The sequence below is a fragment of the Alexandromys fortis genome, unplaced genomic scaffold (genome assembly GCF_014885135.2).
Source record: "Alexandromys fortis isolate MF-2015 unplaced genomic scaffold, M_Fortis_MF-2015_v1.1 scaffold_0, whole genome shotgun sequence".
Taxonomy (NCBI): domain Eukaryota; kingdom Metazoa; phylum Chordata; class Mammalia; order Rodentia; family Cricetidae; genus Alexandromys; species Alexandromys fortis.
In genome coordinates this window covers 41,325,914-41,398,002 of record NW_026067949.1, presented here as the reverse complement: position 1 = coordinate 41,398,002, position 72,089 = coordinate 41,325,914, and positions in this window count along the sequence as shown.

Here is a 72,089-nt window from a genome sequence, read left to right as displayed (position 1 = left end):
GCGAGTGGAAAGGGCCTTTTATTTCCTATTTGTGACACTGAATCATAGTAGAGACTGGAGTTTGATGTCCAGTTTTGGATGCTGTGTGAACTGGGAGACATTGTTCACCTCTTAACTCTCGCGTCTTATTGGTAAAGTGTTGGTAAACGACTACAGCAATTCCAGGAGGGCGTCTCCTCTCTGATAACCACATTCACTGGTAACCCTATAAGCCATATTAGGGAAGAATAGAGAGACAGAGAGAAGACAGATGTGGTCTACAGACAGCTAGCGAGAAAATGTAGATTGCTCAGTTTATCCACTAGATGGCGGCAAATACCGGCTAACTAAATGATTCCACCAGTCCACGTGGGAAGCATCCCGATGGCTGCTCTCAGCAAGCAAGTGAAAGGACTTTACCACACTGAGCAAAACTTTGTGTTATGCTCACGGCTCTGCCATTAACCACTTACATGATCACTGGCAAACAAACCATCAGTGTTTCTAATTATTTGACCATAATATTGAATCTCTTTAAAAAGTTCAGGATTGTTATCCTAACAAGAACAAGGCTCGTTTAAATAGCATTGACCCCTTTGCCGCCCTGAGTCATTCGAACTGTCTGAAATTGGCACAAAGAAAAACTTAGTTTTCTATCTGAGCTATTTTCTGTTAACACTTTATTAGTTTCCTCATGGATAAAATGGAAAAGTAATAGTGTCTGTTTCCTTTTTTGTTTGTTTGCTTGGTTTTTGGTTTTCTGAGACAGAGTTTCTCTGTGTAACAGTCCTAGTTATCCTGGAACTCTCTCTGTAGACCAGGCTGGCCTCAGACTCACAGAGATCCTCCTGCTTCTGCCTCCCGAGTGCTGGGATTAAAGGCGCGCGCCACCACCGCCTGGCTTGTGTCTGTTTCTTAAAGTGTACTACAAATAAGACACTCTGAGGAAGGTTATTAATAAATGTTCATCACTTTTATTAGTGGTAGTTTTAATGTATGTGTGTATGCACAAGCGCGCGCACGTGTGTGTGTGTGTGTGTGTGTGTGAGAGAGAGAGAGAGAGAGAGAGAGAGAGAGAGAGAGAGAGAGAGAGAGAGAGAGAGAGAGAGAGANGGAGAGAGAGAGAGAGAGAGAGAGAGAGAGAGAGAGAGAGAGAGAGAGAGAGAGAGAGAGAGAGAATGACTTTCTCATGGTTTTGGCTTCTTCTCTGTTTTGATATTTGTGGTCATAAACCAGTAGCTGCAGGGGTTTTTTTTGTTGTTGTTTTGATTATGTTCCATGGATCCGGAAACACCTTGTTGAATTCTTTCTGATACATACTATTGTAAAAAGTTCAAGTATCAAATCTGGAAGTCCAGGAGCCTAGATCCACCAGGTCTTGACCTCAGTCAATCCTCACTAAAATCCTTTCAAAGGGCCTTTCTCTAGGCTGTTGAGTATAAATTTTCATCCTGTGGATTACTATACTAGAGACTGGGGATCCCTCGAAGACCTTAAGGTACAAATAGTTCCAAAATGAACAAAAATCTATAAATACAAGTAAGCAAATCATACCTCATCTAGATTGCAGACACCAGTGCGACAGCTGGTCCTTGAGTTGGCTGTTTCTTTACCATGATCATCAATTACATTGTTTCTACAGATAGAAAAAGTCCTTATCTAGTTGGAAGAGAGTTTCCAAGGCCTCTTATACAATGGTTTAAGGAGTGTTTGTGTTTGTGTGTGTGTGTGTGTGTGTACAAGTTCTTGTGTCTATACATGCATGTCTGCCAGCCACAAAGTACCCATAGAGGCCAGGAGGAGTCTGATCCCCTGGAGCAGGAGTTACAGATGGTTGAGCCCCTCAACAGGGGTGCTGGGAAGTGAACTTGAGACCTCTGAAAGAGCAGCAAATATTTTAACTGCTGAACCATTTCTCCAGCCCCTCGTGTACTGGTTCAGACCAGAAATAAAATGCTTAAGTACTCAGAAGAGCAAGGTCTTTGAAGTAAATACAGTTCCTGTGATCCACCCTGGTTCTTCATCCTTGGAAGCTGTCATCACTTGTTAGAGCATTTGATATGATAACCTAGCAGGATTAAAGTGAAGAACTGAGCAAATACTGGCTATAGTTACTGCCAGGAACCCGTCCCTTACTCCACCCCCTCTTTTTCTAAAAAAACTATATTAAAACAAATCTTTCTGTTCTCTTCTTCTGTTACGATTCGGTGTCAAGCAGGTAACTTATTCAACAATGACATAGGTGTATGGAGATATCGTGTTCTGAATACAGGGTGAGCCCATGACAAGATGTCACTGCTCAGAGGGAGTGGTAATCGGAGAACTTGGCCAAGCCCAGGGCAAACGAGGTGGAGGACACAACCTGGACTCTCAGGACTGCTCAGATCGTGAGAAACCAGAAACTGGCAAGAGCTGTATCTAGAAACATCTCGCACCTCTTATTCTTAGATGTCAACAGAGATGAAGACAAGAACCTGAAGACTTAGCAGTCCTCCAAAATCTGAAGCTGGCTGGAAGGAAGTGACCCAGGGAAAGAATGTACCAGACTAATGAGGCACTTGTGAGCGTCCGGCTCCTACATTGCTGGTTTTATTTGCCTGAAGAAGCTTCAAATATGCAAATAGGAGTTTTGATAGCAATTCTTCAATGGTTTTGCCATCTTTAGAAAGTGTAATAAATACAAATTAGAAGAAAAAGAACAAGCTGGCCCCTGGTTACATATTCTTTAACTTGGAGGAAATTCTGTAACACAGATCTATAACCGGTGGCTCATTTCAGACCACCAGGGCCAGAGAACCCTCAGATCCAGCGATCGGCCTGGAGCTAGCCACATACACTCTCAGGGGGTATTCGTCTCTGTCACTGTTGGGGACCACACAGATACGTACACAGCACTGAGAAAGCCTGGGAGGGTCTGCTCCATGACCAAAGTGCTGGGTGATGAACCGTCTGCCTTTCGCTCCCCCCCCCCCCAACCTTCACGCTGAAAGCCAGTATAAGTATATACAGGAATCCAACAGGCTGAAATAGGAACTAAGCCAGGATACAGAGCCCAAACCAAATGACTATAAGTTCCCTGTGTATCTATTACAGTTGGTAGCTTGGGATACCCTGAACACCATGCCAGCTGTAGTAAGTAATCCAGGCCGGCTCCATAAACATGGCACGGTAGTAGGAAGAGAGGAGACAGACACCCTAGGCCTCCAGTAGGCCTCCACTCTCCGTGGAACCTGGAACAACTCGTTGACTGTTTATTCTTCTTCCTTCTAGGCCAGGATAATTGCCTCTAAAGTCTATTTCAGGGTAATTTTCTTACTCTAAGCCGATCATTGGGCGGAGAAAATCAGACTCCACAGGGTCAGCCAGCGTCCTCAGTGTTCATCAATTCCCACACAGAGTTTCCCACCCTAATCCACATACTTTTCAGTGTGTGAGCAACTAAACTGCTTACGGGAGATTTTCTGGTAACGTAGATGCAAGGAGGATTCCAGCAAATTATATGCAATCATCTTTTGTGCACATCGGAGCGGTGTCGACCTGCATCGTTTCAGCAGCCCCTGCCCCAACACAGGTTAACTAACAATCCAAAAAGAAAAATTTAAGCAACTTAGAGTTAAGCCGCAGAACTTAGTGAAATCGTCTCCAGGCTTGCTGGCAGGTAATGAAATCGTGATGCAATTGGCAAAGGTTGCCTAAGAGAGCCGTCAGTAGACAGCTAGTGAAGACAGGTTTATCAAAGCGCAATTCTGCAATGTGTATCTTGCTGTCCTGTGATACTAAGGTTTACAGAAATGATTTTTCTGAGTTGAAAGGAACCATGATTCACTCATGTGAGACTTTCAGGACAGCCTGGTAGCGACAGGAGGTGATGAGCGTGGGAGCTGGGGTGGCCCTGGGCGAAGCTGTTTAACTCTGATCCCTAAATAATCCCATCAGCACCACTATTCCCCTGGGATACTCAGTGTTTTCCGCCAAATTTATAATTGCAGAGGTCATTCAGTTCAAAGCGTAGAAGCCTCCAATCTAATAACATTTCTGCCCAGTTCCAGCAAGAGGGAGTAAGCACCTTCTACGGTTTCTCTCCCACTGGGTGGAGTATAAAAACCTGCAAGCCACAAGTGGATGCTTTAAGGCTGAAAACCACATAGCTTTTCAGAGGGAAGGGGGCTTTTAGGGGGACGAGGGCTTCAAAATGCCAAGGAGCCAACACTTTGTAACGCGTATTTCCCCACCGTGGCCCCATCCTAAACTCAGACCAAGCTAAATCTCTAAGGAAAATCAGTGGTTTGATAGTTTACTTCAGTTTTCAGTGGGATAGGATTTAGACTCTGGCCTCTGGGCACGGCTATGGAAGACTGTTTGATAAGGTTAATTGAGATTTAAAGACTTTGCATAGGCCATTCCCTGGGCTAGGATCCTGGACTGTGTAAAACAGAGAAAATGAGTTAAGCAGAAGCAATGGCTCTCTTCTCCCTGGCTCAGGATGTGATGGGACCAGCACTTCTAGCCTCCTCTCTGCCTGGACTTCCCTATCACGATTGTGATTGCCCTGTGCCCTGCAGGGTATTTTACTGCAGCAACAGAAGAGTGGGTAATAGGGAGCTCCCCAGATAAGCATCACTAAGGGACTCCACCAGGGAGCAAGGATTACTTGCTAGAGTTGCTAATTCTGAGGAAAGGGAAGCTTCCTCTCTGTAGGGAAAGGTCTGACCCCAGGACATGAAAAGATGAGGGAACCTCACTATTCCTCTACTGCTTCTCCAGGGATATAAAAGCTTTGGGTAAAATAATAATGATTCCAGCTATCTGAGGAAAAAAGGAAACTGAAAAAGAGAATTTCAGAAAACTGGAAAATGTTGAAACCGTGCAGAAACGAGCTTAGGGTCTCACCTCCTGGGCTCATCCCACACTGTGCTTGTATGAATCTGGCCTTAATCATATGGGAGACCTTGAAAACTAAGTCAGAGCACTTTTCAGGTCTGAGACTGGCCACTGACTCGTCCACACTGGGCTTAGGTCTAAATGCAAAGAGTCCGACAATAGTCATGCAGAAGAGAACATTTTAACAAATCGTGCAGGCACTGAGGCAGAAAAGATTGAGTTCCACTAAGAAGTCCATGTCATATACAATTGACGACAGAAATGAAATATGTGGACCAATTACTTTAAACCCATAAATTGTCTAAACCAGTGGTTCTTTATTATTTTGTTTTATGTGTTTGGGTGTTTTGTCTGTGTACTTCGTGTGGTGCCTGCAGAGGCCAGAAGAAGGCCATCAGTGCCCCTAAAATTAGAGTTAGACCACCATAAACCATCAAGCTGGTACTGGGAATTGAACCCTGGTCCTCTGGAAGAACAGCAAATGCTCTTATTTGCTGAGCCATCTTTCCAGCCCCAAATTGGTGATTGTTAACCTGTGAGTTGCAACCCCCTGGGGGCTCAAACAACCCTTTCACAAGGGCCACATAACAGATAGCCTGTATATCTGATATTTACATTATGATTTATAACAGTAACAAAATTCTAGTTATGAAATAGCAACAAAAGTAATTTTATGTTGGAGGTCACCATAAGTAAGGAACTGTATTAAAGAATCACATCATTAGAAAGGTCGAGAACACCTTGTCTAAACTAATCTAAAATGAAGTAGAAAACTGTGGGTCTTGGTATTAAGGAAATTAAATTTTTAATTATAAACATTTTAATAAAAATGCAATCCTGGTCCCAGGTGGCTTCATTGGTAAGTACTTCCAAGTATTAAAATCATAGAGAGTCTATATAATGTCTTCAAAAGCTAGAAGCTGGGGACACATTACTTTGTGAGGCCAGCTTTACCCTAATATCAAAACTGAGTAGGATCACAGAAGGGAGACTCCAGTGATACAGATAGGGCACCATCAGCACCCACACTGCCATGACACTTTTCAGTGATATTCCTTTTGAGTCACTCATGTTTCTGTAAGCAGCTCACACCCATGTTCCTGTAATTAACCCAAATAACTCAGTGGTTCACTAAGAGAAAACGATAACAGAAGTCACAAAGTTCTCCTCACTCTTATGCAACACCTTAAAGGAAATCCTCAATAGTACAATAACTTACAAGTATAATCAATGAAGCTTTTCCTTTTGGCAGAAAACATGATTGTCTATATAGATAACCTCAAATAGTATATTAAATAGAGAAATTTCCAGTAACGAAGTGACTTTGAATAATTGTAGTATACCCGGCCAGCACATACATGTTTGTCCTATTTCTATTTACAGCAATGAACAACTGAAAAGGCAGACTTCTTAAGCAATAACATGCTTAGTGACTGGAGAAATTAATATTGTATGTAAGGACCTGGAGAATAATTAGAGAAAAATGGATGATAGCAGAAAACACTTTGAACTAGAGAGAGGTCAGCTTCACTGGTTGGAAAGCTCAAGGGAGTGAAGGAACGAATTGCCTCATGTGGATCTACTGAATGAGCCGATTGTAATCAAAGCACCAGCAGCATTTTACGCTCCGTTAGCTAACCTGACTGTAGTTTTCGTGGAGAGGCACCAGAACATCTTGGCTAATTTTGAAAGATGAGAATAAATTGAAAGGAACCACACAGTGCTTTGAAGACACTATACCATCAGCAAGACAGTGTGGTATGGGCAAAATGGTAGATACATGAATCCGTAGAACACAATGAAAAGTCCAACAATAAACCCACAAATATAATCAGTTACTTCTGGAAGGTTGAACTAAAAGCCACTAGAGAAAAAAAAAATAGTCATGAATCAACAGGTATTGAAACAATCCTGTCCCCTGGGCAAAATGGCCTGTACCTATTTTGCATATTTCATGCATCGATTATCTCAAAAGTGATTATCACAATCATCAAACTTTTAGAAGTTTGTGTATATGTCATATATATATGTGAGCTAAAATTCATAGACTTGTACACTAAACTATTGTTTTTACTGTTTGCAAATCTCAAAGATTAAAATTTAAAAGAATGACCTAGCCTCTGATCCATACTAGTAACTATTATACAATATATAACATGTATTATATAACATATACATAATTTATATTAGACAACAACAGATAAAGGGGTGAGGATGCGTTTCAAGTATTTCAACAAGATAGTAAAATTTTAACTTTATTTAAACTTTTGTCTTCTAAAACTTTCTCTCAAGAATAAAAATGCAGATATTCTCTGTAATGCTGGCTAATTGCTCATACTCAGGGAGACCACAGCACCCACCATGCATACAAACTAGGTGGTCCTGTTCAGGATGTCACTATGAACTCGAGGTTCTAGGTAGAAGACATCTAATGCTGAGAAATGCTTCCTCACTCACTCATTCAGCAGGCTGAGATTTCAGGGGCAGCCAGGGTGTGTGGGTAGAGAATTAGTACAGTAACGCCACGACTTCAACCTTACTCCACCCAGACTTACCTAAACCTCCTATGTGGAAGGTGGTGTCACCAGAAAACAAAAGGTCAAAGTGTCAAAGGACTTGGAAATATTTACAGCAACATCCACCCAATAATGCAAGTGGCCATCTGTTGTGTGCCGTTGCTGCTGTAACAAATTGTCACACAGTTAAAGTCTTCAGATGAAGACAGTATCTGATCAGCCACAAGTAGTTCCAAGGTCTAATGCTAACATTCATCCACCAAAGTCAAGGTATCAGGTGGAATCTATGCCCTTTTCTTTCTGGCTTTGGGGGTCCACTTACATTGCTTGGCTTCTGCTCCATTTTGCTCATCTTCAAAGTCAGAAACAATGGCATCTCCCAGGGTCTTTTATTCTTCATTTTGCTTCCTCCTGACTCTCCATTTCCTCTTCCTTCCTCCATTTTTATGGACCCCTGCGGTAGCAGAAGGATCACACAGGTCATACAAGATAGTCTTCCTATCTTAAAGTGAGCCCTTTAATCAGTCTTTGTGTCCTGCTCTTATACAATCTACAGTGATTAGAATGTGGATGTTTTGGGAAGGCTGCTACTTTGAATATATGTTGAGTATTAGAAACGCACGGCAGCATTTTCAAGGGGGCATTAAAATGTTTAACTGGTGAATCTTAGGAATATGACATGGGACAGAAAAAAGGTGCTGATGTATTTAAACAAAGCTAAAGCTAAGGGAGGAAAGAAAATTACTTTTAAGAAGCTAGACGTTGAAATGTTGTTATTTTATTCTTCTATGTGCTCAATATCTTATTGATATTATCCAGAAGCCTATGCTATGTGTTATAGGTAAATAACTTCATAAGCATGAGATTGGATTAAAATTTGATATTCTGTCTGCTTTAGAAACCAAATGACTACATTGCATGCAATTAAATGTAAGCTTAAATTGAATTCAAGGATGCATCTTAACTGTAATGAGAGAGCAAAGAAAGGAATGCTTATTGATTTACCTAGAATAAAGTGAATATAATTTCATTAGCAGAAAAACGTAACTGGAAAGAAAACAGAATAAAGAGTGGGAGAAGAGAAAACCTTTTAACAGTCAAAAATTATTATTTTATGATGGTCTTTCTTGTGAACTTGACTACATCTGGAATTAACTAAAACCCCAAGCAACTGGGCACACCTGTGAGGGAATTTTAGTTAATTGGACCATTTGAGATAGAAAGATCAACCTTAAATCCAGCTCATTTGAGGTTGAGAGACCCATCCTAAATCTAGGCCACACCTTCTCATGGCACCCTGTGGAAGAGACAAGGAAGAAAGAAAAAATGTTTTGCCTGCTTGCCCTAATTCTTAGAGCCATGTTATATATTCTGCTGCTGAGGTGCGCTTCACGGCTATTACAGCATACTTCTTTGGGATCCTGATGTATATTGAAAAGCAGCTGAGACATCCAGATTCATGAACTGAACCACTACTAGATTCTTAGACCGTCTTCTGGGAAACAATCATTGTTTGACTAGTTGAACCACAGCCTGTAAGCCACTCTAATAAGTCCCGTATAGGTACTATCAGTTCTGTAATTATAGATAATTCTGACTAATTCACACTTTTATTTTGCTTTTTCAAAGAACAATCACCTGATACCTCTGTAACTACTACCAAATGTTAAAAATGTTTACCAAGTCAGCATACTTGGGTTGAAAATCAAACCACTTACATCTGGCGAATGAGAAATACAAAGCACGATGCCCTTAGTGATAAACTGTCTGCACTGCTTTTCATAAACTATATTGAAAAGTCACTTTCTCAATGTGTATATTCCAGGCACTTGAGGTAAGAAGACACACCAATGGTTCTCACCCTTTCTTTCTCGGAAGCATTTGTGAGAAATGATGATATTCATATACTCAAAACATGTAAATGTGGTTTAAGTTCAGTTCCTGGTGTGGTATTTCTGTTGCTATCACTTTCTTTTCTGTTCATGGAAATATAGTCAATAGTTTGATAATCTATTTACTTCAGTCATGATACAGGACCCTTAAGTTTCCTGAGTTCCATTTTATTTTAGTAAATAATTATTTCCATCTGGGTCTCCATTAGGTATAATATCACAAAGTCCAGATCTCTTCTGAGCACTTACAGATAAGGCTTACCTTCTCCTGGCTATGACTTTGCCCATTCACTTACCCTTCTTCCTATTCCCATCATATATAAAATCTCTTCATGCGGTACAGTTACCCCAGCTCGGACTCACTCTCAAAGTGAGACTCTTCTCCCCTTTCCAAACTGTAGATGACCTGTCTTTTCTCTTCAAAAGACTTTAATCAATGATTCCACTATTATTTGAGCTCTGCCAGCCAGACATGATTTTCTTTCTTGTCATTACCTGGCACAAAGTCTGCATTCACTAAGAATCTATCAGAGAAGCAGGCTTATGAAAGTTCATAGTGATTGCAATGTAGGGAAGAACAAAACCCCTACTCCGAAATCCACCAGCCGTTCTTTAGCCCTCCCCTGAGTTCTTAGGGCATGTTCATTCATCCTTCAGAGAAAACTCAATTTTACTTCATTCTGGCTGTCTGTGAGAAAACAAGCCAGTTAATCCCATCGTGACCTTTCCAAAATGCTGCTGGGACCACAGAAAACACAGCCTTTTAAATAGCTTTGCACAGCGCTTGCCCTTCTTTAGTCTACATCGAGGGCTCCAGCACCGGATTCTATTGTGTGTTTGTGCAAGGCAAGTGCTTACTCCCAGACTCCAAACTCCTGTCTACAAGGTGATAGAGGACTCATTTTTAGCAACACAAAGTACCAATGAAAATGTTGAGGTTCCAGGGTTTTTTTTCTTAAACATTTCACAGCATCCAAATCAATACCATTTCTTCTCCCCTACTGTGTGCCACAGCAGTCTTTGCAAGAGAAAATATGGTACCTGTTTCTGTGCTGACTTGTTTTTATGTCACAGGCTAGGGTCATCTGGGAAGAGTGACCCTCAGTTGAGAACATGTCAATGAGGTTGCCTGTAGGTAGGCAACCCTATAGGAAATTTTCTTGATTAATGTTTGACATAGTGTGGTCCTGGGTTGTAAAGGAAAGGGGGCGGAGAAGCCATGAGGAGCACTCCTCTGTGGCATCTGATCCAGTCTCTACATCAGGCTCCTGCCCTGAGTTCCTGCCCCGACTTCCTTCAGTGATGGATTACGATCAGCTGAAATCAACCCCTTTCTCCCAAAGTTGCTTTTGGTCATGGTGTCTTAGGTTTCTACTGTCACAATAAAATGACTTCCCTACCACAGGTAAATCCAAGAGAAATCTAGGAGAAAATGTGTCTCCTTAAAGATTCAAGGCATTACACCCTCCACCCCGAACACATGCCCGGGTGACTTCAGATCTCCTCTGACTTCCTCTACTTTGTTAAATGTCCTAGGCAAAGCGTCCTGTGACAATGATTACTGGTAGCATTTCATTGCTGGCATTTCCTCATACTAACAACCAGTCATAATTCAACCAAGAGCACAAAGTATGATTTGCACCCCGAAGTCTTAACATTTGTAGTGTTGTTTCCAAACTCACACCGGCCAGGAAAGAAGAATTTTCCCGAAGCGTAATTTGCACAGGTAGAGTATAAGGAATACAAATGTGTATAATGGAAGGAATAGCAGACAGGCTAGAGGGCATGCGCATGATCTGAAGTCCCAGTGGCTGAACACATGGGCAGAATTCGGGTACCAGTCCTGGGAAACAATAGCAAGCAGAGCAAGTCTTTACGTGTTCTAACATGTTTACATGTCTAATATGTTCCCTGGGTTTTATGTGATGCCTGCCAAAACAGAAACAAACCAACATGGCGTGTCTACATTTTACTATGGTAGTTGGTAACCAGGAGGGCACAGGTGGGGGAATCGAGGGCAGCAAACTTGAGGTACAGGGTGAGTAGCTGAAGAAGAACAGAACACATTTCTTGGGGGGGAGGGGGAAGAAGAACCAATATTAAACCATGAAGTTTGCTGCGTCTAATGACTCCTGAGTGTGTCCCCTGCCCCAGTGTGTGGCTGACATATCTACTGAAGAAAACTATCTTTTCCGCTCCCAGCAGCTAGCAATTGCAAATATCTTCTTGGTTGGGGATGAGACTTTGTGTCCATTTCCCTTTTCATTGCTTAGGTTTTTGTCTGGTTTCGACCTGCATGGGTCCTCTGTGTACTGCTGCAGTCTCTGTGAGTTTGTATGTTCACCGGTTCCGTTGCGTCTGAAAAACGCTGATTCTTTGGAGTTGTCACTACCTCTGGCTCTTACAATCTTTCTGTCTTATCAAATGAAAACAAAGCATCTAAACCCAAACCCAGCTTGGTGGCTCACACCTTTAATCCTGACACTCAGGGACAGAAGCAACTGATCCCTGAGTTCGAGACCAGCCTGGTCTACAAAGCAAATTCCAGGACAGCCAGGGCTACACAGAGAAACCTTGTTTAAAAACAAAGAAACAAAAAAAGATAAAGCATCCAGTATGTTAATACTTGGACTTGAGGATGAGCATTATTTTGAGTACAGATACCCCCAGTCCCCTACCTAACAGATGCTCCTTGATGTACAAAAGAGTTACCTCCCACTACGTCCGCTGTAAGTCAACTGTTATCCCTTGAAACTACCTTCAGCACAGCCCAGCTATGAATTACCTTGACTTAGCAACAGTGCATTGTAGTGTTGGTTGTTTATCTTCATGATATGAGCTGACCCAGAACTACAGCAGTGTCTCTAGAGAGCACTGATCACACGTCCCAGTCAGGGGAAAGAGCACAAGTGAGGGGAAATTTCTTGTATATCACAGTGAGGTCAAAAGATCATAAATGGAGCCATTGATAACTCAAGGAACATTTGTGCATTATTCTTGTGCATACTGAGATGCAACAAATTTATTTTCTAAACTAGAAGAATAAAAAAATAAAAACCTACCTTTCCTGAGCTAAATAAGATGAGTGCTGTTTTGACACTTATTTTATGGAAGGAATGGTGGGGACTTCAAGTCTAGTCAGCAGCACTAAGTGATATGCCTATCAGAAAACAAAACCAGCAGAAACTACAATAAAATTTATGTTACCAGATAGTAGGGAACCTTTGTTTCAGCAAAGGCATGATGTTTAGCCACTCACCTATGTCATCTGGATCCTGATTCCTTTCTCCAAGACTATGTGTATGACCTAAGCCATGAATTGCCCCCAGGGATTCTCTTAATCATAAAGCCCCCAAGTTTTAGTGAGGCATAAGGGAACTCAGCTAGAAATGGAATTTTATCCTCATAGCCAGGAGTACAGTAGACTAGCAAAGATGACTTTGCATTTTTGTGGTTATTATTCTTTTCTTAAATATGAAGCCAGGTGACCTGCACACTCCCTGTTTCCACTGCATTGGAAATGACAAACAACATAAACCTGAAGATATGAGTCTTGTTGAAGGTGGCAGAATCTACCCACGAACTTGGGGTCCTGAAGGACATCACTGAACACAGAAGTCCCACCAGCTCTGCCTCTCTCACCTCTGGATTCTTATCAGAAAGAAGGAAGAAAAAAAAAAGAGTTATCTCTTATTTTGATGGCATAAAATTGGTTTAGCTTTGTCAGAATTATACCTAATAATAAGAAGAGTTGAACAAATAATCTCTAGAGAATATTCCATTCTGCATGGTGCTCTACGTTATGGATGGAAAAGTCGTGATCTAGGAGTAAAACGAAAAAGATATCCTCATTATCCAGCCAGTGACGACCACAGACAAGCACATGGGTTGAATGAAGCTTAAGATCAATTTTAAATGATTGTCTTTCTCCTGTTTCTCAACATCTCAGACTGAAAGACCTCTTTATTGCATCTTTTAATTGCTCTGTTAATCACTTTCAACAGCCTTCCGTTTTACTAGCAGACAGTACGGCAATAGATTGCCTTCATTTCAAAGGCTATCTTCAAATTCCCACGGGCATTTAGGGAAGTTTCATTATCCTCAGGCATAATCCTCTGAGAAGATTAGATCACTAAAAGGACAAGCCCTGTCCCGACAACATCATCACACAGACAGGGAGGGCTTGCACTGATGTGGGGTTTGGAACCTCAAGCCCTCAGCTCACATGGGAGCTCACAAGGACTCGGAGAGAATCAACTGCACTTGACCTAGAGTTGCTTTTGCTTCTGTAAGCCTTTTCTAAAAAGTAAACCCAGAGAAACGTATCAGTTTGCAAATACAGATATTTACCTACTTGGTTTTACATAAAAATCACAGTTGCACCCACTGTCCTTCACTAGTGAACCCTCCTTCTTTTTATTTATTTTTTGATGATCCTTTTTTATTTTTATGTGCATTGATGTTTTGCTTACATGTGTAAGGGTGTTGGATCCTTTGAACTAGAGATACAGACAGTTGTGAGCTGCCCTATGGGTGGGGGGACTTGAACCTAAGTCCTTTGGAAGATCAACCTGTATCAGGCTTTTTCTTTTAGGCCACCAACAAGCTCAATCCAGCTCAGGCTCATGTCTGGCTAGCTCTTTTAACTTAAATTAACCTGTTTCTATTTATCTATCTTTCACCTTGGGACTTTTTACTTTTCCTTACCTCTGTGTATCTCACGTTCACTTCCTCGTGTCCGGCTGGCAGCTGCCTGGCTAGCTCCAGATGTCTTCCTCATTCTATCCTCTCTTCTGCTCCTACTCTCTTTCTTCCTCAGTAGCCTAGATTTCTGCACTCATTTATTCTCTCTGCCTGCAGCCTTGACTATCCTTCTTCTACCTAGCTGTTGGCCATTAACCTCTTTTCTAGACCAATCAGGTGCCTCGGGCAGGCAAGGTGAAACAAATACAATACATCTTCTTGTAATTAAACATGCATCCTTACATCATTAAACAAATGCAGCATAAACGAAAGTAACACACCTTTACATAAAGTAAAATTCTTCAGTATAAACAAATGTAACACATCTTTGCCTAATTAAAATAATATCCCACAACAGCAGCCAGCGCTCTTAACCTCTGAGTCATCTCTCCAGCCCACCGGTAAATCCTCTTATCAGCAAGGTCATTTCTTTAATCATTTTATTTTAATTACGTTTTAAGATAGTCTCTCTCTCTCTTCTTGTCTCTTTCTCTCTCCTGCTTTCCCTTTCTTCATCCCTCCATCTTTCTCCTTCTCTAGCCAACGCTGCCTTGTAACTCACTATAAAGCTCAACCTGCCTCAAACCTGAGACAATTCTCCTACCGCAGTCCTTCCTCCTAATTCTGAATGTTGGTGTTACAGGGTAAGACACCAAGCCCAGTAAATTTGAATCATGATAAGAAGAAATCCTGATGGCATACAAAGATCAAGATAGAGTTTTGGAATAAGCTGAATTCTTTATGTAGATTTATAGTTCTGTGTCTGTCGGTTACTGAAGGAGCAAAAAACACATGTATAACAGAACTTAAAAGCATAAGGCTTCTCAGAGCATGTAATATTCATGGAAGAGATTTGGACATCCCAAAAGCAAGAGAAATGGATCTCCATGGCCTTGGAATAGAGAGAGACAATATATAAAGAAAGGACTAAGGAAATGTTTAAAAGGAAAAGTGGAGGGATACAATACAGAATTCATCCACCTGTTCACCTGCCCCCTGCCTATACATTCAACTTCCACACTGAGTCACATAGCCATTACAAACACACACCTGATTGCTTCCCTGTCTGCTTGAAAAGTATCAGTGATTTGACATGGCCATAGTAAAATGTCCAAACTTCTAAGTTTGTCTAGAAATGTGTGACAAGCATAGGTCCTAATTACCTTTGTGCTACTATGTTATCTCAGCGTTCTGTCCAAGTTGGTCATACTTGGTATTCTGAATTGAACTCTATATGCTCCCTCTTGCAAAAACAACAACAACAACAAACAGGATGGGCATATGTTAAAGATCTCATTGCTTCAGAATGTGACCTTATTTGGAAAAAGTTATCGTAAGTATCATTAGGTAAGATGTAATATCTCTAAAGTATAGTGAGCCCCTAAACAAAAAGGACCATTGTCCTTATAAGGGAAAAATTGGGCAGAGACACGTCCAGGAGAATGGAGTGTAAAGACATTGGCAGAGATTACAGTAAAGGCTTCTAAAGTCTGAAGATCAGCAAGGACTGCCAGCAAATCACTGGGACCTAAGTAGAGGATGGAACAAATTCTTCCTTAGGCTCAGAAGGAAGCAACTTTTCAGACACTTTGATCTTGAAATTCAAGCTTCCAGAATCCTGAGAAAATAAATGTCCATTGTTTTATCCATCTAGTTTGGGAAATTGTTCCAACGGCCCTAGAAAGTCAATACATTGAACATCTCAACTTTCTGTATGGATCTCTGCCCACAGCGATTGTTTATGTAACAGAGCAACTCTCTTCCTCTTCTAGCCAAGATATCTTTAGGTTTAGCTGTACATTTTCTCAAGGAGAGCTCTTCCTTAACCTCCCAAACCTGGCTATTCTCTTATCTCCAACCTATATTTACTATAAATCCTCTAGGATTCTACACTTCTTCAGATCTGTATAGACTACTGAAGTATTGTACATCTTCTTTGGTTGGCTGTAGGCATAGGCTGGTACCATTCCACTCCCAGCGGTGTTCTCTGTACCTAGACCTGTGGATGTCACAAAATTCACATTCAAAAAGTATTTATTGGCTGGCTTGCTTGACTTTCATTTGGACTGTTCTGTCCCAAATATTATTTCAAAGATCCCACATCCTTGGTAATAACTCCAAGCAAATATTATCTTTACTCATGTATATATTCATGTGCCTGAAGGCAGCCTCATATTTCTATAATTTGTTGTTATCATACCTAACATTCTATTCCATTCCAGCACACATCTGTATAAGCAATAACATTTGTAAATGTGCTATTCTCCAAGAATGTTTTTGATTTGAGTTCTATATTACTGAAAAGAATCTCAATTATTTGGCAGGCTGACATCCTCCTAAGATTCTATCTGTCCAGGAAGGCACGAGGAAAAGCGTGTGATCGAGAGCATTACAGGAATGAAGCAAATACTTGCTTAACTGGTGTTTCCTAATGTGAAAAGCTCCGGTGACCCACAAAAGTGAGAGGTTTGGTGAGAATTATCTGTAGCCTATGAAATAGTGCAAGTTAATCTCAAAACACCACCATCTACCACCTATTTGTTAAAAAGGAAGAATAAATGGTTATAATAAGGTCTCAGGTCAATTATTTGCCTTCCAACTCTGAATAGTTACAGTAACTTTTAGAGTCTGCTATAAGCAAATGAAGTTGTCTCTGTGATGAGTGTCTTAGCAAGTATATTCGCTGAATGAGAATATTTTGATTTATCCTAGAAAAAATTGCCTGAATAAATGTGAATGTTATAGATATCCTACTAATAGCATCTTGCCTTTTAAAAAATTCTCCTGGCCATATAAGAAGTAGAATCGGATATGCTTTGAAGTGCATCCTATAGTGACATTTATGATAGTAAAGTGTACTACTTGAGAGCATAGAAGGACCAAGGCAACTAGGTATGTCCTAGGCAATCATTTAGTAAATACCTTTTGGGCAATTGCTTCATGCTAACTACTACGAAAAATACTCATAACAGAAAGCTGAATAAAGGTAATAACAACACTTTTTACTGATTGCCTGTTTATTATGTACCAAACATTGTACTAAAAGCCTTAAGCACAATCTCTAATTGCTGCCATTGCCTTATGGTATATCGTCACTATTAACTGTCTTCATTGGCGAAGAGAGCTGAAGACAAGTCCGAGTCAAAGAGCGCAGCTGGGAATCGAACCGTGGTGACTCCAATGCCTAAATTCATTCCCAGAGCATCGTACTACCTCATGACATTGCCCAGCCACCGTGGAAATTCTTCCCAAAATCTACAAAATGCAGGTTGAGCTTTTGATCTACGAAAGATAATATAAAAACAGGGTTGGGAAAGAGGGTTTAATTCCACAGTAATACCAAAATGTCCTGCGTAATCTTTCCTTAGAATGAGTTTATGGCCCGTTTCACATAAGCTCTCCAAGTTCAAAAGTCAGGTTCACAGTGATTTTGGCTTCTTAGACTCAAGTGAACTAAAGAAAGGAGAAATGAGAAAAAGAGCCTTCAAAACCTCAAGTCCAATAATGAGTCTTTGTGTGCACGTGTGCGTGCACGTGTGTGTGCATGTGTGTGTGCACGTATGTGTGCACACACACGTGTGCACAAGTGGGAGCATGACAGCAAAGATATAAATAGTATAGAAAAGAAGCCTGACATTCGAGTCAAGAAAAAAATCTAATCTATTTTTCAGTTCCTTAAGCAAAAATTGAGTTTGTATACATTTTTTTTGTATGGGGCAATCCAAAGCTTTTGTGAAATTTTCTAAAAAACTTTGAGTCAAAACAAAAAGAAACGCTTATTTTTCAAGAGTCCAGGAATAGTTGGCAATTTAACTCAACAGTAGAGCACTTTACCTTGGGTGTGAAGGACCTGTGTTTAATTCCCACTGTAGAAAAAAAAAAAAGTCCAAAAAGAAGAAGGCAAATAACTACAACTGTTAGTTGAATTTGGAATTTTGAAAATAATTTTGTAGCCACCGTGAACCAGGAGAATGATTTTTCTCCATCTCATTCTGAGCCTATGTACTCCCAGGGATGTGTTATTTAGTATTTTGTCTTTCATACATAATCTCAATCATTAACTTTTCACTTTAATTTATTTCCTACTTCTGAGCGTCTGTCTGTCTCTCTTTTCCTCATTCAGTTCTAGAAGATGAACAACTTAGCATGATTGATACATTTGAAAGAACAACATAAACATCTCAGGGAAACACTCCCTACATCTTGGGTGGAGTCTGTACTTGGAGGAAAGGACACACGCCTTGTGCTGGTGCCCAGGAAGATGAAGAGATGACCTCCGCGTTACAGATTTAGCAGCAGGACGCCAACTCAGATGTCAGATTGGATGTCACTAGCTAACAAACAAAGCAAAGAAAGATATGCTTCTTTGGCATGTGTTGGGAATAAATGTCTAGAATGGGATATAAGCGGATTACAGAAATTATTTTTGTCCATTTTTTTTCTTCCCTAAGCCTTACTAACATAGCTCTCGCTGGCAAGATCTTGCATGATCCATATGTCCTGGGAAATTTTAGAGTTTAGCTGCAAAAGAACATAAAGGTAGCAAGATGGTTTCTGATCCAACTTTAAAAACATAAGGAACTTTTGGTAGAAATGAATTGGACTTAGCTAAGTGAGTATGTAGGAGTGATTCTAAAATACAGAAAACAGTGTTCTGAGTAACTGTATTGGCTACTTTTCTGTTGCTGTGATATAATTCTATGACCAAGGCAAAATAAAGAGTTTATCAAAGCTTATGGTTCCAGATGGAGAGCCCATAATGGTGGGGGTGATGTGGCACTGGGGGGCAGGAACAGAAAGTTGAGAGATCTCATCTTCAACCTCAAGCATGAAGTGGAGAGAACCGACTGGCATTTGGACCAGGCTCTCAAGGCATACCCTGAGGTGTGTAATTCCTTCAGTAGGGCCATAGCAGCTCCCCAAGTAGCACCACTAACTGGGGACCAAGTGTTCCAGGATATGATTTCTAGGGGAGGTTCTCATTCAAACCTCCACAGTAACACCCAGAATTTTTTATACTTATCTTTCCATCTGCCATTTAACTCCTTTTCTTTTCTGTATTCCTCATAAAGATATGGGAGCCATAGAAAATGTGTCTGGAGGATGGTGCTTGTGTCCGCTTCTGTTCAGTCCATTTACATTTTATCTTAATATTCACTGTTCACTAATGTCTATTTTAGATATGATACTCTAAACACTATGTAGGTTAATCTAAATGCGCACTTTAACCAAAAATTAAAGCAAATGTTTGGCCAACAACTACTACAATGAAAACAACTGTCAAGAACTTCAGTTTAGAAATGAGTTTGGTGACTGAGGAAGGTTATGTTTTCTCTATCTGTAGTATACTTCAGTCAAGTGGAGGCACAATATGCTGCATCTGGGCCAAAGAGTTGGTAAGGAGACATTGCTGTCCAATATGGCAATCACTAACTTACTCTTCCAGTGCAAAATTCAATAATTAGGGCTGGGAATATAGCTCAGAGATAGAGAACATGTGCTGCCCAGCCTGTCTCTCCTTTAGAAATGTGAATGAGACTGCAGTTGACATGGACAGAATCCCTTACATAGAGACACGGGGCTTTATCTTACTGACTTTGTAAGAGAGAGGGAAGGAGAGAGGCACGGGGAGAGGGAGGGAGAAAAGAAGGGAAGGAGAGAGGGAGAGCAAATTTTTAACTAACATTTGCACTCTGAATCCCTCAAGTTAGACTGAAATCCTGATTAGCTGATTCTCGTAGCCTTCCAAAGACCCCGTTGTGCTTCCTTTAACAGACATCTTCTAAAAGGATCTTTAAAAGTGTATCACACTTCTTGGCACCTGCCTTAGAGTACCCTATGGGGATGCTATACAGATAGCAAAGTAGAGTTCATTCAAGTTAGCTAAAGCTTTAGAATTGTGGATCCAACTCCTTGTCCAAGGCAAAGCAGCTCTGCACTTTGGTGGAAGGGTTTTGCCTGTCGGAAGGAAGCACTTGGATTTGCCAGAAAGTTCTTTGTTAAACAAGGATGAGTGTGGTGGGAAGATTGGCATGAGCTTCAGTTGAGAATGAACTGCCAGTATCAAGCCAAAATGAAATATGCTGGCAGCTTCTAGAGTCACTCTGGCCATAAAGTGATTGATGACTAGCATTCAAGATATATTAATCAGTTCTGTTCACTGTCATGTCTAGGATGAGTAGACCAAGAAATAATGTCACTCACAGTTTGGTGCCTACAGAAAATATTATGTTTATGTGTGGCACCTTCCAACATAAGTCCGAGCCTTTTTAGTCTCCCATTTGATCACACTTCACAGGCAAGTGGAAGATTAAAATTTTGCAGCTGGATTTGAGCACTGGTAAGCAAGCCCCAGAGCTCTGATCTTCAATAAGGCAACCACTAACTGCAAGTGATTACTTCCATGTAAAAATAAAGTATTAGATCTGAGTGGCAGAATACATGTTCAGCCTATACAAAGCTTGGGGTATTCAATTCTTAGCAACAAAACTTAAGTAAATTAAATTATTTACATTTGAATGTATACAATTTATCTGTTCACTAAACCGTTAAGTGTTTAACTCCCACAGGTAACAAGTGGTCCCTGCATTGAACAACACAGATAAAGAACATCTTTGACATCAAAGAATGTTCTTTTCAACAGCAATGTTCTAGAAGAATTCCATGAACATCAGTTTAATTTTAATCCAACTTTTTAAAAGTAATCCTGACAAATTTCCTGTGGAGAGAGATTACTGGGGTGTCATGGCTCTGATGTGGCTCTTTTTTGCATCCACTGAATAGGCTTAAAGACTCTTAAAAAGCACATGGAAATATTCAAGATCCATAAAGAAAGGTCAATTTCATCTAAAATGAGGATCTTAAACCAAGACATTTCACTGAAATATTTAGATAATGTCTTTTAACCCATTGCCCACTGAGGTAATTTTAGGATATTGCAATGACTTTATGGACACAGGAGTCTGTATGTTTTTAGTCTGTCTGAGAACTGCCGGGGTTTGCAGCTGTGGGGGCAGGGATTGAGCTTCTACTGGAATGGAGATGTTACCCAGCTTACTCTTCACAAACATCATAATCCTGCTCCAAATGTGTAAAGGCTGTTGAACTGTAAATGGAGGAACAGCATCTTAAGAGAAAGAGCTCTTTCTATAAGAATTCACTTGGCTAGAAAGAATATCTACTTACTGACACTCCAGGCTGAGAACCTTAAGGATTCTCTGATGCCTGGGTAATGAGACATTGCTGTAGTTGACCAGATGACTGAACTGGTATTCACCTAGGAAATAACACAGAACTAGAGAAGGGAAGAATCACAGGACCATGTTTAGTACATCTAATAGCTTCTACAGGCATCACAGTGTCTTCATGCTGGATTTGTTATTTCATTAATTGCCTAATAGTTCATTTCTGTGTCTCCTGCTCTTCTTGGCCTTTGTTAACACATTGCATGGCTAGATTAGGCTTATTTCTTCCTTTGTTTTTTCCCTTCAAAATAGAGCAGTTTGGAGGCTGGAGAGATGACTCGGCAATTTAGAGCACTTGTTGCTCTTATAGAGGACCAGGGCTGGATAATAGCTCCCACATTGTGATTCACAACCATCCATAATGCATCCAAATTGCTCTTTCAACTTCTTTGGGCACACACATGTTGCAGATATATACATGTAGTCAAAACATTTATACCCATAAAATAAGATTTAAAAAGTGGAAACTAATAAAGCAACGGAGTCCATGATCTTCATTTTTCTCACAGTAATCTCAACATTCTCAGCTCCATTCTGGTCTATTCCCCTGCCCTTTTTGGTTCTATGACTTGCTCACACTGGTATCAATAGGACCTGCCCCTCATCCAGGACTATAGACAGATTGAAATACATTTTCAAAAAATGAACTTATATTCTCAATTCACCTTCCTCGAGATTAAGAATTCTGTTTTCCTCAGCCTTGCTAATGAGACTTTTCATTAAGTTAACCATTTCTTCATGTAACCAGCACGTATCGAGGCTATCCAGTGTTCTATACACCCATTTAATACTAGAAATGCGGTACTGAACAAAGCCAACAATTGCTTTCAGTGTTGTTGCTTTCATGGTACTGGAAAGAGGCAGACAAAAAAATCAATAGAAAACCATTAAATTACATCCAGTAGTAGCAAGTGCAATCTGAAAGTAAAACAGAGTTAATGAGGTATAGAGTTTCAGGACAGTGAGTGAGTTACATAGTTTGACTTGAAATTCCTGACAATGAAGTGAAAATTGAGGCACAGCATGAATAAGGAGGAGGTGATCATGGACCGATGTCTAGAGGAAGGCCGTTTAAGGACTGAAAACACAGCGAATGTCCAACCCAAAGGAATAAATGAGTTCAGTATATCTGAGGAAGGGAACACCAGCATGGTGAAACAGAGTAAGAGAGGGGAAAATTAGGACTACACAAACTTGGAAAACTAAGATCATGGGTGTTTATAGTCTATAGTAACTCTAAAGGCAGATGGAGGAGTTTTGAGTAGAATGTGGTTCTCATTTGAATTAGTAAAAGGCAGGGGATTTATACCGGCCAGGGTCCTAACAAAAAAAGGCCACCATGAGGGTTTCAGGAAAGTGTTTCAATGAGGGACTTGTTATGGGTTGACTGAGAAATGTCCCTCCACCACTCATACAGGAAAGATTATGGGCCTATTTGGGGAAAATGATAGAAGCTTTTGGAGACTGTGCCCAGCTGAGGGAGTGGTGTTGCGGGGACAGATCTTTTCCTGACCCCTTCCTGGTGCTCCCCTCTGATTCACTGCAGTAATGAAGGCTAACAGTTCTGACACAATATGTCCTTCCGCCATTCAGCGCTTCATCACAAGACAAGAAACAGTATAGTGTGCTGTGGGCAGAGAGCTCTGGAACCATGGGCCAGACTAAACCTTCCCTTCATGAAGCTGTCTTCTTCAGGTGTTAGTCAAAGTGAAGAAGAAGCAGACACATGAAGGAGGGTGGATATAAACATGGGTAGTCGAATAGAAGCCAACAAGAGTCAGAGTGGTGTAGGGACTGGAGATGGAGGAGCTGGATGATTCGGTCACAGATGCTTTACCTGTCACTCCCTTTCCTCCAAACCAGGCTCCCTCCAACCCAGTCTCTTCCTCTCTAGAGAGTTGACAGGCAAGCATTCTGTGGCCTCACAGCTGCCAGAGGTTTCTCCCTTCCCCTTGTCGCTACCTCTGCCTGGTGGGAAAGCCAAAAACTACCTTAAATTAAATCTAGTGCTTTCCTAGCCTGGAACTTAGTCAGTCAGGTCATATGGGTAACCTTCCCTCCCCCTAAACAGTAAGAACAGGAAATACCCTTTTGTTTGCCCAAAGCTGAAGATCTCTCTCTTTTAGGGCCCCGTCATGCTGCCCATGAGATGTTAAGTTTCTCCTGAGATTCTGGAAACTCAAGTCAGTCTCCCTTTAGGCCCCGTCATGGCGCCCACAGCAGTTATCTCCTAATGCTAAAGGCCTGTTCTCCGATTTCAGAGCATGATGCTGCAACTCTGTGAAGCTCACCTGAGCATCAGCTACTCGCAGCTTTCTCTCTCCACACCTGCTTGTGACATCAGTGCCTGAAAGACATATGGGATGTACAGTGGTCCTTCTGCGCTTTCAATGCTTGTGTCCTCCAGGTTGGACCTGAGCGTAGTCCCTTTCTCTTCAAAGCAACCATGATCACTCACACGAGACATTCACGTTAGCAGGCCACTTCATGTCTCCTCCTAGACCAAGGAGGAGGCTCATGAAGTTCATGGCTCCCGCTCAGGAGTTACGGAGTCCACACGCTTTTATGAGATGCACCCAGAACCACTCCCCTCCCTGACACTCAGGATGAGTTAACTGGTGGCTGGCTGGGCACTCTTCGGTAGTGCATCCTTCTACATCTCACCTAGTAGGAGTTTTAGGGAGTAGAGTTTCACACGAGACAATCATGTTGTGACTTCAACTCTTCAACTGTGCAGGTTTTTGTTGATCATCCATTCTGTGGATGGGACTCTTTGGTGGTGTAGCTACCCATAAGTTCCTAGGGGATTCCCCAGTGGAATATCTCCCTTTGAATCACTTGTGCTCCTGTAAGCAGCCTTAATGAACTCATTGGTTCACAAAATCGGTCTTGGATGATTGTTACCCTCCTGGTCAGGGGTGAACAGATTTTTCTTTACAGCTCCCCAGGAAAAGTGAAGTAGCAGCTGGGGGAATGGAAGCCTAGGATGCTGCCTCATGAGAGACATTATCTATGGAGAAGTATGAGTCCTTCACCCTGCAGAAATGATGAGAGCAAAATACATCTTCTTTCCTATCCTTTATCCTTCCAGCCCTCTGCCAGGACTCTCCTTTTCTGGCATATAGTCATGAAGACAAGAAAGCCAAGCAAGAGGGATAATTCATTTTGTGAAGACTGGCCTCAAGGGAGTAAAATTAGAGCCAAAAATGATAGAACATAAATATAAAGAAAAGGGCAGGAACATAGTGTCATGTATGAAAAAGGAATCAATTTTTAAGGAACACCTGAGAATATGAGGGCATAGCATTATAAATACTCTAGAAATTAAATTATAATGTAATACAAACAAGACTGACTAATATAAAATGTTTTCTTAAAATTTTACTCTATGGTGGGCATGCATTTATAAATGTTGTTCTTAAGTAGATTATTAAAAATTTCCTAATTCTAGTGCCTATAAGAAAGAACTTCAGTAGCTTTAGAAACAAGTAAAAGAAAGAACCAATTTGGAACTGGAGCGATGGCTCAGTGGTTAAGAGTACTGGCTCTTCTTCCAGAGGACCCAGACTCAATTCCCAGTACCAGCATGGCAGTTCACAACTGTCTGTAATTCTGGTCCCGGGTATCTGAAACCTTCACATCAATGCACATAAAATAAACTTAAAAAAAAAAAAAGGAAACAAAGGGCCAATGAAAGTATTTTGAAAAGAAAAAAGAAAGAACCGGTTGTGTCAGTCTCAGAAAATAAAAAATCTACTTTATCTTTGGACTCATTCTCCAGGGTATTCATGCTGGCCTCCCTGGCTCTTAAGTAAATACTCTCCAAGGTAGAAATATGAATGATAAATGACTGTGGGCAGACATTTAAACTATGTTTCCACGAGAAAGAAACATCAAGAAGAATGTTCTTGTAACAACAGCACCTGAAACCCAGGTTTCCCTTCATTCCTGTAACTTTCCACTCTTTTTTTTTCCACATTTCACCTCCTTCAGAAACACCAAGCCCCTGCCCCAGCCCAAAACCAACAAAAGAGCAATAGGTTGGTTTTAAACAGTAGGGGAAAGACTGAGAGGCCGTTTAGTTGGTAAAATGCTTATGCAACAAGCCTGAGGATCTGAATTTAAATCTGTGAAAGCACATAAATCAGGCCTGGGAGTGTGTCTGCAAACACACACACACACACACACACACACACACACGCACACACGCACTGTGCACATGAGCACACACAATTTTTAAAAAGAGACTAGAGTTTCATTTAGTATACTAACATTTCAGATTGGTGAGAAAGGGACAATCATTGAAATAATAATTAAGAAAGAAGAACAAAAGGACAGAATTTATTATCGAAACAGTGATCAGCAATCTTGTAAACGGAGTCTTTTACAAGCAGAGAAGTGCACGTCTTTCAGATAACTTGCTCTCCTTTTGTGATCCGCCTCTATGCATGAGCGAGGCCTGCGTTCTCACCATCTCAGTCCCTGACAAGAAAGAAGAGAACAAATGCTAGAGGACCTGTAGGCAAAGCAAGACAACTGGGGAAGACTGAGAGCAAACAGAACGCTCTATCTATAATCTATCTACAAGGCTATGGAAGAACATGGGACCATAGCCACCATGATTCCTGATAATCAGTGATGGGAAGCCAGGGAAACCTCACCCTTGCCCTGGTGATACAGAGAGTGATGGAGGAAGGTCATTGGTTAAATAAAGAAACTGCCTTGGAACAGCATAGAAGGCCTCAGTTTGCCTGCCTTTGGCAGGTGTGGCATTTAGGATGGTTATAGTTGCCAGAATTTTCAAGGCCATGCTCTTTGCTGAATAGAGTCTCCAGAATTCTCTGTAATGGTGCCCTAAAGGGATAGGCTAAGGAGTAATCTGTCCAGTGTCAAGATAAAGTCTAAGGAAGACAGACAATAACAATTTCTGAGAAATAAAGAAAGTAGTTACCAGGGAGCTGAAAGAACAGACAATTAATTCCTGGAGCTAAAACTGCACCAGGAACTGTCCGAATGCCCTTCCGCCTGAATGGGGAGATTTTGCTCAAGATTCAAAGCATGTAACAAACTGTGGCAAGGCCACGGCTAAGGAGAGGAAATAAATTAATCTCTAGAACTAAAGCTACTCTGTACTAAACCAAAAGAAACCTCAAAGGAAAACTTTAGGTAAGCAAACTAATCTACAAGTGGCTTACCATTACCACTTAAGCCAAACTCAAAATTTAAATGATGACCAAAACATACAACATTCAGTCATACAAGTGTCTAGCTATTAGTCGCAAAGTGTTTCAGATGTACAAACAAGGGAAGAAGACAAATGATAAGAAAAATCAGTCAACAGAAATATAGAAAGAACAATAAAGATTTAGCCAGAAAATCTGAAATGTAAAATGTTTTCTCTTTTCTCTGATTACAAAGAGATGAAAGAAAATTGAGAATGAAAGCAATAGAAGGTACAGAAAAAAAAAACAAATGGAACATTTGGAAATGAGAATTAATAATATCAAACGTTCCTAAAATTTATATTAATAGATTTATATTAACAGATTAAAAGAAAAACCACTAGAATCATTTTAATAGATACAGAGAAGTCATGGATGATTATTCCCATCCCCCCCAGACATCTTGGAAGAGCAGAGCAAGCATTTCACACTGACGCCAGTTCCTGTGAAGACACAAGGACTCCAGCTGTGGTGGTGATGAAAGACTAGCTGCCTCTCATTCGGGTGGCAAAGGCCACGCGTGCCCCTTCATAGTCAGCCAGTGCACAAAGAAAGGGAAAAAGAGAAATTTCTAAAGAAAGTTAAACCCTTTGTGGCTGACATAATCATGACCATTTTATATAACGTCTCAGAAATCTACCTGGAAAAGTTAGCAGAGTTTACATTTCAGTTTAGTAAGGCTGATAGGCAGAAATCAATTGCATGTGTGTATTCTACCATCAAGTTCCTAGAACTGTAATTCAAAATAATTCCATGTATCAAAAACATGCAACACTGAAGCATAAAATTTTAGAGTGTTTGCAGGAACGGTTTCATGAGCATGACAAGACACTGCCGAGAGAAATCGAAGACCAAAACTGAGGGCTGGACTGGGCCTCCACACTGTTCCTGTGACAAGTGGCAAGTGCCCCCAGACTGACCTAGAACATGGCAGCCATCCTTCCGGTCTGAAGCTCACTAGAGTGACCTTTCTGAATTCTAGATGTGGCTATAGTTACATAAATTACCTGCTCTAAATTATTTTTGTGGTTTCCTCAAGTTTATAGAATAAAATCTAAACCCCACAGAAGAGCTTACAAGGTGCTCTGTGATCCAAGCCACCAGCAGCTCTCCCCTCTGACCTTTGACTAAAATGTCCACCTTTGTTCCCTGGTGAACTTTTCATACACGTTCCAGCTTTGATTCTACTCCCTAAGCTGTCTGAACCACACAGGAAGGTATCATCACTGGCTCACTAAAGACCAGAGTAACCTGATGGGTAAGCAAGTAAGGGCCTTCTCACCCGCTATCACCAGAATTCACCTCACAATTTCACCTTCCCAGACAGACTGCCAGCTCTCTGGGGGGCTCTCACAGCACTCTGTCTTGCAGGTAGGGACATCTACATTCATGTTTGTCTCCCCAGTACTTGCACAATGCCCAGCATACAATGGACACTTTGAATGGACCATTCTCTGACTGTCTTCATGAAAGACAATAGTAGGACTTTCACAAATGAAACACCCCAAAGAGGTTTAGACATGAACAGGATATCCCAAGGCTGACGAAGATCAATGGGAAGAAAAGGACATGTCATAACAAAGAGGATTATTAATCATTTTGACTCTGGCCTCTTTTCTGCTTTGGCACTGCTTTAGACCCAAAGTAGCTCTGAGGAAACTATGTTTGACCACAGGCACCACCTGTGCCTGGTTTCCCACAGTAAGTCCAAACACGAGTGTTACTAGCCAGGCATCTGTAACTTCACCCTACCTCTAGTTCCTCCTGCTTGCTGCTTTTCATTTCTTCCCATAGTTTAGACATGGAAATGCTTATAGGAACCAAAATAAAGAACCTTGGTCCAGAAGTGCTGCTTGGACCAGAGAAGCTGGTTTGCTTCCATCCCATCAGTCTCAGGTTCTCCATGGCGGATTTCCCTACATACCCTTCAGGTGCCATTCTAGAACCTGGTGCTCTTGCATCTTCCTCAAGCGGGAAGTTTGTTGAGACATCTGTTCTTTTGCTGCTGTTCTCATACATCCCTAAAATCACAGGGTTGGAAGCTTTGCAAGGGAGCTCCCATAAAAAATAGGTTCTTTTGATAGCTGGAGATTAGCTCACTTAAGCGCCATTTTTTTGAACATTTAATCATTTTAAAGCACCAATTTGAAACAAAGCCAGGTGTGCAGAGAGCTATACCAGATAAATGACAAAAGGAAGGCAAGGCAATCCTGGGCAGAGTCAAGAAAGCCCTGCTTCAGCCACGGAAGGCAGAACTATGGCTAGGGACAAAGTTCCTTCTTCAAATAGCTGTTGCTCCCAGATGCCTCTCTCAGAATCTCCCTAAGGGTCCCAGGAAATAACCTACATCCCCACACATACTCTGTCACAAGTTACACTCCCCTATCCTGTTACTAGAGGGTATGGGTTTACAACCCCATATGGTATGTTCCTTCCATCTAAGTCAGCAGGTGTTTCCAAATCCACTTTGAGGTCAACTAAAAGAAACACTTTTCTGAAATCAAGCATGCCTCACTTTTCTCTTGGAGAGACGGAAAATGCCAAGCTGACTGAGAAATATTCTCAGCTTATAGTGAGATAAGTGCTCAGAGCTGTTGCCTTGGGAAGCCTAGAGTCACCTTCGATGTTTTACTGAAGCTATAGCCTAGGTTTTGTAATGGAAACTCACATAATTTGAGGGAAACCAGCACCCTGTACCAACATATTATCTTCCCTCAGCCTTAGTCTCTATGAATATTCCAATATCTTTTCTGTCTTAGCTTCAAACGATTGGCTTCCAGCCCCCTTGGATGTGAAGGTTTGCACTTTTCTAAATATAGGAGATTCTACCTCCTCTATATTTAAATCTTCCCCCTTGTCTTTAACCTCAGCTTGTCAAGATTCCTTAAGCCTTATTGTTCCCTCCTAAATTTTCACTGCCCACTAAGTTATCAACTTCCAAAGGTAGAAATACTTTTGGTGTGTTAACTGTATTCCACACATTGTCAAGACTACAAGGAAAACCACACAAGTACAAACCAATTTCTAAGACTTCAAGAGTACTGGTTTTTGTTCATTGCTTGTTTTTTCCTCTATTGCCATGTTAAATACTATGACCAAAAAGCAACTTGGGGAGGAATGGGTATATTAGACCAACACTGAGAGAAGTCGGGGCAGGAGTTCAAGGCAGGAATCTCAAGCAGAGACCATAGAGGAATGCTGCTTTTAGCTTGCACCCCACAGATTGCTTAGCCTGCTTTATTATATTCCAGGACCACCCACTGAAGGAAGTGGCCCTACAAACAGGCCAATCTAATGGAAGCAATTCCTCAACTGATGCATTCCCTTTCCAGGTGAGTAGTTCTTGTCAAGTTGACAGGAAACAGCATGTCAGGTTTCAGAAGCTATCCTCACATCTATTCTGCTTATTATTTAATGGGTACTTTTAAACATGGTACCTTCTTTCTCTATTATCCAGAGTGAGCCCCTGGAAAGAAATAGCCTGCCTTAATACTGCTATAACTGAAGCTTGTCAACACACCTTCATAGAGTGCCTCAAGCCATTTCAACCAATTTTAGTACAGCCCAAGCACATTAAGCATATTCACATTCTTGAGCAAACACTAACCCTATCGGTCCCCACAATCTCTTCACTCCTAACTGAAACTCTAAACCCATTAAATAATACCTTTCCTTGCCTCTTCTTCTTAGCTCCCACAAGCTACCATTCTATTGGCTAGATGGATGAGCCAAATTGCCTTGTCAATATTTATATTTATGCCTATAAACTAATGCTGCTCTCAGCCTTGGTTACAGCAGCCTCTTTTTTATAGAGAGTGATAGCTAAATCACAGACTCATAACACTCAACATGATGAAAATAAGGGACTGCTGAGTTGCTCAACCTGAAATGGGATATCTACACCATCCTCTCTAAAACTAACAATATAAAAAGAGGCAGAACAGAGCCAGAGGGTGGGGAGGAGCACTATACAGGAATGTCCTCTAGATATGACATGGCTGTTGTTATCATGAAGACACCGGAGCTGTGACTACCGCCACAAGATCTGCACAAGCCTGTCCTCGTCCTTGTCCTCCCCACCCACCCAAAAGAGGTAAAAGTAGGAAAGGACCTAGTTGAAAGAAAGGAGGTAAGCTTTGGTGGGAGGGAGATAAGAGGGGCTGAGGGGTGCACATGTAAATAATACATTGTATACACACAAGAAATTCTCAAAAATAAAAGAACTGATATTAAGAAAAAAGGTTTCTAGGTGACCTTAATGAAGTGGGTTCATAAAGTGATCCTTCATTTCAAAGATCAGTGAACTAAATAGGATCCTTTTATCTAAGTAATTGCATCACAGTCTAGTTTGTTGAGAGGCAAAATGCCCGTTGTCTTAGGGTTTCAGTTGCTGTAAAAAGACTCCATGGCAAAGGCAACTCTTATAAAGGAAAAGGTTTAATTGGGGCTTGCTTACAGTTCAGAGGTTTAGGCCATTATTATCAGGGCGGGAAGCATGATGCACGTAAGCAGACATGGTGCTGGGGAGGTAGCTGAGAGTTCTACATCTAGATCTACAGTCAGTAAAAAGAGAGTGAGCCACTGGCATGGCTTGAGAATCTGAAACCTCAAAGCCGGCTCCCAATGATACCCTCCTCCAACAAAGTCACACCTGCTCCACGAGGCCACACTATTCCTTAAACATTCAAATATATGAGCCTTTGGGGAGGCATTCTTATTTAAGCCACCATACACATCAAATACAACGAGTATCAACAAATGCAATTTATATGTAAAATAGTTTTAAAATATGAATCTTTTTGCTTTGTGATGACTAAAAGTGAAATTATCAACAACTTGATGACCTATTTGTTAACAGTTACAGATAAAACTATACATTAGTGGTCATTTATCCAACCTGTTCTTTGACTTTATCTTTATGTATAGGTTCTATTAATGTTTGTTTCCTTGAAAAAATTATATGTTATTAATAATATATGTGCATGATTTAAATTTATCTAATTTAGTTATGACTGGGTATAAAATGTATTGAGTTCTAATTGCACTGTGAATTTTAGATGTTCTGATTGTTTGAACACTTAGTCTAAGGAAACTTTATAAAGATAACTTTAGATTATTCATTTATATCTCATTTACACCAACATTTATCTGAAACAAAATTTATTGCCAATTCATGGATTTTCTACCTTTACCAAAATATGGTTTTGTCAATGACTTCTTTACTCATTGGGTGAAACACAGATAAATTTTAATGTTATCAGTAGGAAAATACCATGAAAAAAAAATAGGACAGCTTCAAAAACTAGTTTGTTCCAAAATCCAGATTCATTTCTTTGGATTATCTGCACTCTTTCCTCTTCCAAAGAACTTACCATTATATGTTCCAAGTAATAAAATATTGCCTCTAATCAATTTTCCCAGAGATAAAATATAATCCTCTAATTACACTCAGAACTTGAATAAAATGAAACAAAGATTCAAGATGACACCGTAGCAGAGTAGCAAATAGACTTCAAATTCTTGACCTTGAGTTCTCAAAAGGCACTTGGTATCTCTCTCAGAGATAATAATTTCAAAATTTAGAACCTTTGCAAATTAGATCTTATGGCAAATATCAAGAGCTAAAGCCTAGCACAGTCACTACTTAAAGTGACCCTATAATACAAAGAATTGAAGGAACCACAAGATGACTGAAGAGCAGAAAGTGTGGTACCTTTCCCCCACTCATCAAAAGGGTCATGGTCAACATTTCTTTAAATAAAAATTATTATTTAATAAAAATTATAGACCAGGGAGTCTTAAAAACAAAGACCTAATGATCCTGAGAAAATTGTCTAGTCCATGCTTAGATTCTAGGAAGAATGGTCAATATTGTAGAAAGATGGGTGGATACAGGAGTTTGTCTGAAAGGCCGTAGACTAAAGGGAGGGAGCAGCAAAGTCTCTGCATTTAGACTTTTGGTCTCCCACGCAGCATTCTTTCTTCTCAGTCCTGGCATGAGATTTTCCAGGAGAAAGTCACATGGAAGAATGGCATTTGTTTCATACCTTGGGGAAGAGAAATTCTGAATTCTGGCAAACTTGAAAGAGAAAGATGAGTAAGAGCCAGGAAGAGAAGGTTGAAAAGATCGTGTTCCTGAAGTCTTGCCGTTTCCAGAAGATCAAAGGACCCAGAATACTTCATATAGTATCAGCACTATGCTTTGGAATCCCATACCTTGAATCTCTACAGAACCAAAAGCTCTACTTAATTCCTAGACTTTCTTACATCTCACATGAACTTAATAATAACTTGTCCACATGACCTTTAGGATGCTCAATTAGCCAACGAAGCTTAGTATGAACAAGACTGGGGATGTTCACACTGACCTGGCGGCTACTTGTCATTGGCTGAAATTTGGCGACTGTAATGATTGAGGCTCAGTGTTGAAACCAAGCTGTGTCTTGCCCTAAGTTACTTCATACTGTGCAAAACAATGGTATCCCAAGCTGATGTGTCCTTAGGGAATCCATTTGACAAGTAGCTTTTGGCTCCAATTACAGGATGGAAGAAGACTGCACACCTGAGTGGACATACTAACAATGTCATCCGTTAGGCACAACCCACATAGTACGTACTGGTAAATGATTTATTTCTTGGACTAGAAAGAGTGCCACCCTACAGATTTATCAGGGTGAACTGGGGCTACAGGGATATAGGGCGTATATTAAAATCATGTCAGAAAAAATAGGTTTTTAGGGTTTCTATTGATGTGAAGAGACACCGTGGCCATGAAACGCTTATACAGGAAACACATTTAGTTGGGATGGCTTGCATTTCTCAGAGGTTTAGTCCCTTATCACCACGGTGTAACATGGTAGCGTGCAGGCAGATATGGTGCTAAAGAAGTAGCCGAGAGTCCTACATCTTGCAGGCAACAGGAAATGGTCTCTGACACTGGGAGTCGCTTGAGCATAGGAGATCTCAAAGGCCTACTCCCACGGCGCCATGCTTGCTCCAACAAGGCCACACCTGCTCCAATAAACCCACACCTCCTAAAAGTGCCACTCCCTTTGGGGGCCATTTTCCTTCAAAATATCACAATAGAATGAGAACTTACCAAACACACAATTGATATAACTACTGAGCCTCAAAAACCAGCACAAGGATAGCAACAGCATTACTCGCCTGTCATTGGGCCACTCACTATGTGTGTGCCAAGGGACTGACAGAGGATTCCTGACTTAGGGGGTTTAGCTTGGCTTGGTCCCCACACTTGTGAGGGTCTACTCCAGTTGCCTGCTGTCCATCTGTAGTTAATAGGATCCACTGCCATTGCCTGCTGTCCATCTTTGAGATACCTGTCTGAACTGGTCATCTGTGCAGCCACATGTTTTCTCACCTGAGCCTATTCCTGCCCTTTGTCCCACCATGTTCCCATGGCTTAACTCTGTCTGACCTTACAGCCTGATGCTCTGGTTTGCAGCCATGGGTGCGTCTTTCAGCTTCTGCTACAGCTTTGTTACGGACCTAGAAACTCTCCTAGCACCTTATCAGTTTCCTTGCTTTGGATACTCAGACATCTTTGAAGTCTCATACCTCTATGATGCTGTGTAGCTATTCTGCAACCTGCTTGTAGACACACATGTGTGCATATATGTGTAATGTGTGATCCAAGAGTTAATATTTGGAATTAAGATTTGCATAACAGGATCTGTGTTTGCCTTAGACAAGACAATACAGAAAAGCAGGAGAACCTGGGAAGCTGCTAACAGTGAACAAAATGATACCGTGATGTTTACTATTACTCATTGAATTCTGACATTGTGGAAAAAACACAAACATGTTTATCTGTTTCTGACATAGTGGGCTCATGACAGTTTTAGTTACAAAAATATATTCCCACATTAGCCTTTTCGTTAGTTTACTTATTAAGTTAGCTCATGCTTTCTTATGTAAGAACAGAGTACAGAGTCATCCTCTGGCCATATCTAGTTTGGTTTAAAGGAAACTTGAAAAATTAGGATTTTGGTTTTCCAAGTGGACAGCTACTCCTTTTACATTGCTCCTGCTAGAGCAGTGCTAGCGTAGTGAGGGATGGTGACGAAGAGCCTGTCACCACAGCCCCAAGGACCAAGCCAGAGATTCAGAGAGATTAATGACATTCACTCAGGAAAACCTTTGACAATATTTAGTCAAGGTTTTATCCTGGATGCTAATTACCCATTACCTTGTAAACTGGGTAAATATGGCCCTACAAATTGAGTAACACATTCATCAATCTTTATCAAGCAGGATTGTAGACTGGTGTGTGTGTGTTGAGTGGGAGGGGGTAATCCTGTGCAAATAAAATCTGGCTTCAGTAGAAACTGCTCGCTCACACAGGGTAAACAGCTCCTTCAAGGCTAACTGGCTCCCTAAATTGAACTTCCTTTTCTAATCGCAAATGTTTGTCCTGTCCTTGACACTGCTGTGCCTCGAGGCAGTGTTGGGCACCTTAGGAGTGCTTTGTGGGCTCGGATTATTGATTTGACGGAAGACTACACTAAATATCTAAGCTAAACATAAATACTTAAGATAGACCCTCAGATTTCATACATCCGAAGTCAAGCATTTGAAACTAATGTGGGACAATTGTAAAGATTACGGGCAATAGAAATTTAGGATTTCAGGCTTCTGTGCATTTGGAATTTTGTTATTTTCACTTTGAAAAGAGTACTGTTGCTGTATATGCAAGTAACTTCTCTGACTAAGCCAAACACATGTTCTTTTGCTTTGTTTTTCTCTCCAGTTTTAAGGCAATATTAATTGTTTCAACTGTGCTTTAGGCAGAGTGCTAGGGATAAATGTAAAAACAGAAAACTGAGGTTTCTTGTTCATAAGGAACTCAACAGTGTAGGGGAGGCTGATGGGCATTAAATGGTGCTGGTCAGGCCACACCGCGAGGTGTTTCACTGCAGAGCCGTGCAGATGCCAGCCAGGGTAACGCAGCAAAATTGAAAAGAACAGATCAGAGTCTGCCAAGCAGAAACACAAGGAGAGGCCATTCCAGGCAAAGGGAAGCAAGGACGTGAAAGACACCTTCACTAGCTAATTCTTCAACCGTCTGATTTTGAAGCACATTACTACCCTCAGCAACTGGTTAGCCCACATCAACTCTCCCAGGGTTATTTCTGTGGATGGTGAATTTGCTTGATTAGATTTTTGACAGAAAAAAAAAAAAAAGAAGAAGAAGCTCCTGGTAATTTGGTGGCTGGCCAGTGCACAGAGGAACTAGGGTGAAAGATCGTAGGGTACACTAATCTGAACCCAGAGGACATGCCAGGACAGGCAGTTGTGGGGGGGGGAGTTTATTCAACAGCTGGTCCACAAATCTATATTCACAGTTCCCGAGAGCCTGGCACTGCGGGGCTGCCTGGGTGTTTCATCCTCCCATCCCCGCATAGCCTTTCCATCCACAAACACACAGCATAGAGATCCAAACCCTTTCACACCACCAGTACCACACATCCCCTGTAACTCTCTTGGAGCTGGTAGAAAGAAAATAAACTAGTCCACAGAAACCAAGTCTGCTTCTGAAGAGAGAACGCCAACATTTTCCTCTGAGAGCGCAGCTGGACAGCTAAGCTTACATTTCCTTTCGTCCCTGGTTCAACAGAGGTGCACATGCTAGGGCATGAACCTTGCTCTCAGAAGCACAGGGCGCCATGCAGGAGTGCTACCATGAATGGGAAAGCCCAGGCAGTTTGTTAGGGGGCTGATACAGAGCTTTTAAGACCACCAGGATGGGGACTGAGAACCCGCAGAGAATCAATCACAAGTCGCTCAATCTGCCTCCTGCTTCACATTAGAAAACAATCAAGCTGAAACTACAGAAGGAAAGCAGGGTTACAAAAGGCCTCGTGTGCCAAATGGAAGAGCCTGACCTTTATCCTTGAAGGCTCCAGGGGGCTGTGGAAGGATTTTAAGTGTGGAAACAGAAGAAGTAAAAAGATCGGTATCTCTGTATTGTGGAGCACGGTTTGGGGGCACACTCTGGGAAGGAAATACAGCTGAGCAGCACACCCCAGGAAGTTGGAGACAATCAGTTCACATTTGAGCGAGAGGAGAGTGAAACAGCCAGGATAGTAAGGAGGAAGGACTTCAGCAGAAGGCAGGTCCACAGGGTCTGTGTGAGGATGACTCAGAGAAAAGCGTCCATCTCAGAGCAGTTTTCAATTAGTGAGAACAGAGCTGGGGGAGATCCCCAGAGCCCATCTAAATCCAATATGAGAGGACACACCGATAATCCCAGCATTCCTATAGCCAGATGGGAAGCAGAGGCAAGAGAATTTCCAGAAACTCATGGGCCAGGCAGCCTACGTATCCAGCAGTGAATGACTCTGTCTCAAACAAGTGGCAAGTGAAGATTAGCAGGTGAAGAGTACCTGTGCACTGTGGCATACACATATGCCCACACACATCGTAAATATACATGTACACCTACATATCATAGACACACATGTACATACATATTATATACATGTGCCCAGAAATCATTCACACGTATGCACATACAAATCAAACACACACATCATACACATACATGCATATATAGACTAAAAAATAATAGAGAAGATAGCTAGGATGCTCCTAGGAGAGACAGGATATAGAGAGTAGCTTGTTGGCAATAGTAGGCAGAGACTGTTCTTTCATTCCCATATGCCCCAACTGTAATAATCACACAGAAACTATATTAATTATAACACTGCTTGGCCAATAGTTTAGGCATATTTGTGGCTAACTCTTATATCTTAAATTAACCCATTTTTGTTAATCCGTGTATCACCATGAGGCTGTGGCCTACAGGTAAAGGTTCTGGGCATCTTTCTCCTTCAGCAGCTACATGGCTTCTCCCACCTACTCACTCACTCACTCTCTCTCTCTCTCTCTCTCTCTCTCTCTCTCTCTCTCTCTCTCTCTTTTCTGATTTCCCTTGCCTGGCTTTACTCTGCTAAGCCATTGGCCGAAACAGCTTCTTTATTAACCAATGGTAATAGAATATATTCCTAGCATACAGAGCTGAATCTCACATCAGGCAATATCTAATCTGAGTATTCTGAAGAGAACCATGGAAAGTTCTAGATGAGTGAATCTGCTTGACAGAGCATGCTAAAAAAGGTATAGGAAGCCAGGCAGTGGTGGTGCACGCCTTTAATCCCAGCACTCGGGAGGCAAGGCAGGCAGATCTCTGGGAGTTTGAGGCCAACCTGGTTTATAAGAGCTAGTTCCAGGACAGGCTTGAAAGCTACAGAGAAACCCTGTCTTGAAAAACCTAAAAAAAAGTATAGGAATATTTGAAAATATTAGACAGCATTTCTATAAAGACAAGTTATATGAAGTCTTGGACAGGGATATGGTCTTGTCATGATTGACCTCTGAGATTTCAAAATGAGGAATAGACATGTTAGCCTAAGTTATAAGACCACAAAATATTATTAGAATCATGACAAATCAATCAGATTTCAAAAGGAGAGAAATAGTATATGTTCTTTATTAAAGTAGTGGGGAACTTTAGAAGTAACTCCTCAAAGCACAGGCTTTGATTGCATGGGGTGGTGGATTCTCAAGACTGCTTCCAAATACTTTATATTTAATCCAACCCTCATTTAAAATATATTAACATGTTCTCTACTGTTGTCATTTCTGCCCATAACCTTCTATTGAAAGCAATTTTTCTACTTTCTGTCCTTTTATGAGTGTAAATCTTACCTGTTAAGAGCCAGTACAGTCAATCAGACCCAGCTCTCCAAGCAGATTCTGTACTGTAGTTACACCTGATAAATAGCCCTCAACTGCTCAGAGATCTGGGGAATATGGCATTTAAATATTTAATTATTAAAAAAATTTTCATAACAAAAAGAGACAGGTTGGCTCCTAGCAGCAGCACTCTACTTCCTTCAAAGAAGACAGAAAGCAAATGGGCACAGAACAACGTCCATCCACACTTCATTTTAACTGTCAAGCACTGACCACTGGGAAATACTGCCTTTCATCTAAACTGAAGAACTCCAGACATAGACAGAATCGCTGGAATTGATAGCCTAGCTGCTCAGGTGACGGTAGGCTTGTCTTCCTATAGATTTCTTAGCCCACAGGATCTTCTAGAGCCTGGCAGGCCCTACACTAAACAGCAAAAGGCAAATATGACCTTCAGTGACCATGGAGAACCCTGAGGAGTAGCTCTAGGTTCCAACCAAGTAAGTTCTCTGTCGTTTTTTAATCAGTAACTCAAGTAAAATTTCATCCTTCTCAAAGATCTCTGATGCAGTTTGACAGCTGAGAGGTTTTGTCAGTTTAAAAGGACAACCTACCAAATAAATTTCAACAAAATACAAATACAAGACATGTAAGTTATAAAGGTGTAAAGACAAATACAAGTTATCACATTTCTTTCTCATACTGCCTTCCATAGTCTTAAAAATACATTTCATTGTACAAAAATATCTTTCATAGTCATTCTGATATAAATATGACACTGTTTATACAATGTATATGTTTAAAACTTCTATTTTCACAAACCCAAAGAACTTTTGTGAGTTCCAGGGAGCCAAATTGAAGGATCCACCATAAACATGTCAGATGCACCCTTCTCACTTCCCTGGTTCTAAATTTTTTTCCCTAAACTTTACTTTGTCCTCTGTTCTGCCAATGCCTTAAACAGGAGTAAGAGACACCAGACATTTCCATACCACACACCGGACAGGAGCAAAGAGACCAGCTACACCAGGATGTGACCAGCACCCAGCTTTCTCAGGTTCCCCGCCCCCAAGACGATGTCCACAAATAAGCAGAAAGCAGTCTTGAGAATCCGCTGCCCCAGTTCCTTTAACTTGTTGTGCCTGAATCTTACCTTTTTATTATAAAAGAGATGAGAATGTAATGATCTGTCAAGCCCTCCTTGTCTGAGACAAGCCCCTCCCACTCCCTTTCCCATCCACCACTGAGGCAGGTGGATCTTTCTTCTGCTTCCAGTCTGAGTCCCTTCCTTTCCATCTCTCTCTCAAAGAGGCAGCTTCTGTCTCTCCCTTCTCCCCACTTCTCCTCTTCCCCCTTCTCTGTCTTTCTCTCTCTGTCTGTCTCTCTGCTCTTTCCCCTTCTCCCCTTACCTTCCATAAGCCACTAAAAAAATTCAACTTCACACTGCATGGCATGACTATCCATCTATCCATGTCTCTGTCTCTCACCTGCTGCATGGCTCTCTGCCCAGGACCAGCTGCCTTTGGAGACCTGTGGCATGCATGGTCTTGTGGCATGTCTACCCATCTCAGTCTCTCACCCACCATGCAGCTCTTAGCCTGGGACCTGACTGCCTTTGTGGCCTGCTGTGGTCTCAGGACCTGTTGCCCATCACCACTCTGGGACCTGCGGCATGGTCTCATGGCTGGCTGCCCACTGCCGCTGCTCGGGGAACCTGTAGCACTTTATTTAAACCATAACATTGGTACCATGACTCGGATAAGCCCTCCTGCCCCCTCCCAGGGTTGGGATCCAGAACTGGGTAGTTTTTCCACAACAACCATGTGTTTTGTCTGCCTGAGCACTGACCTCTATGCTTGTGGCATGCTCATCTGTCTGTCTCTCCTCGTGGTACTGGCTTCCCCATCAAGGTCTCTCACCCACCATGTGGCTCCCTGCTTAGGACTCATTGCCCCTCTCATGGCCCTCTGCAGCTACTTGGGAAACTATGCCATCCCTGCCTGGGACTGGCTGTTCTTGGGACCTCCTGCCTGCTGCCTGCCACCACTTTGGGAACCTGCCGCATGGTCTCTGGACCTGTTGCCTGCTGCAGCCACTTGGGGACTTGCAACATTTTATTTCAACCATAACAGGTACACCAAAGTTTGTGACAAAATGGAACTTCTAAAAGCCTGAGACAAATTAAAGGGTCCCACCTCTTCCTGGATGTTGAGCAGATGCTAATCACTAAAGACAGCTGTTAAAAATTGTTTAAAATCACTATTAGCATTACCAATAAGTCATTTACATCCATACTATAATCACTCCTTATGATGTTCAATTTCTAGGAACTAAGCAAGGATTTTGGAAGATGAAGCAATTTAACTCCCTAATTAACACCTTTGGAGTCTCGCTTGCTATCTATGCTGCCTTTAGCAAAAGAACTGTTGGTTCAACATCCAATCAGGCTTCCCTAAGTCAGCAGTGATTTTAATCATTTAATCCACAGTCACCATGGGAAAACTTACATCAGCTCCTGGAGGTAAAGCCTCGAGTAGAACTAGTACAAAACTTTCTGCTAGGTTTCTTGTTATCTGAGCCTCAATGGATTCTAGCTGCTAAGTATATATTCAAGAGACAGGAAAAAGAAGGGTGAAAACATAGCGAAATGGAAAGGTACATCTTTCAGGTCAAAGATCTTAGACACCTCAGGCCAAAATCTGGAACACAGGCCAGTATGAATAACTGGAGCCCAGAAGTTGCAATGTCAGCTAAGGACCGAAGAATCCCAGTCTTCCTGAACATACCCAAGAGGTTGGTGTCTCTGTAGCACCAGGTCATGGGATCCTGGGATTTTTATTTGTCTTAGTTAGGGTTTTTAATTGTTGTGAAGAGATACCATGACCACAACAACTCTTATAAATGAAAACATTTGCTTACAGTTTCAAAGGTTTTGTTCACTTTTGTCATGGTGGGGAATATGACAGCATGTAGGCAGAAGTAGTGCTGGAGAAATAGTTGAGTATCCTACATCATTCAGGCAACAAGAAGTTGACTCAAAGTCACACGGTGGGAAGCTTGAGCAAAAGAGACCTCAAATCCCACCCCCACCGTGACACACTTCCTCTGATAAGGCCACACCTCCTAATAGTGCCACTCCCTTTGGGGGCCATTTTCTTTCAAACCACCACATTCCACTCCCTGACCCCCAAAAGTTTTTAGCCATATTATAATACAAAAAAATGCATTCAGTCCAACTTCAATGTCCTCATAGTCTATAACAGTCTCAAACTTGTTTCAAAGTACAAAGTCTCTTCTGAGTCACATGGCAACCTCTTAACTGTAATCCTCATGTAAAAATCAGAATCAAAGAGCAGATCACATACTTCCAACATATAATGGCACAGGATATACATTACCATTTCAAAATGCAAGGAAGGGAGTATAGCAAGGAAAAACTGGGGGGAAAAGCTAGACCAAAAACCAGCTGGGCGAACTCCAAACTTTGCATCTCTATGTCTGATGTCAAAAAGCTCTTTAAATCTCCAACTCCTTTCAGCTTTGGTTACTGAAACACACTTCTTTCTTATGGGCTGATTCCACTCCCTGTTAGCAGCTCTCCTTGGCAGATGCCTCATGATTCTGGCACCTCTAACATCTTGGGATCTCCAAGGCAATCCAGGCTTCAAATTCATAGCTTCACGAAATGGCCTCTCTAATAGGCCTTCATTCAGAGACACACCTGATACATGCCTGGCCTCAGCAGCAGAGACAAATTCTATGTTTCTTCTATCCTTAACTCTAAAACCAGAACCACGTGGACAAAGGTGCCAAGTTTCCAAGTCCCAAGATTACTAGAACATAACACCTTTGTTCAATTACACCAGCTTTCTGTACTTTCTTGCCTAAGTTTGACTGTCCCAAAACTTGCTCTGTAGATTAGACTGGTCACAAACTCAGAGATCCACCATCCTCTGCTTTCCCAGTGCTGGGATTAAAGTGTGTCCCACCACACCCAGTTCGAAGTTTTTCTTTAGTTCCTTTTCACAAGTTAGAAATTTAGCTGGGTGGGTGGGATCTTGCCCTGAGGCTACCATTCTTTTTATTCCATTTTTTTAACCCATGCATCTCCTTGAACACAGAATTTAGCTCTATTCCACTACTACTGAAAACCACATGACAGATACACTGTTTGAGATTTCTTCTGCCAAGGGAATTAAACCAAAACTCTTCTTTTTAGCCTCAGGAAAACTCTTCAGACAAGGGCATAAAGCAGCTACTTCCTTCACCAAAATATCACAAAAATTATCTCTAGGCAACATATTAAAATTCTTCTCCTCTGAAACCTCTTGAGATATCACCCCACAGTTCATCAATTTTTACTCAGTGCCGATGTCTTCCATGTTCCTACTAGTATGGCACATTAGGCATCTTTTAAAGCATTCAAAAGCCGGGCGATGGTGGCGCACGCCTTTAATCCCAGCACTCGGGAGGCAGAGGCAGGCGGATCTCTGTGAGTTCGAGACCAGCCTGGTCTACAGAGCTAGTTCCAGGACAGGCTCCAAAGCCACAGAGAAACCCTGTCTCGAAAAACCAAAAAAAAAAAAAAAGCATTCAACTGCTTTTGTATCCATAGTCCCAACGTCCATATTACTCTGAACAAAAACATGGTTAGGCCTATTATAATACCCTACTCCTGGTACCAATTTGTCTTAGTCGAGGTTTTTATTGCTGTGACAAAACACCATGACCAAAAAGCAAGTTGGGAAGGAAAGATTATACTTATGTTTATACTTCAGCATTGCTGTTCATCACTCAAGAAACTCAGGGCAGAATCCTGGATACAGGAGCTGATGCAGAGGCCATAGAGGGGAGTTGCTTACTAACTTGCTTCTCAATCTACCTTCTTATACAATCCAGGGCCAGCATTGCAGGGATGGGACCACCCATCATAGTCTGAGCCCTCCCTCTTTGATCCCTAGATGAGAAGATGTTTTACAGCTGGATCTCATAGTGGCATTTTCTCAACTGAGTTTCCTTCCCTCTAATGATTCTAGCTTTTATCAAGTTGACACACAACACCAGCCAGTACATTATTCGAGAGCCTACACTACTTTCAGAGCTTTAGGTCCCAAAACCTAGACTTGTGCACAGGGTATAACAAAAGAACAAGCCCCCTAACCTGCTCTTCTCACTCCTGCTGGTGCCACTTGCTGCTGACACACACAAAAGGCTAAAATGTTGCAAAAGACCAGTGCTCAAAAAGTTCACCTACCCATAGTTTCAACCTGGCAAAAGGACTCTGAAAAAAATAATATTCCTCAGCCCCAGCCATTGGACTAAATAAAGACCCCCCCCCTTCCCTCATCCCTTGCTCTGGCCAACTACCAGCCTTTTCCTATCACTTCCACCCTCAATAGACACACACACACACACACACACGCACAAATCAGGGCCTTAGAACATGACCGGTGTCATGGCCCCATATTGGGGTGACATCTGTCAGGGTCAAGCCTAAACAGGTTTGTGCATTCCAGAGAAGGGGCGTATGGATTAGAAATGTTAGGCAGAAAAGACAGAGACACTAAAGAAAAAGACAGAGGCACAGAATAGAGTTGGGAAGGCAACCCTCGGAATGCCGAATTTGCCCACATTTATTTTTCATATGCCTTACATATCCCAATCCAAAAAGGGGGGAAGAAGGCAAGACTTCTAACAAATAAAGTAATTACTTCTTCAATACCCGAAACATCAAGTAACTATATCCTATATTCTGTTGTTTAGGCAGGACATGTAGTGACCACACCTTAGGCCAAGCATCCTGTAGGCAGTCAGTTTCTGGGTCAAACCTCATGTCATAACCTTGAAGGAGCAAGAACAGGCCTGAATTCTCTGACCTTTGGTCAAAGTGGAATGGGTCCACAGCCATGGACTCCGACAGACCAGATGAGTTTTGATGAGAAGTTCCATGGCTAAAATATCGAGAGCACACTTTTGATGGCAGGACAGAGGGGTGAGCTGGTGAAAAGTTGGGAAAGATGAAGTGGGGGAACATTTATCCCTAAAGACTTCATTCTCAGAGGAGAATTACACCTGGAGGAGAGGAAGAGTAGGGTCTTCCAAAGCACAGGACTCAGGGAAGCCCATTGGCCAGATCTGAGAGTGGAAGCAAGAGCATAGTTACTTCTTATCTTGTATCTGCCTTACATAGTCACAGGCATGATTTCCAATAATGCGTCTTGTTTGTTCAGTAACTCCCCATTTCACACCCGTGTTTTTGAATAAATAAAAAATAAAGAGCCTTGTAGATCAATCTAGGTTAGTAGGAAGCAAAAGTCATTATCCAGCACATCTTAGGAGAATTCCATGAAAGACCGTTTCTGGAGTTGTGTGTAAGTTAATGGAACCCATAAAGAATGTGGATACAGCCAGAATTTTGAAACAGAAAGAAGCCACTACCACCAGGCACAAAAAGACCAATCATAACCCTAAGGGAAGAGTAGGCCACTGGCATCTGGTGAGGACAAACTAGCAAATGCATTAAACAAAAGTTCAGATTAGAAAGCCATGTGCTCACTCAGTAGAAGCCATACTTGGAATTTCAAGATTTGACCTTTTCTTGACTTGAGTAATATGCCATGCAGTCCCTCCTCTCTCTCTGATGTTGAGTGGTGAACTTCAGTATCTGGTCAGCCTTGTGATCATCCGGGAAATATCTCTGATTCCTCAGCGTGTCAATGTGCAGCTTAGCAATTAAGTTTCTACAGAATGTAATCATGGCTTACCAGGAATAATAGGAACAGACCCAGGAGTAAAATCCAGGAGTGGCTATCCTTGTGAAGCATCAAGAAATGAGGAGGGTGCATGCCAATTCTTTGGGGTTAAACTTAGTTCACCTGTATTAGCAAACTCCCTTCCTGAAATGGCAGCCAACACTCACCTCATAGCTTTGGAGCTGCCTAATGGATTAATTTGTCCTTAGTGGATTGTGCTTTGCAAACTTACCTTTTGTTTTCCTAACTCAGACTAGGCATTATAAAACATAAGGAAAACTGTACCTTACAATCAATAAATCAACTGGCTTGAGTCAGCTATTCCAGGAAAAAAGAAAGAGGGGGAAAGGAGTTAAGTTTAACCCCTTCATAATTAACACGTTTTTCTGACCCCACTAGGAGTGTGAAGGCAGCCAGTTATTCCCTAGTCAAAGGAACAGCCAAACGTTCTCAAAATGAAGTGCTCCTTAATTCTCTAGCCAACTTTTCTGTGCTTTTTCAGAGCAGGGAAAGAAACACCTCAGCCCCTTTCTCCTCTGATGCTCTGACCGGCTGAACTCACAGAGAAGCCCAGTGGGCAAAGAAACAGAAATGACAGCATGACCAACTGCCACTACCAAGAACAAGGCATCTCTCTGGGTCGGTGGGAGCAAAGAAACAAGGGCCAGACTAGCCCTGTATTAATAATGTGTGCTTCTGGAGAAGCTACAGTGTTTGAACCCAAGGCCCCACACACCCCAGGCAAAAATAGCCATGAACCACAGCCCTGCCCTGAATTTCCCTCCACAGTTAGCATGCACTTCTGGGTACACTAGGAGTGTGAAGGGAGCCAGCCTTCCCTAGTCAAAAGAACAGCCAAACATTCTCAAAGCGAAGAGTTTTTCTCCAGTTCTTCAAGTAACTCTTTTTATACTTTTAAATAAGTTTAACTGTTGATTTTTTTAAAATCTTTTTCTAGAAGCAAGGATCAAAGAATAGATTTACCAAGAGGAAAGATTTTTCAGTAAATTGTTCATACATTTTGACATTGGCTTTTAAGTAATGGCAGTTACGTCCCCAGGAATTCTATGAAATGTTCCTCCACAAAATCTTGGTCTGCTACAGGATGGAAGTCAAGAATCAAGGTGTGGTTTATTATTACAATCCACTGGACGATGAGAAGATAGCCACGTCCTCGCTCTGGGATCATTTTCCTCTCACAACTACAAATGAAGAGCCTTATGAAGGAAATTTAAGGAAATCTATTTGGGGCCATCAGTGGTGTGTGAACAGGAGAGCAATCAACAGTTCTGCAATGATCTATATTTTATACACATCCTAAAGGTCACCAGAAGCTCTGGCTTCCATAAATCTAAATAAAGATAGATAATCTGGAGACTTTATGGTAGAGAGTCCTCGTGCTCCTTTTATCCTGGAATAGCTGACTCCAGCAGTTACCATATTGATCGCTAGGTACAGTTTTTCTTACTATTTATAATGCCTAGCCCAGGTTAAGGAAACAGAATGTAAGTTTGCAGAGGACACTGCACTAAGGACAGATTAATCCATTATGCAGCTTCAAAGCTATTGGGTGAGTGTTGGCTGCCATTTCAGGAAGGGAGTTTGCTAATAAAGGTGATTTAAGTTTAACCCCAAATTTCGCTCTGACTTACCAAAGCCTAATTAAATGTTTTGAAATTCAAATCTGGACAAAGTGCAAAACGCTCGCCTAATCGTAAATATCTTCTGTCGTGAAAGCAAGGTCATTGTCGCCATTTTGCTGATAGCCTTTGACTCCATCCAAGCTTTCTCTGATGATAAAGCTTCTATAATGAAGACCTGAAAGAAACCCATTGAAAATAATGGGTCTGGATGTGACTTTGCCAGTGTCCTCTCTAGTTTAGGTTTATAAAAATCTTCTAATGCCTTCCTCTTTTGCCTCAGCTGACTAAAATTTTAGTAGAGGTAGAACCATCAGGTTTTATATCCATCCCTGTATTACTGACTTATTTTAAACTTACTCCTTTTAATTAGCCAGCATATAGTCCCTAACACAAGCTTTCAGTATTTCCGATAACCCAAACCCACTTGGTTCCTTCTGTTTTGTCTTTATAAGTCACTGATCCTGACCTTGTCCTCACTGGCACCAGTGTGACCGGCTCCACTGAAAGCTCACACACTCTGAGGCAGATTGATGCCAGCGTGAGTTAATGAACTAAACACTCAGTGGAGCAAATTTGAGCGAAGGAGCAAAAACTCTGCCCCCAAATTATTTTCTTTTTTTAACTTGTATTCCATGGTGAATTTGTAAACATTTGTGTTTTTCTTAAACGTCAAACTATGCTGCAGCACCACCACCAACTCCCAGAAGATGAACTACAAAGAGAAAATTAAAACATCAAACCCAATTGCCATAGCTACATTTTAAGCTCAGAGTCAGCCTGTTCCTTGGTTAGAGCCATCTCTACAGTGGTTCCAACTGGGCTCCATGAATCAGCATGCTGCTCCTCTACAAAGTCAGTCTTCCTTGGGGAAACCAAACCAACCTTTATTAAGTTGGACAATTAAGAAGGGAAATGGGGATGCTAGAGAGTTAACTCGCCAGGCAAAGGTGCTTGCTGTCCAAGCATGGGACCTCGAGTTTGAATCTCCAGCATTTGTGTAAAAGCCAGGCATGGCTCTGCATGCCTGTGATTGGTATGGCCTGTTGGTGGCTGAGCCAGCTAGATCTTGGGATCTCGCTGAAAACCACACAGAAGACTTCAGGTTCAGTGAAAGAGTCTGAGTTGTGGAATATTATTTTAACTAGGCAAGGATGTTTGTTTATGCTGCAGAATACTACTTTAACTGTGTAAAGGCGTGTTACTTTTGTTTATGCTGCATTTGTTTAATAATGTGAGAGTGTGTGTTTAATTATGTAAAGATGTGTTGCAACTGTTTCACCTTACCTGCGCAAGGCATCTGATTGGTCTAGTAAAGAGTCGAACGGCCAATAGCTAGGCAGAAAGAGGATAGGCAGGGCTGGTGGGCAGAGAGAATAAATGGGAGGAGAAATCTAGGCTGGAGAGGAAAAACAAGAGAAGAAGAAGAAGAGAGGAGAGAACTAGGGAGAAACTGGCTAGACAGGCAACTGCCAGTCAGCAGACACAAGAAGCAGTGGAAGTAAGATATATGGAAGCAAAGAAAAGTAAAAATCCCTGAGGCAAGAGGTAGATAAAAAGAAACAGGTTAGTTTAAGTTAAAAGAGCTAGCCAGAAATGAACCTAAGCTAGGCCAAGCATTCAAAACTAATAATAAGTCTCCATGTCATAATTTGGGAGCTGGTTGCTGTCCCAAAAGAAAAAGACTGGTACAATTCTGTGTCAAGGAATTAAAAGCGGAATGCAATAGAGGAAGATACCCAATGTCTTCCTTGTGACTCTGTATGTATTCGTATACAAGCATTTGTATACATGCACACACATACACACATACCTACTTACATACATACATACATACACACACACACACATACACACACCACAAAAATAGAAAAGGAAGAAACCTTGACATCTCCTTCTTTTCAAAACTCCAGGAAAAACCCATCATACTTTCTTGCTATGTGTGCTTCCTACAGAAGTCTATAAGCCATCTTCTTTCCTATCTGCAGTACTTCTACTCTTGGGCAAGTGCCAGCATCTCAAACCTAGCAGCACAATGGTTTCCTGCCTGGTCCACTTAAACTCAGACAATATGAGTTCTTTTCAAGAAACTATCATGACCCAATCTCTATTTAAAAGGCTTTCTGAAACTTCAATAAGATTTAGGAAATAAAATCTTTTTCTGCACTTCTGTGGATTGAACCTAGGACCTCAAACATTTTAGATAAGCCCTCTCCCACTTAGCTATGTCTTCAGACCCTATTAAATCTTTTTAAAAAATAACTCAACAAGTTGACCGGGATGATCTTCAACTCACTTTGTAGCCCAAACAGGCCTTGAATTTATGATCCTCTTGACTCAGTCTCCCCAAGTAGCTAGAATGATAGGCCTGTGCCACCAGCCCAAGCTGCAAACCTAAATCTTTTTAAGATTTATTTTGTATTATGAGTGTTTAACCTTTATGTTGTGCACCATGTTGATACCTGGTACCCTCAGAAGCCAGAAGAGGCCATCAAATTTCCTGAGACTGGAGTTAGACTGTTGTGAACTGCTGGGAACCCAACCTGGGACCTCTGCAAAAGCATCAAGTACTCTTAACTATTAAACTATCAAACCCAATGGTACATTTTAAAATAACGATAAAGTATGATTTATTCCAATATGGCAAAAAATGACTAAATGATAGCAATTCATTGGATATAAGGTGAATTGTTACATGAATTTTTACAAATAGTGAAAATATTATATACTCTAGTGTCTATTTATCACTTAACTAAAAGAATTCTTATGATAGTAGGGGCAGAAAATTTGAAGCTTCCTTCATTTGATAAAACTTATATGCCAAACTCTATACCAAAATGAATACTCTAAATCAGTGGTCCTCAGCCTGTGAGTCTTGGCCCTTTCTCAGAGGTCATATATTAGATATCCTGTATATCAGATATTTACATTGCAAATTATAACAGTAGCAAAATTACAGTTATAAAGTAGCAACAAAAATAATTCTATGATTGGGGTGGGGAGGTCACCACAACATGAGGAATTGTATTAAAGGGTCACAGCATTAGGAAGGATGGGAACCATTGTTTTAAGTAAATAAGCAAGTTTTATTGTTGTTGTTGTTGTTGTTTTGTTTTACCAGCATGAAACAGAAGTTTTGTACACCAGCTGAACCAACCATAAAATAGGTACCCACTCTCGACAGCTGTTTGAAGTAGGTAATCCATGTTGAAATTAGATGAGCCTGATCATTTTAAAGTCATCTCAACAAAAGTTCTGATTGTTTTACTATTTTTTGTGAAACTCCACATCTTCCCAATGAATCACATTCCTGAACTTTCTTCCTGGTCCCCCTAAGTCACGAGCACTTTGATAGAATGTTTTCCCTGTTCTTCATATCCCTCAGAGCAGCTAGTGTGACGTATTACATGGCAGGCACTTACAGAAGTACATGTAAAAACAAAGGGGCAAAGGGACCCGGGAGCCACAATGACCTCCATAATTATTCCTAAGAAGAATGCTTAGAGATTTTCAATTTCTTTTATTTCACAGCCGTGTTTAATGTTATAATCAACTAGACTTGGTGATGCCTGAGATGCTCCCAAAACTGTGCCATACTTGGAATGCAAATGGCATATCAATGAACATAAAGGGAATCGTTTCATTTTCCCATACTGATTCCTCCCAGTTTATACTGGACTCATGTATCGCCTGTCCTCTTGCAGTAAGATATTTTTGGAAATTACTATAAATTATGTCATTTTCTGAAAGATGGTGTATATTTTTGTTTCTTCTTTTCTCACACTCACAAAAAATGTGTACCTCTATTTTGTTTCTAAATTACTTCTCCGAGCCTCTTTAAATAGTCCATGACTCACGCAGTACATCTGGCAAATTACTAGCCCGCATAATGTCCAAATATTTCCTCAATAGAAATAGAATCAGAAAACTCACCACAATTATTCAATGGTATGGAAATTGTTGTCTATTCTATAAAAATCTAAAATTCTCAGAGGATTTATCAGCCTGGAGACGCATAAAACCCCATGCTGGCCTGGATAATTGAGTGAGGGCAGAGATGGGTTCAGTGAATTTCTTACCATCACCAAGAATTGGGGAGAGAAAATGCAGCAGACAGGGCCAGTCAACACGCCATCGATTCACGGACTGGGCCTACTGTTCGCTTCCTAATGCTCTACCGTTATCAAGGTAGGATAAATTTGATGACTCACAACTTCACAGAGCTGTGGCATCAGAAAGACTTTTCTCTAACTAATTCCTCTCCAGTAAAACACCAGGTCCTCATTTTATTGAATGTGTTACCTTAGAAGGATTGTTCGAACCCTGTGAACTCTAACATGGCCTGGACATCTGAGGTAAGCCCTGTCTTTATCTGATAATGAGAGCAGAGGCTGATGGGAACAATTGTTCTTCCATAATCTCTTGAAGCAATTGCCTTTCTAGTCTGTAAACATCCTATTCTATCAAGATAAGAATAAAATATATCTCAACCTAAGTTTTTCCTTGGTGAAACTAATTTGTATGCTTTTCAATAAACATTCTAACTTATCTTATAAACATTTAATATCAATAAAATAATACTATTTGCGTACCATGCTGTTGTGGTTTGAGAGAAAATGGTTCCCAAAGGGAGTGGTACTATTAAGTGTGGCCTTATTAGAGGAAGTGTGTCAATGTGGGCAGGCTTTGAAGCCATGTCCTGTGAGACAGTCTACTTCCTGTTGCCTGCATGTCAACATGTAGCAGCTCCTTCTCCAGCACCAAATGCTGCCACGCTCCCCACCATGATGATAAAATAGAGCAAACTTTTCAAGCTGTAAACTGCCACCTCAATTAAATGTCTTCCTTTGTAAGAGTTGCCATGGTCACGGTGTCTCTTCACAGCAATAGAAACCCTAACTAAGATACCTGCTTAAGAAAAATAGCTGTGGACAGGCCTAGGTATAATGGATGAGCCGTGCCCTTAGTTCCAGCTCTTGGTAATCTATCTCAGTAAAGGAGAATAGTCAGGTATGGTGGCACATGTCTTTAATCCTAGCATTAGGAAAATAGAGGCAGGAAGATCACAAGTTCAAGGCCAGCCTGGACTATACAGTAAGAGTCTCTAACTCTGTTATGCATACGTATCTCTATAGGTGAGGCGCATAATCTACCTGACACCTCTCATCATGTGTAAAATAAAAAATTAAAGCCACATGATTTCAGCAGCCCTCCAACTTGAACAGCTTTGTTTCTCAGTATCTTTACTAATACCAAGTTTTTCCTGCGAGTTTCCCCTTACATACTCAAAGCTCATGACTCTCTCCATATTTTCTTTGGATTCCAATTCTTTTTACCTACTTAAAGAAATTGCTATAGCAAATTTAAAACTAATGGAGTCCTCCCACTGTGCAATGGATTCTAATTAGTTTAATAGACTTGGGGAAATTACTGTAGCAATTGTCTCCTAAACTACACATTTTCCCATTTTCCAAATATTTCCCATCTACATTATCTGCAAACATGATTTCTCAGTATTAGCTGTTACTATGGTTTTAGTTGATAATCCACGTCTTTCATTAGCAAGGCTTCCTTGCTCTTCCATGCTAAGACTTATCTAGCTCTTGACTTAGGAGTGATGTGAGCCAGTGTGGGAGACAGAAAGCATTGCCTTGACTCAAGTGAAGCATCTTTCCGGCCGCTGAAGAAGCTTGCTATTTCTGTTTGTTTTCTGTTGCTGTGATAAAACACCAGCCAAAATCAACTTGGGGCAGAAAAAAAGTCCATTTGGCTCACATCTCTCCGTCAAAATCTATAATTGAGAGAAGTCAGGGTAGAAACTCAAACGGGGACCTGAAGGCGAGAACCACAGAGGAACACTGGTTTACTTTCCATGGCTTACTCAATTTGTGTTTTTTTACAACCAAGGACTCACAATCACAGGAATGGCAATGCCCACCATGGGCTGGGCCTTCGCTCATCAATCACCAATCAAGGAAACACCTCACAGACTTACCTGCAGGCCAACTGATGGACATAATTTCTCAACCTAGACTCCCTCTTCCCAGATGACTCCAGTTTTAGTCAAGGCAACAACACAAGGCAAAATAAGAAGCACCAGCTAAACAGAAGTGGTGGCGTTGGGCAACCTTGAAAGCTCTTAGAAACCTGGTTAAACCAAAGCTGTATTAGATTTTAGTGCACAAATCTCCCAAGTGCATTACCAGGCACAGAGAGCATTAGCAAGGGGCGTTGTAGCCCAACCAAAAAATGACCACATTCAGACTCTCATCTCAGCTCTGTGCTTTCTAAGGCCATCTCTTATGTCATATGTTTATAAATGGGCTTATTGAATCAATCTTTTATTACAAGTCATCTTCAGAGGCAATACCAGGAAGCATGCTAAGAGGAAAGGCGATAGACTCGGTATCTAAAGGAAGTTGTCCCCGTGGGCATGTGACAGTCTATAAGGAAATGAGGCTGGGCTATTTGTATCCACACTCAGACTCACAGTGTTCAGTGGTTACTGCAAAAGAAGTTAAGTCTGCCATTCGGGACTGCTGTAAGGACAGACCAGACATGCCAGTTAGGCAGAAATCCTGCATCTTTTCAGTCCATAGAAACTGTATATAGAAGAACCAGATTATCGAAGGAATGTGACCAAAGACTACAGTATTTGCTGTGCAGCCATGGGACAGAAACCTACCTCTCTCCACATAAATAGGCAGTACCTAGGACATTTTAATACAGACATTGAAATTAATTTACAAATGGTTATTTTATGTGGTTTTGTTCCATAAGAACTATGCATGTGCAGGCTGGGAATGATCAACATGAGCAAACACTGAAGATCTGTGGTTTATGCCTACAAATGCATCGAATAATTGTGCAGTCGATGTGAAGTCTTCAAAGGAAGGTAGACTGTTGGAGGGAAGCCTGTGGGGAGGCTGAGAAGTCCCTGGCATAGCAGTAGCTGCAGCTGGGATAGGCAAAGGGATAATTTTGGAAATATCTTAAGGAGATGGATTTCTAAAACTATGTATGTAAAATGAAGGTTAGAGGAGCAGAAGATCAATAATATCACCAATACCTCAATTTTCAGATATGCAAGTTTAATACTTAGGAGTATTGAAAAGAAATTACAGGTTTTCTCAGACAAGGCGAGGGGGCATCTTTTATACTGAAACTTAAACTGAAGCCATAGATGACAAATGATTTTGACAGAAGCTGAAGACGCCATCTCCTTTGACTCTACCTGACTTCCTTCCGAAGAAATCTGAGTCTCACTAAGTGGCCTATGAGTAAAAGCTCTCAAGATGGGATCTATTTCAGGTGTCCAGTGGTTCTTTACAGAAGTCTGCCATGTCTCAGCAGTATCATAAACCTAGAAGCTGAACTTCAGGTTCATCAGAGTTCTACAGAAGCAAGAGCTGTAGGAAAAAAGCCTAAAGACATGTTAAGAATCGTCAAACTCCATTCCTACCAGGGACGGCTCTCCTGGATGAGGGCTGAGAGAAAAATTTGCATAATTCTTAGCCAAGCATCCAAACAGGAGCGTTTCCCAGTGTTTCTAGGAAGCGAGGAGTGAATGAATGAGCAGCTCCAGAAAGAAGCAGGACAGGTTCAGGATTAGCCAGTCGACCACTGGTACACATTACACTAGGCATGATACACCCTGTTTGCCCTGGTATTAACACCAGCTGGCAGTGCGGTATTCCTCCCGCTAGAGAGACTGACCTAACGCTACCTTCAGCAAACATCCTCTCAACCCTGTATGCAGATTTCAAATACACGCCTTAACATAAACAAATATATGTATTTATAAAAAGTGCTTTAATCCAGACTTTTATTCTTTCAGCAAGAGTCTGCAGAGTGGCTATTTTGTAGGTGAGAGGTACTTTCTCTGAATGTGGAGGTGTAGCAGTTACAGTGGCAAGTAAAGGCCTTTGATCACCACAGTGGTATTTATAAGCCTGTTCTTCGGGAAGAAAAGCCTTGGTTCGCTGAATCCACTGATTGCCATAGTTTAAATACGCCCACTATAGCCAACTTCAGTCTACTGACTGCATCGCTGAGAAATGATGCATAAATCAGGTTTTAAGAGGCAATGGGGAGCTGAGGAGGTGACTCAGTAAAGTGCTTGTCCGCACAAGCCTTAGCACTTGGGTAGCACCTTTGTAAAAGAGAGGCATGGTGGCAAGTACCTGAGATCTGAGCAATGGAGAGGTAGAGGAATGGATCCCTGGGGCTCACAGCCCAGAGAGTCCAGCTGAATTGACAAGCTACAGACTCACCTAAAGATGCTGTCTCAAATTATATGGTGGGAAGAGAAAGGGGAAGACTCTTGGCATAACCTCTGGACCTCCAGACATATGTACACACATACATACACACACATACACACACACACACACACACAAATCAAACAGACCTCTGGAAACATAGGCACAATAGGTCTCTCTCAAATAACAGCGTAATTTAACTATATGGAAATATACATTTTTGAGACTATATTCTTCTTTTTTTGTTTTGCTTTGTTTTATTTTGTGTTGTTTTTCGAGACAGGATTTCTCTGTGTAACATTGCTGGCAATCCTAGAACCAGCTCTTTTAAACCAGGCAGGCCTTGAACTCACAAAGATCCACCTGTCTCAGCCTCCGGGGTGCTGGGATTAAAGGCGTGCATCATCACTACCTGGCAAGAATATATTCTTCTTCTAAAGCTCTTACAAATATGCCAGAAAGAGCCACAAAAATCACAGCCTATTTAGAATTTGCAGTGTTCTTTTCAAGAATCCAGAAGCAGAACCAATTGCCTGGATAAGTTAACTCAAAATTGGGTAACCAGCTCCTGAAACGTAGGAAAGTGGTATATTGACTGAGATCTTAAAAAAAAAAAAAAAAAAGATTTATTATGTATACAATATTCTGTCTGCATGTATGCCTGCAGGCCAGAAGAGGGCACCAGACCTCATTACAGATGGTTGTGAGCCACCATGTAGTTGCTGGGAGTGAAACTCAGGACCTTTGGAAGAGCAGGCAGTGCTCTTAACCTCTGAGCCATCTCTCCAGCCTCAACTGAGAAGGTCTTAAATGTAAGGATGTCAATCAAAATCACGATGGTCTGAAAATGAGAAAGTCAACATATTTAAAAGCCACAGTTGTTTGGGGGCACATCTTGTGCTAGCCACTGCTTCTGTTTTCAGTCATTATTTACAGACCTCAGATATTAAAGCAAGGCTCAGAGTTCACCTTGTTGTGTGAATTACGTAAACCCGTTTTCCTCTTCTCCTGAATCCTTGTTGTTTATCTTGACAAGACAGATTCAGAGGGAGAAAAATCCTAAATATCAAATTAACCTGATATCTGAAGTGATAACAGTTACAGTTTTAAAAACAGCACAAAGAGAAGTTACATCGCGCAACAAGGCTCACATAGGAAATTTATTGATAGAGGAGAGAGGGGGAGCAGAGAAGGGGGGAGAGAAGGAGACAGAGACCAGTTCCTGGGGACAAGAGTGGCAGATAAGAGAGAGGGAGAGAGAAAGAAAATGAGGGAAAGAGATGGGGGGGGGGGGGGCAAAGCCCACCTTTTAAAAGGGAACGTGGTGGATGTGCACATGGGGTGCTCTTAGTGGCTGCAGCTGAGGACATATCCTGTCAGGACCCCAAGGGGAGGCCAGTACAGTTGCCTAATACTAACAATAACAACTAGACAAAAACAGTAATTAAGAAAGACTTTAGAAATATTGATTAACATATTGTGATTGGTTCAACAATTTCATCTTTTTAGACCAGCACAGATACCTGAGAAATTACGATAAATCCCATATTCTATCACAGCAAGCAAAACTTTGGTGACACTCGAACATTGATCTCTTGCTTGATGTAAACTGAGTTTCAGAACAGCAAACTCAGAACATGTCTAGCAATGATTTCATGGCAAACATGGTAACTTCTAGGGTCATATATTGCTGTGATCATTTCATTTAGGACAAGTTACTGTTGTTAATCTCTTACTGCACCTAATTTGTAAATTTCATTGTATCATTTCTATAAATGTTCAAATACATATGGGGTTCAGAACTGTTCGTTTTTCACAGCCTCTGGGGCTTTTGGAACATATATCCTTAATACATAAGGAGGGGCTACTCTATACACACACACAACATACACACATACATACATATGTTTATGAACACATATATCCATATCTAAATTTTACAATGGGATTTACACTTTTGTAGAACATGTAGTCATAATATATTTACATTTGCTTATAAAATATCTCTAGAAATTCCAAATAATGATGTTTTTTGTTGTGTTCTTGATCTCTTTAGAAAACTTTATTAAATAATTGGAAATGGTTAAGCTTTGTATTACAAAAAGTAAGATTTTTCTTTTAAGAATAACCTAGGTAAAATTTAAAACTTAATGCTAAATCAAATAATATTTGAATTAAATTCAATATACTTTTACCTAGAACATGTAACAACAACAACAACTATACAAGCAAAACAGCAATAGCAAAACAAATAAACAAAAAGGCTGATGCCAACAGGTTATAAAAAAAGACAAGTACATGTCACAAGGTTTGTCTGAGACTGCAGAGTTTCAAAATATTTGGATAATAACTTTCTGAGAGGGGCATAGCCCATAAAAGAAATAATTGCCATATGAAGTGAAAGATTAATGTAATAATTTAAAAATAATTTTTGTGACAGAAAAATTGAAGAATATTTGACTTAACACCAATGAGTTTACTTTGGAGAATTCAGTTAAGCTAGTCCGCTAACACAGTTTTTCTAAACTTGGGGAACAGACTCATAACTTAGAATACAATCACCATGACCTTTGTCATTTTGGTGATGACAGCCACTTTGTTACAATCTTTGGGAAATCTTGACTGTGGCCTTCTTACATTGGATATTTTTGAGCATGCAACACATTCATTTGGGTGAAGTATTGCACCTAAGCTTTCTGACCATTTGTTTTTCTTACAAACAAGAAGTTTGCCATCCATCTTTCCTCGGGTTGCTAGGATAAGATGTCTCTTTAAGGTTGCCAGTACTAATAACAACAACAGCTGGTGTGTCTAATTTGCATTTAAATGACATTTACAGCAGTGTCCTTCAAATCCCAGCATGTTCCTGATATATTCTCTGTGAACATATGCAGTGGTTGTTCCAAGATGGATCCACAGTCCACAGCACATCGAAGCACTGAATCCCTTAGGAGACCAGTCGCTCTGTGAGGGGGCTGCTGTGAAAAGCTGCTGCTTTTACAGAATCACCTCAGGTCTGAAGTCTAAATGCCTGCAAGTCCATCTCCTAATAGCGCAAACCCTTCAAGGTCTCCCCTCCAGCAAGCCTAGAATTGTTCTCAATTACTTGACTGAAGAGAAATATCTACCAGAAATCTTTGGTGCCTAGTCAAGACATGAAGCATATCAGTCAAAATGTTTCATTGTAATGTGATTTGAGTCCAGGCCATTTCAAGAGGGTCCATACCAGCTAGATAGCACTATTAGACTCAGGGTAGCTAATGCCTTGTACCTAATCTTGGCAAAGTCTCCAAAGGTCTCTCCTGTTGATGCTGGCCACATACCAAGAATATTGGTACCTAATGAGAGGGGCATGAAAATTATACACATGCACACATGCAACCTTATACACATGAAGTAATAGAGCCCACATGATCATCGGAGTCTGAGGTTCATGGTTCTTGCAGCTCCCCCAAAACACTGGAAGACAGAATTTGCTGGAATGAAATGAATTTATTCAATGACATCCCCAAGGAAAATTGAGTTCTTTCTGCCTGAGTCTCTATACATGGGGACACTGGAGGTGAAAAAGGCTTCAAAGGGACACAGTGGGTTCCAACAAATAGAAATGTCTTCTCTGTTGGGGTCTTGTTCAAGAAGTGTGTCTGTCTTATTTCTCCATTTCAGGAACTGTGCAATAAGATTTTCTCTTTGACCTTTACTCAACGAAGCCACGGAAGAGCCTCTGCTGGACAGGGAAGCTTAGAGAAGGGAACCCAGAGGGAGGTTAAAATGGTTCTCCGGCCAGCTTGAGGTCTTTGGCTTTCATTTTTTTGTTCTTGTTTTGAGACAGATTGGCCTGGAACTTATAGATGTTTGCATGCTGGGGTAAGATACGCTGAAGTTCTGGCACCAAAAACTGCCCTTGACTCGTAGAAAACACTTCTCACAGTTCTCATGAGTTTCCTGGCACTAAATCTCCATATACACATACATATTTCTCAGATTGCTTTATTTTCTTGTACAAACTGTAACACTGCTACAGACAAAGCAATGAGAAAATGACAAGTTTTTTTCTCTGATCCAAACCGTAAGAAACCCATTTTCCTTTAACCAATCCTGGTAAAGATTTGAGAAACAGAACGGAGATTCTGGTAGAAAGAAGAAAGGAGTAGGAGGGAGGAGGAGGAGGGGAAGGAGGAGGAGGAGGGGGAGGAGGAGCAGGAGGAGGAGGAAAAGGAGGAGGAAACGCCAAAGTAGAGATGTAATTTGCTAGCGATATAGAATACACATCAAAAAGCCAAGCCACTTAATGCTCACTTTAGTATTTGCCCTCTTGTCTAGAATTGAATTGCTGCAGATTTGCAGCCAGAAACTTCATTTTCCAGCCCCTTCTTTTTATTTTCCAAAACTTGGATGTCTTACTTGAAAATATTGAGAATAAAAGTTAAAAAAATAAGATACAGTGAGCTTTTAAATATTGTTTGGAAATGCAATTTTTTCCAAGGTAATTGATGCTTAAAGGAATTAATTGAGTATAATGAAAATTTATATGCATTACCTTATGCATGACTTTATCTGTTGAAAACATTATGTGAATATTTTCAAAAGCCTTTACACAAATAAATTGAGCTGGGTAGGAACATACAGCACGCAGATACACAGACACACTGACACACACACACATAAATTTCTACAAACTCAATATGCATTGAACTTTAAGGTTTTGTCCTTGTCACATTTTGCATGTGTGAACTTTTGTTTTAAAAAACTCATTTATCATCTTAGATTCTTCTACAAACCCTACTTCAAACATACCAAGCTGTGCCATCCAGAAGAAAGCTCCCAGACCTGCAGAGACGTCTACAATGGAGTACTTTGGATAAACTAGAACATGTTAACATCACACGAACAGGTGCAAAGGAGCCCACACTACCAACCATGAGAGACAGCAAAGGGAAATAATAGGAAGTCTGTGGCTGCAATAATATCAAGTGTTGGAAAGTCCTACAAGAAAAGAATAAATAACAACAAGGCAGGAACACATGTGGATTGAAGACTAAATGGCAGGAAATTAGAAACAAGCATTCACATAATCAAAAAGAAGTAGTATGTGTAAAGACCTGGTCATAAAAATCCAAGAGGGGCATTTTGATAGGAAATTCCTCAAAGTCTTAAGCTATTTTATGAATCCATGAATCCAAATATAAAGGCCACTGAAAAAAAAAACTCAGCAGTAAAACAAAAATAAATTAAAGACAAATTGCACTGTTATCTTTTTTTCTTTCTTTTTTTTATTTTTCGAGACAGGGTTTCTCTGTAGCTTTGGTGCCTGTCCCAGAACTAGCTCTTGTAGACCAGGCTGGCCTCGAACTCCCAGAGATCCCCCTGCCTCTGCTGGGATTAAAGGTGTGTGCCACCACCGCCCAGCTGAGTTATCTATTTTGGAGAAATGGAAATCCATTAAAACTATATGCCTAGAAGGACCCACAATTCAAAACAAGATGCCTTGTGATTTAAAGATAAAAATCATGTAACTAATATTTGGGCCTAGCTTGAAAAGCTGCATTTATCTGTATGAGGTATTACAACTTCCCAGATGACTTCAGATAATGGTCCCTTTCCCACTTAGTGTGATAATAATTCTTCCAATGCCCACGTCTGCAATCAGGTTCCATTTGTGATGGTCATTGCGCACATCACAGCCCCTTAACATGTGTAATACTTTGTTACCATTTTTATTTGCTGTCTATAATTTTTTGCATGTCACTAATAAAACTGTTATGGGTTATACTGCAGTTTCCCCTAAAGCTCTATAGTTTTACATACACAATTTACATAACACTTTCACTTGGAGACAGACTTAAATGCTGTTATGTCAGACTGACTTTATTCCTCTTCAGGGAATGCTAGTTTTTGTACAGATTCAACTGGGTTAGGCAGCTTTCTGTAACTGCAGCAAAATGACTGAGATCATTAAATTATAATGAGGAAAAGTTTATTTTTTTTTTTGCTTAGAGCCAGCCTGTGGTGGGTTGACTTGTTGCTTTGGGGTCTGTGGCAAGTTATACACCATGAGAGTTCCTAGCTTCCTGAAATAAAGGAGAAGAGATTGAAAGTGGCCAGGGTGCTAATGTCTTCTATACTGGTGTGACCCAGTGATCTAAGTTCCTTGCCTTAATCCCCACCTCTGCAAAAGTACCACAGACTGGAAACTAATAATCTAGCACACATGCCTATGGAAGTCACTTATTCAAACCGTAACTGTAACTCATCCACATACTGGCACCCACATGGTCAACTAAAATCCACTTAAAACCTGAGAGGGCTTGAAAAGGAATTCTAGACACAAAAATACAAAATTTAACACAGCTACTGGCTGTTTGCTGGCAGTGTGCTACAGATCCTTTAAGAGAGGTTTTCCTGCTACTCAGTGGTAGCAGGAAAAGCCAGTTTTGAAATGCCGGCTTTGTGGGCTGTGCTGCCAGAACGACCTCTGACTCTTTCAGGAGGCTGAGCATTTAAATGGGGTTTGTAAGCAGCCTGTTACAAGCTGCTTAATGGCTCAACATAGACCAGCTGCATACTTAGAACTGGGGCAAAATGCACAGCTTGCAGAGGTGTGAATGGACTTCCACCATGTTGTACCATGCAGAGCAAGCAGGCAGGGCCATACGTACCCTAGCAATGCCTCATCTTAAGTCTTTAAGAGGCACTCCTGGACAGTAAAGAATTACAGATATGCAATAAAGACAAATCCAGATTTTACAAAAGACCTCTAAATGGGTCACAGTATTGAATAAATGTACCTAGACTTGGAAGAGAGAAGAAAATAAGTATAGAGAGTTGGAAAGGAAGTAAATTTTTTTATAAAAAGTCTTTAAAGAGAGTACAGATCGTCATAGATTAAAAGGAGTAAATGAAGAATAAGCCACATAAAGATGGAATATACCCAAGAGTCTGGATTATGTACTTTGCTGGTAGGCCATGACCTTGTGGTGATGCACAGATTAATGGAGATGGCTTAAATTAAGATGTAATCATTAGTCAGAAATATGAAGCTAGAGCTAATGGGCCAAGCAGTGATTTAAATAATACAGTTTCTGTGTGATTATTTTGGGGCTGAGCAGCCAGGAACCAATAAGCAACCTCCTACAACAGCAATTGTTCAGAAAGATTATAGTAAATGAGACTCATGGTTTTGTCAATAATGAAGAGAAAGAAAGGATAGGAATTTCATCTCTTGTATCACAATTAGTTCCCACATTTCCATTTGGAGATGAGTTTTCTCTCAGCTCTACACTCATCTAATCAGCAGTGTACTTGACATTGCCACTTGGACTTTCTGCACAGATCTCAGACACACTGGGCATACCTAAAACTATATCTTTGCTTGGAAAACTGTTTCTCCTCCAACTTCTCTTGCTTAGTGAACTATCTCTAGACTTTTGCCCTTCCTTAACATAATTCTGAACCTCGGTCATCATGACAGACACTCATGTACATGCCCACTACATTTAAGCCATCACCAGATGTGTCTACACACTCTCTCTCCCCTCCGTCTCACTTCCTCCTCTTCTCTCTTTCTCTCCTCCTCCCAACTTCCTCTCTGGTCCCTTGTACAACCTACCTGTTCGACATCTCCACGAACCTTCGTGCCCTCTCCATTGTTCCCCTGCCACACTCTTCCCGGCATAACCAAGTTATTTCTCAGTCAAAGCTACCACTGTAACAGGAAAGCACGAGTCCTTTCCATTACAGGTTGTGTAACACCCAAAGTCCCTTCAATTTGTTAAGCATGGCCTCAGTCTTCCTCTTCAGTTTCATTTCCGTACCCTTCTTGCCCACATCCCCATTCACCGCATCCAGAAACTGAGCATAATGAAGCTAAGTTCTTTCTCGCCACACGCTTTCACAGGTAGATTTCCTTTCCCGTGGTTTACATTCAGCATTTGGGTCTCAGGCAATTTAGCATTGTCAAAAATATTTCATATCTTCTAATCTAAGTTACCACCCCCATTTCGGTTATTTCAATCACGGTCTGATTAAGTTACTTTTACTTAAAATGTCTCTGACGCTAAACTGAGAAAGGTTTTGTTTATTTCTGTTATGTTTTTCTCTTGATAACAAACCAATTATAATGCCAGCTTGGGGTCATGTCCCTCAATCCAATCCAATTGCAGTACTCAGAATCAACATCAGACTCAATAGGTTTTAAGGGCTCCAGGTCCTTAGACTGAGCTCCCTTCAGGTGCCAGTCCTAAGAATCAAGTCTTCCACTTGTGCGCTCCTCATTGTGTTGGCTACAGAATCAGGGCTCCAGCAACCCTCTTTATGACTGGCAATTTGACAGAAAAGCTCACAACCCTATAGCAAATATGTACCGTCATTGATATATGATAAATAATATAATTAATAAACAGCCAGATGGAACACATACATAGAATAAGAAATGAGGAGCTGAAGAGTTCCCTGTCCTACCTAGACCTGCCACAGTCCCACAACCTTGATACTATGTTTCATCAACCTATAAGCACTACACACTTCTTGGGATATTTTTATTAGGCAGGCATAATTAACTGAATCGGTAGTAGCTAACAATGAATTCAATATCTAGGCCCTTCCACTACCTAAGGGTCAGTGTTGGGTTGAATGTTCCAACCTTCTAACCTCGAGTCTTACTCCGAAACTACTGGGTCTGCCAAGTGTTGCCTCATTAGAACAAAAGGTGCTCCTGTGGTCACTGGTTCAGGAAATCCCGCGGCTTTAGAAGCTCTGTGCCAGGAAATGGGGATAAAGACCACACACCTGTCTATGGCAATCATTATCCTTTTATAGACTTATCACAGTTTCTATCCGCTTATGTATTCATTCACCTGTGTAATTATTTGCAAAAGTCATTCCCGACCAGCCTGTTTATTCCATGAGATCAGAAAGCATCACTATTTCGGTCAGAGCATTGCCTAACACAATGGCACACTTGAGAAAGTATTTGCAGAATGAATTGATTTCTTCAGAAAATGCAGATCACATCTCATGCTGTCGATGTTGAATTTCATCCTGGAATTAGGAGCTTACTCATTTATGAAAGACATAATTAATGATAATAAATAGCAGCAAAGACTAACGTCGTATTGATCTCCTCTCAGTTTTATGCCAATGGTGTGAAGTTATATTAGACCCCTTCGCAAGTAAAGAAGCTGCATAGGTTGGGCAGTTTGAGGAACACGATACAGCCGGTCAGTGGCAGGGTTTTAACTGCCCTCGTTCAAACAGAAGCAGGCGTGACCTACTCACCAGCTGGGCTTAAGAAGGGCCTTACAGAGAAGTGCAAGTTGACGAGAGTCCTGCAAAATGAGTCAGTGATATCTAGATATAATGAGGTGAGGGCGCACCAGGAAGGGGACCAAAACCTGCCGGCATGAGAGAGAGAGCCTGACATATTTGTGGTGGGCAAAGGACTCAGCAGAGCTCAAGGGCCAGGTCACAGGGTACAAAGTACACAGAAAGCAGGCAAGACAAACAGGTTGGGATCAAAGTGGGAAATTCCTGGGCTAAATTTAACCTGCAAGAAGACAGGCAATGGTCATTTTGGTGTAAAATAAAAACTATTCCCTGGACTTTACGGACTATCAGGCTGGTATATAGTGTCTTAAAATATCTGTAAGGCTTTATGACAGAAAACTTAACACTATTGGCTCATTAAGACAAGACATAGAGTTCAAAGCAAAACACATTAGGAATTTGGAAATTCAGACAAATTGAGGTGTTTACCATTTCCCTTCACTTACAGTCCTGAAAATTTCAGTTCTAGTCAACCGTTGTGACTGAGCATATATCCAACATCTCAGCATAAGGGAGACAAGATGGGTCAGAGTTTGATCGTGGTCATCAAACCCACCCCACCTAGGAGGCAGCCTCATGTGGTGTGTCTGCAGCCATACAGGATAAAGAGCGTATTCAGGTGTCAGCCAGGCAGAGGCAAGAGAGCACGACCATGGCCCAGAGGAGCATAGCAAGTTCAAGGAGGGAAGTCATAAGACAGGCCCTTGGAACAAGGTTTCAAAGCCTGGGCAGGATGAGAAACATGTCTATATGGGGGAAAGGGCCTGATGTGGGAAACTGGGGCTAAGGTCACGTGACAAGGATGCATGGGTACAAGATGGAGCCAGTGCAGGAAGGAGGTTATAGTACAGAGTTTCTGTATGAATAAGAAGGCGCCCACACAAGGAACAGGGACAGAACAGCATCCTAACCTGGCCAAAGTGAGGAAGAGTTGCCTGGGAGGAGAAAGGCTGGGACAGAAATGGAATGAGTCCCATGTGTAGACAAGATGGGTACAAATGCTAGGAGTTAGGACTGAATACAGGCCATGGAGCTGAGTTACGAAAGAGGACATAAAGCTAATTGTTCTTCTAGTTCTAGTTCTGTCTTTGATTTGTTTGTTTTGGGTAGTGGATTAATCATAAAATATATTTAATACTGAAAGCATAAATTTTACTGGAAAGTTCCATTCTAAATGCATATTCTGACTCAATGAAGTCCATTGGGTTGTGATGTTTTTATTTGCAAGTGTTTTTTTTAAGATAATAGAGCTTATAAAATAAAAAATGAATTAGGTAGGTGTGCACAGTTTTAGTTCAGAGGAAGGGGTTGCAAATAAGAAATCCTATAGGAACTGATCAATTGAAGCCATGACTATAATTTTAGGCCTTTCAAAATATATATGTGGAAACAATACCCAGATCTTAGTTGACAAATACCTTTTCCCACTTGAAATTAGGGTGCGCTTAAAGAAGAGGCCAAGTTTGGGACTGGGCAGAAAATGTACAATATGAGTCTACAGAACTAAGTGGAGACTTTATATAATAATTGGTATGTGAACTTCAAAGGGGGTAAGATCATTAGCTCGGGGAAGACTAAGATAGGAATGTGGTCTACAGTGAAAGAGACAGAAAGAAATGCAATGGGCAGTTTTCAACCAGGTCTCTAGCTGTAAAGGGTGAAATCTCAATGTGGTCTAAAAGTGAGGCAGAAACTTCTGGATCTGAAGAACTGCAATGGGGTTTTGATCTCTGCAGGAAACACACATTCAGTGATGATTTATAATACATATTTTTCAGCAACCACTGAAAATATCCAGAAAAGACGTTCCCGGTTTGGTCGATTCAACCTTTCTCTGGCATAAAGTTTTGGTTTCTAAAACAGAAACAAACAACACCACCATGCTTGCATCAGGCCTAATTCTCTTCAACTCAAATATAATGTGAGGCCCGGGTTCTTTGAAGGTCATACAACTTACCGCTTCTCTTAGCATCTTCTTTGTACTGGTCCTATCTTAACACATGCCCTTGCTTTCAATATTTAAAACCACTTACTGATTACATAGCCACTGTTGAAGTTATATTTATTCAAAAGAAATCTAATTTTATAAAAATGAATAAGACTGACATTATTTAGCTTGCTTCAGCATGGGAGGCCACACCCTGTCATAACATAGAATGTGTCAGATGGATTTCAGAAGAATTCTTATGGAACTGGAGATCATGAATGATGATCCTACAGAGGAACTAAGGAACCAATGTACAAGGTTCTCAAGAAATAGGAGGTAAAAATCAGTGATGAGGAACTGGGTCAATGAGGCAGAAGATTAAAGCAAGCTTGGCCTTGTCAGTGGAAGGAGGCAGCTGTCTTTCATGGTGGTGAGAAGGGACATGTTTTACCATTGCTATGGTCACATAGCAGCCTTATCTAGGCATTGAATTGAACTTGGGTTTGGTTCTATTGAGAAGACTGTGGCCTGGCTTTCATCAGAGCCATATTTTACCAGAAAAGTTGGTTATGAGTCATATTATAAGACATAAATCAAAATGCAGCTATGGACAGTCAGCAGGCGATGGATAAACCAACAGAACCAATGACAATAATAATTTTCTAACTGGTTCTAAACTCTAGGGACTGTTGCAAGGACTTGGAAAATGCTGCACAGGTTTGGTACTCAAAGATAAATGTTGGAGTGGCTAATATTATCTTCATATTATAGATCAGAAAGCTAAGGGACAGAGAGACGAATGCTCCTCTTATGTCCCAGCCAGCTCATAGCAAAGACAGAATCACTCTGCAATAAACATGGCCACATCTTTACAGGTGTGAATTAAAGCATTATCTAGAATTACAGAGAACAAGACATAGTATCCTTAATACCTCTTCTAACCCTTGGCCATGTCTCATTCCCACATTTCCAAAGGATATAGCAAAAGCTTAACTTTCATAGAGATCAATAAAGTACTCCCTTTTGACATTGAGCATTGCATCTTAACTCTGTCCATTATCTCCTTTTGTTCTTTTACCTAGTTTAATTTTAGTGTTTTAACCCTTTGTTTCCCCCAGACACACACACATAATCCAATCATTCTCTTGTAATTGACAGCTTATATGTCTACCTTAGGAGACAGCTTTTATTTTTTCCTTCGGCTGCCTGAATTTCTGAAGTCCTGTGGGGGAAATACTACCATGGTGTACTGATAAATATTTAACTACTTGTTCCTCAAGGCATGGAAATAATAGTATGCACATGCATCATACCCACAGAGCATCTGCACATACATGCACATGTGTGCACACACAATTGCACATACCCACAGGCATGCATACATTTATTATATTTTACTTGCACTAGGAACTAAAGCAGACAATTTATAAACAACTGTGGAAATTATTTTCCCTTGTCTTTATGGTCCAAAGGATGAATTAGTCCTTATAGAATGTTGATTTAAAACTCTTGCAGCTGACGTTGACATAAGAGCCGAGTTTCCCCTCTAAGTTTGGTCGGTAAGATCAATTGTGTGAATGACTAAGGCAAAGTGAACAAAGTCCGTCTCGTGATTCTTTCTTGCTCCTTGAGGTCACAAGTGGGTTCTATGTGGAATCTGGTGGGCAGTTTAACACTGCGGAATATTTCATCTTTTGTGCCGTTTTCAATATGATGGCTACAGACATGACGCGGTTAGAGTTTAATCTGCATGTTTTATACTTCTGTTACCTTCTCAAATCTAAGTAACTGAAAATAAGCCACAAATAAGTCCTTGTGCACAGCACTCATGATTTTGTGTGTGTGTGTGTGGTATAAACACCCCCCGCCTTGACTGATCTCCAAAGTTCTAACACCCGATGCCACTGAACAGGAATACAAAGCCAGAAAGAAATTTGCATAGACATCAACACACACATACACTGCTATCATTCAGTCATAATAAAGGCAAGTAATGAGAAGAGAACGGCTAGGGAGGAATGTTTTGATCATTTATCATCTTTTAAGAGGTAAATTTCATCATAAATTAACTTTCAAGGACAGTTATATTTAACATCCAACTTATAAAACTGCTAATGTTTTAACAGTTGACCCCAGTGGGCAGATGTAAGCCAGACACAGATACCTCCTCAGCTCTACTTGGCTGTGTGTGGTCTTTTGTAGGAGGGACTGGATTCCATAAAGGAGACCAAAGGAAACAAGCCTCCTTTCCATGCGGAGCAGCCAAGGGACAGGCCTGGAACTCAGACCTGGCCAGCTGCGGGATCTTTTCCCAGGCTCTCATTCTTCATGAGGTCATAAAGGGAGGGAAGACCCATCAGCCAGTATGCTAGCAGTTGCTGCTCAAGCAGATTCTGCTTATGGGACCAGGTAGGATCCCTGATATTTCCTCATTCTTGCCACATTCTATACCCACAAGCCTGCAGGGCTCCCATCTTCTGTCTATGCTTAACATTCTGCATAAATTAGAAATTATTTCTACTGTTTGGAATCACCGAATCTAATAGGTATTTTTTTTTGAAGTCTTCATGACAAAAATAAGACTGTCTTCCCAGTTGTAGTTTTTTTTTATGTCCCTCACTCTAAGTATTAGGTGAAAATCAAGAAAAAAGATATTTGCTAACATGGAAATATAAGTTACACAGTTAGAGTAACAGTAATGATCGGGTAGATTATACATGAGCCCCTGACAGAATTGAAAAAGCAGGAAGATTTCATATTGGAAAATATGAAATGAATATAGGGCAACATTTCAAAGACATCTTCCTATACTAAGATTTGACAGTGATTTTAATGAGCGTGAGAAGACTCGAGGCGACGCTTGTCACGGGATTGGACACTCTGTGCACACCACACATTCTGCCCACCCTTTGCTTTGCTCCAGTCATGGATGAGCTTCACATGTGTAACCCAGTTACTCCTCGTATCAGCAGCTCCACGGTCTCTGCCATTTTCCTGACATTTTGCAATTCACACACTACACTCATGCACACACGATTCAGAAGTGAGAGAATTACAAGCCGTGAAAGAAATTTTCACTAATATGGAATAAACATCAGTGGTGAATTCTTCCCTTCTGTAGAGCCTCCAAGAGACAATTCTGAGTTCTATTTAAATGGCTTTTCAATGTCTCAAAAGACTGAGTCTTAGTTGCCCACAGTACTGTTAAGAAAATATCCGAGGGAAACGTATCTTCCTTTTTTGCTATAGTCCACTGTTAAAGTTCAACATACAGAGGTCATCAGAGGATAATAAATGTCCTATCATTGTAATAAATAGAACCGGTATCAAAACCTATTAGGAATTATTATGAAGTGAAAAATAGAGTTGGAAGCAAACAACCATAAAACATCTGAGGCATTGATATTTGACAGCAACACGGCACTCACGCTCAAATTTCCTGCAACATCCTTGTGTGTGTTACATGTTGGATGGGGTATGTACATGTGTGTGCACATGCCTGTGGAGGTCAGAGGTCAATGACAGGTATCTTCTGCTTATCACTCACTTATAAGTGAGTACGTATGATATTTGTCTTTCTGAATCTGAGTTACCCTCACTCAATATGATGTTTTCTAGATCCATCAATTTGCCTACAGTTTCACAATGCCATTATTTTTTCCTGCTGTGTAAATGTACCACATCTTCTTCATCCATTCTTCAGTCAATGGGAATTTAGGTTGTTTCCAGGTTTTGGCTATGACAGATAATGCTGCTATGAACACAGTTGAGTACATGTCCCTGTGGTATGATTGAGCATCCTTTGAGTATATATTCAAAAGTAATACTGCTTAGTCTTGAGGTAGGTTGTTTCCTAACTTTCTGAAAAATCATCTGACATCCAAAGGGGCTGTACCAGCTTGCACTCTCACCAGCAATGCAGGAGGTGTTCCCTTTTCCCCACAACCTCTTCAACATAAGTTGTCATCAGTGTTTTTTATCTTAACCATTCTTACAGGTGTAAGATGAAATCTCAGACTTATTTTGATTTGCATTTCTCTGATAACTAAGGATATTGAGCATTTCCTTAAGTGTCTTTCAGCCATTTTAGATTCATCTGTTGAAAGTTATGCTTAGGTCTGTACTCCAATTTTTTGTTGGATCATTTGTTCTTTTGGTGATCAGTTTCTTGAGTTCCTTTTATATTTTGGAGATCAACCCTCTGATGTGGAATTGGTGAAGATCTTTTCACATTCTGTAGGCTGCCATTTTGTCTTGTTGACTGTGTCCTTTGCTTTACAGAGCTTTTCAGGAGGTCCCATTTATTAATTGTTTCTCTCAGTGTCTGTGCTACTTTTGTTTGATTTAGGAAGTGGTCTCCTGTGCCAGTGCATTCAAGTACACTTCCCACTTTCTCTTCTATGAGGTTTAGTATGGTTGGTTTTATGTTGACGTCTTTGATCTATTTAGACTTGAGTTTTGTGCATGGTGATGGATATGGATCTATTTTTATTCTTCTACATGTTGATACCCAGTTATGCTAGCACCATTTGTTGAATATGCCTTCTCTTTTCTATTTTATATTTTTTGCTTCTTTGTCAAAGAAAAAAAACACTTTTCAGGTGTTTGTAGGTGTGTGAACTGATATCCGGGTCTTCAATTCGGTTCCATTGGTCCTCCTGTCTGTTTTTATGTCAATACCAAGCTGCTTTCAGTACTGCGGCTCAAGTTACAGTACATCTTAACAACCATGTAGGACAACAGAGAAAAGGTAGTCTCATGCTAGAACACAATAATAGCCTGTCTTCACGTCTGTCTTAGCTCCTTTTTTGTTACTATGGTAAATTTATGGACAGATATCAACTTAAAGAAGGGCTTATTTTGACTCACAATCCAAGGACACTCATCATGGTGGGTATGTCAAGCAGGAACATCAAGAACTGGTCACATTGTATCCATAGTCAAGAAGCAGAGATCAATGAAGACATGTTCACTAATACCCAGCTCACTGTCTCTATTGCATATAGGCCAGAGTCCTTTGTCCAGAGTCATCTACCCGTGATTAAGATGGGTTTCTCCATATCAATTAGAGTCCTAAAGATACCCTCACAGGTGTGCCCAATGGTTCATCCTCAAGACAATTCTAGATCTTGCCAAGGCAAAAACATTTTCCACCAAGTGTCTAAACTCCAAAGACTACTCTGAAAGTAGTGTCTTCCTACTTGTCTGTGTTCTTCATATTCTACCAATCAGGAAGACATTTGTTTCCTTTCTCCTTTCTTCCATTTCTTTTCTTTATTCTTTTTTCCTTTGTTCTGGAGGCATATTAGCCCTGGACTCTAAGTGACATTCAGACTATTAAGGTATAGATTAGAAGAATTTCAGGGGAGTACATCTGAAGCTATGGACATACGTTTTATCCTTATCCTAATGCTATGGGAGGAAGGAAAGTCTACTTGAAACATTCAAATAAATATTCCAACCAACACTAAAAAGGACTAGTGCTTCTTATAGACAAAGGGTCTTTCTAAAATGGTTCATATATAACAGTAGATCTGAGATGCTCTGTAGAGCAGGGCTTTGAAAGCATCATTGTCATTTGAGAGGAGAGGAACAAACAAAAACAACTAAATTCTCCCTATTTCAGTATAGAAAAAAAGGACAGAAATATTAATATAATTTTTCTAAAAGGAAGAAATCCACTAATTCTGATTGGTTTTATTCTATATGTATTAGAGCAAGCCGGTTATGTGATTACTACTATTTTATTCAAAAAAAAATATTCTCCTTCCTCCTGATGGATTGTGCATCACAGCACATAATACAGAGAGAAATTTAATTTAAACACATATGATGACCACTGGCCAACAAGCTTTTGGCAAGCTATCAAATTCTCACAGTAGTCTTCTCATCTATAAAACATGGATAAAGCAATATTAAACATGACTATTTCCAAGGGGCTAGTCATATTTGTAAATTATTCCCCAATATAGCATAAAATATGCTTAAAG